Source organism: Gossypium arboreum, chromosome 5 (assembly GCF_025698485.1).
Source record: "Gossypium arboreum isolate Shixiya-1 chromosome 5, ASM2569848v2, whole genome shotgun sequence".
Classification (NCBI taxonomy): Eukaryota; Viridiplantae; Streptophyta; class Magnoliopsida; order Malvales; family Malvaceae; genus Gossypium; species Gossypium arboreum.
This window is the reverse complement of record NC_069074.1, coordinates 91,731,972-91,786,811: the sequence shown is the minus strand read 5'-3', so window position 1 is coordinate 91,786,811 and position 54,840 is coordinate 91,731,972. Positions and strand designations below refer to the sequence as shown.

The window sequence follows — 54,840 nt, the reverse complement described above, 5'->3', positions numbered from 1 at the left end:
CTTTTTCAGCTGGTACGTTTTGAGTCGTGGGCACGACTCTGGCCACGACCCTTGACATGACATCCTATTCATAAGCCAGACTCGAAAGTTAATTATCGGATCTAATCCCTATGGACTCGACCCTACTACCGCTTTGCTACTAAAAAAAGCTATTTTGTAGGAATTATTTTTGGTGGATTCGACGGCCATCAGGATTTTTCTACTTAAATAATATAAAAAATAATTATTTATAGATGTGGGATAATTTAATCATTATTTACAAAATGAGGTAAAAGCAACCGTTGATAATCGGTGTCACTTGAGTAATCGATAATACTACACTCACCTGGCAACAATCATTAGGTCATTGGTTAGATTTTTAAAAAATTATTTTTTTTTGTGTTGTCTGAGTGATTGGCGATATCAGTATGTATTAGCCAAAAAAATACAAGTATTTTTGTACGAACAAAAAAAAATAACTTTTTAATGGTGTCACTAACGTGTTAGGCGTCACCAGTATATATTAATATTTAATTACATTTTTTAAATTAATTGAAACAAATGAAAAGAAGCTTGAAAATCGAAAATTAGATAGAAACTGTGAATGATCGGTCATGTCGGTGCAAGTTGTCAGGCCGGTGCTGTTGTGCTCACCCAACCCCTACGTAAACGGTAAAAAAAAAAATCCCCACTCACAACAAAAAAAGGAGTTAGGATAAAAAATTAAATTCTTTATACTTTCAAAAATCACAGTATTTCTCTAATATTATACAAGTGACGCCATTCTATATAACTCTACTAAAAAAAATTAAATTTTTAATGTAGATTACTGACTTGGCATGTTAGTAGCGCCAAACACTTTGGTTCCACTAACTTTTACAGTAGATTTTGAGTTATTTTCTTATTTTATCAAAAAATAAATTATTTAAATAATTAATTAATTTTTAAAGATTATTTTTATAAAAAATTGTAATGATTTTTTAAAATTTATTATTATTTGTGAAACTTAGAAAATATATATAAAGATGAAGTGAGGTCAGAAAAAGTTACTTTAATGATTATTCATACAATACATTTAATAAATGTGATTTATATATATATATATGTATGAGGGTGAGAGAAAATAGCAAAGTGTGTGTTTTAATTTTATTTTTAATATGTAATTACTTATATAAGTCTATTGATATTTTGCTTTTATTTATTTGATATATTAAGTATTTGATTAAATTGATGTCATAAGTTAATTGAGATTTTTTACAAAAATAATAATTAATTAGGAAAATAGGTTAGAGAAAAATTATTTACGAAAATGTATTGTTTTGAATAATCCTTGTCGGTGTCACTTGACACACCAACCACACCACCCCATTTTTCCAATTCAGCAAACAATTATAAGTTTTTTTTTTCTAAATTGTTCCGCCATTATGTTAGGCATTATCGGTAGGTATGTTTTGAAAAATACCTAAGAAAAAACAAGTACACCAAGGAATAAAAAAATATTTTTTAAATGAGTGTCGCCTGGTAACCTAATGACACCACTTTAATTGTTTTTAAAAAAATTACGTCTTGGGTTGAGTGCTTTTAATGTTTCTATTTTGTTATTCAAATTTCCATTTAAAATCCAGCCCATTTAAATTTTGACCAGCAACTTTAATAGGATTAAAATTGTTGGGGGATTTTTACTCCAATATTATAAAAAAAATTGAATATGAGAATGGGTTGCCAACCAATTAATTAAGAAAATTGGTTACTTTTTCAGGTCGCGCTTATTTGACAGGCGCAACCTAATATTTTAATATTAAATGTTGTTCGTTTAATAAAATATTATTAATTTTTTTAATATTTATATTAATATACAAGTAAAAATATGAATTTTATACGGATAAAAAATACCCGAAACGGGTCGCGCCTGTCAGATAGGCGCGACATGAGGCGCAACACTGCTGCGCATGGCCTGCTGCTCTGCTTCGGTCGGCTGCTCCTTGCCCGTGCCACCACCCACCCTCCCACCCTCCCTCCCTCCCTCCCCAATTGTTTCCTTTCCCTCATGCATGCATTAGTCATGTCATGGGGTGGGAGAAAAAAATCAAAATGGGGGACCCAAGTAAAAATCAAGTTTGTGTTTCAGCAGCATGTAGGCCACCAAAAGAGAGAAAGAAAAGAGAGAAGGGAGAAGACAAAAAGAATAAGAAGAAGAAATGAAAAAAAGAAGAAAGTAATGTATTATTTTAGTAAATAAAATTATTTTGTATAAACCTTAAAGAGTTTAATTAAAAGATGTTGTGAAATTTTTTGTTATTATTTATAAATTGTTTATAATTATTTTAAAATTAAATTGTTAGTAATTTAGGATTATGTTATAATTTTTGTGTTTGTAATTATTTTAAAATTAATTTATTAATAGTTTATGATTAGGTTATATAAATCTTTAGTGTTTAGTGGTTTAGTGTATTATGATTTTTAAAATGTATTTTTTTAAAAAATTATAGTTATTTTGTGTTAGTGTTTATAGTTTAGTGTTTTGTTATTTTTTAATGTAATTTTTATATAATGTAATTTTATATTATTATATATTTATTTGATAATTTTATTGATTTATTAAAATGTTGATTAAATTTGTTGTTATATAATTTTATAGGTTGTTTGAAAGAAACTAATTAGGTATGTTTCTATTTCTATTATTTTTAATTAGTATGTTTTTATATTTAGATAGTTTATATTTATTTAATTATATTATTATTGTAGTCTAACATATTTTTTTTTATTGTAGGTAAATGATGGGGAATTATAAGATATTTATCATGTTTTGTTTCTAAAATTTTGAAATAATTTATTGTATTTTTGAAATAAATTAAATAAATTAATTTTTTAATTACTGATTTGCAACAAATGGGTTCGTTGATTGATAATAAAAATCATATATCAAGTACCATTAATGAGATGGTAATTAAATTTTTATTTGATAGTCATGTTATTTGTTGAATTAAATTATATTGTATTAACTATTTTGTTAATAGAATAATGTCAGGGCCCATACCGCGTATTGATGGGCCGTGTTAATAGTGTAGGGTTTCAGCCAGATGAATGCCTAATACCGTTCATGGAGTTAGTCGGGTTTGGATCAGCAGCATTGATCTGGACTTTTGATCTGCGATATGACTTGATTTCGGATTTAGTCGAGCGATGGCGTCCGAAGACCCATACATTTCATTTGTCGTGCAGGGAGTGCACCATCACTCTAGAGGACGTTGCACTACAGCCGGGGCTCCCCATCGACAGGAACGCGGTCACGAACGTAAGTTCGGTCTCCAGGCCAGCTACCCTATGCTATGAATTACTTGGACGTTCACCAAGTGAGGGGAAATTTGCCAGGTTGAGGTTTTCATAGCTAAAGGCTAATTTTGAGTATTTGCCTAATACTACCAATGAATGGGAGGTGATGCAGGCCACTCGAGCATATATTATGCACCTTATAGGGGGTGTACCCATGCTGGATTCAAACTGCAGTATGGTCCACTTGATGTACTTACCCCTACTATACAATTTGCATAACATGCGTTCATATAGTTGGGGGTCCGCAGTGTTAGCCATGTTGTATCGCGAACTTTGTCAGACGACTGATCCCTCTGTGATGGACATAGGCGGATGCCTCATACTACTACAATCGTGGGCACTTTACCGGATGCCATTCTTGGCAACCATTAGTCACCAATCATATATATTTTCGCTCGTTAATAGGTGATAAAATTTTACGCGTTATAACAATTAGTTGACTTTTTTCGAATTATATTGTTCTAACAATTTGTTTTCGTAGATGGAGCACAAATTCGAGTATCGGGAGGTCATACACGGTTTCGATATATCGTCTAATGATCGAGAATCATTCTGGAGAGGGGGTAAGTTTTTCCAATATCAATTTAATCTTATTATTTTATCTCACTCGACCCGCGTTAATATAAAAATGTTATTAACTGTGCAGTTCATTTAGATTCCGTATTTTGTTCCAGAAATTATGGCTGTTATTCCATCGTCTGCCCACGTCCACTCAAAGTTATAATGCATTAGCGCACCCGTTATCCATTGTCAGACGGTGGAGTGGTATCATGGCGATCGAGTACTCCGGCAGTTCGGTTGCATACAATATATCCTGACACTGCCAGTACAATTGGGGGAGATCTATGGGATGACCAGGTGGGCGAGGCACGAGACTGATTGAGGAGATGAGTATGAAGAATATATTACGATGTGGAACAATCGGTTTGGTAGGTAACCTCAGATGGATCATAGTTTGGCTCTGTAGCTCTCATTAGAGTACCTATAGTGGTACTGTGAGATAGGGAAACCATTTTTGTTTGGTGGGCAGTCGATGGTAGTCCTCCCGCATACGACAAGAATTGGGCAACATTTACCAGATCTGCATCATGCACCAAAGCCGGAGTCAGAGCCAGATCTAGAGCCGGAGCCAGAACTACACTCTAGAAGTAGTTCTTATCATCCAGATTTGGGGGTGATGACTATTTCTCGGGCTCTTCAACCCACGGATATCATTCAAAGTTTGATATCTTCAGCCCACTACCACTTCAGTACTCCAATCATCCCGATTCATATCTATCTCAGCACTCAGCTCCTTCTGGCCCGTAACCATCACTGTATTCACTTCTCCAGAGCCGTATCCACCGCCATACTCTACTCCCACTGGCCCGTATCCACCGCCGTTCTCTACTCCGCCCGGCTCGAGTTTATCGATTGCGTTTGAGACATATGATTTTTCGTCTGTGTTTCGCACACCCCTACATATGGATGAAGAGAACGTTGATCGCCGTAGTCGCCCGTAACGTGAACGTCGAGCTCCACAAAAATATACCCTTGAACCACATCATTAAACCATCAATTTTAAAGGGTTTTGTAATATAAATAACTTCATATTTATGTATGAATTTTTTGGCATTTTATTTATCAATTTTTTTTGCAAATTAAATAGTCAACGATGACTATTTATGTAATGAATTTTTTTTGGCATTTTATTTATGAATTTGAGAGTGAATTTTGGAATTGCTTGGGTTGAAGTACATAATAGAAAAAAAAAAGAGAAAGAGTATTAAAAACAATCAATTTTAAAATACTTAAAAATTAAAGAGACAGAACTTTTTTTTTCATCATGCAATGAACAACATGTAATGGACAACAACTCAATTTCTATCTGATCGTGATGATTGTCCAATATGGTAGTTTCGGAGCGAGCATTTACTTCAATTATAACAGGCTAACTTGCATACTCCACATAGCTTCCCGTCAGATTTCTCTCTAATGTCCATTTCGTTACGGATTCTGGATGATTACGGACAACCTTTCAGGTTCCTACGCAACCCTTTGTCTGGGATAAGCTCGAAGGTCGTCCGAGGAACCTCCTAAGTAGATAAGTCAGGAAGCACAGGAAACTTATTCTCCCATACACGCAACATGCGTTCAAAGGTGTACACTTCATTGATAAATTGATCTACATTAATTGAGACTTTAGCACAAGTTGCCATGACATGTGTACAAGGATAATGAAGCGTCTGGAACTTCCTGTAATCACACCGTCTATTTCAGAGATCAACTCCGTAGGACCTAGGTGGTATACCGAGTCAACGACCGATGGTCTCTGTAACGCGAAACGTTCTATTACGTCGTGAATATACTTCTCCATTCATCGACCTCGCCATCTGACAGTTTGCAACCATTGCATCCCTGACATCTTTGACAAACATATGTCCTGCCTCCATCTGGTTGAGCTGTTGCTGACCCATTCTTGGCATCAAGGTAGCCAACCTGTAGAATGTAGCTGAGAAGACAGATGAAATAAGAAGATATTGCGTTTTCAACAACACAGCCTTGATCCTCTTCACCAAGTTTGTGATCATTTGACTGTAACGAAAGTCCTTGTCAAAACATTAAGGCCATAGCCACCGCTCCATGGTACCCAACCATTATCGGAAAGATGTGTTCGTCTGACCTTTCATGTCACTCTAAAGTCGAGTCATCCTTTGCCGAAAAATGTGTGGTTCTAGCTTGTACGCTGTATATAAATTAAGAAAATATAAGTTACTGTCTCGCCACAAAAAATTAGGTTATAAATTGAAAGGATAAGGTTATTCTTTACCTATTTTCACAACTTGTCTCTTCCAGACTATATTCTTATAATCTCAATGAAAATTAGCCGCGATATGTTGTATGCAGTAAAAGGATCTCCATGGCACATCAGAACGCCTAATGGCAGTAATTAATCATTTCTCTCTATCGGAGATTATGCAAATATTATCATTACTAATAACATACCTCCGTAGATTTGTAAGGAAGAATTCTCACGACTCCATGTTCTTCTTATCTATAATAGCAAACACAATCGGGAGCATGTTCCTATTCCCGTATTGAGCAATCGCAATAAGTAAGATCTACGTATATTTACCGTATAGCCATGTCCCATCTACTTGCACAAATGGCTTACAGTGGGGAAATGCACGCACACATGGATTAAACGTCCAGAACATCCGTTGGAAAATTGATTTTCTCGATTGTAATTGCTCATCCGGACAGTAATAAGGTCGTGTCTGCAACTCAATAACAGTCCCCGGTACATACTCCCTCATAGCGGTATGATATTAGATACTGGAATCATGCCTGCATTTCGGCAATTAGTATCGAAACTCTAATGGTCGACATGTCTTCAACCATTGGCATGATGCTTGTGCAGATAGTTTTGGAATCAAGTTTTCGATGATCTTCTGTCATACGTGTTGAAGTACATGTGTAAGGCTTAACAAATTTTCATATCTCCCACATCTGAGACTTCTGGATAAATGCAGATCGTATCCGCCAATTGTAGCCTTCCGTCGACTTCTAACACTCTCTAATATATAGTGTCAATTTAGACTCGATGACTTTGTAGTCTATTAATATATTTATATTATACCACTTAATGGCAAATGCACACTCTTCTTTACTTTTGAAACTCTAGCCCACGAACAACTCCTCGTAATCGTAATATCTGCCATCCAAAGGCGGGTAGTATTTGAGGTACTCGAGAACTTCACCGTGCATATGTCGCATCGAGGTCTATGCGAGACATGTGTGCCCCAGGATTATTGTTATCATAATACGACGAATCTGGTTCCCAACTGAAGACACATTAATGTTTCCATCCTCGTTCACATCTTCATCATCAATATCATCCGGGACCTCGTCCACGTCGGGATCACTATCAATATCGACTTCATGATCAGAATGATCACTACTATGGTATACATCATCACTAACCACATTAGTCTCGGGTGCAGCATTAAGATCAATGTCGATCCCATTTATAGTTAATTTACTACCAATGCATGATATCGGAACCACCATACACGGTTCTTGATGTCCATCTTCTTCACTAATAGAGTTGGATCTTCAATTGCCTCCACATCAGCTAACTTAGCAAATAACTGAATCAGTGCATTTTGGTTGCTTTGAGTCTCACAATAAAGAGCGACCATTGTCTCCACGTCTTCATCGTCTACAAGTTCCATTTCAGTGAATTTTATGAGATCTGTCGAAACTAGAAACTTGTAGAAAAGTTTCGAGATCCTTCTTCCACAACGTTTATAAATTTTTTCACTAATTTTTTCCTTCATATCATCAAATGAGATATTTCTATTAAATCCTACTGCTACTTGTTTGCGACATTCAAATATACATCCCACGCTTGTTGTCAAAATTTCTCCATCGAAATAAACGCATACGAAAAACTGATTCTCTATCTTCAATACTAGATCTGTTAAAAAATTTTCAAAATTCTCAAAATAGTTTCAAATAGCAAAAAAGTTACAAAAAATTTTTTATGCAAAATTTTTCATTCAGAAGCTAACAAAATTATTAATCTAACAAAATAACTTTATATAATAAAATTTCTAACAAAATTCTACATTCTATTTAAAAATAAATAAACTATAATACCTTATCCTTCTTCTTGTTTTCCTTTCTTTCCTTCTTCTCCATCTCTTCTAACTTTTGCTAAATTTTGTGTCTGTTAATTTTCTGTATGTTGCTCATGATTTTCAAGAGAATATATAAGGGAAAATTTAAGCCTGTGGGCCCCACCAATTGCGCCTATCAAGAAGGCACAACAAGTTGAGCCTTCTTGATAGGCGCAACTCGTATGCATACCACTCCCATACATATACACGGGTTCTATACTGATCCGAAAAAAATATATTAAAATAATAATATTTTATTAAACGAAATAAATTAATATTAAAATATTGGGTTGCGTCTGTCAGATAGGAACAACCTGAAAAAGTAATCCATTTTCGTAATTAATCTGGCTGACAACCTATTTTCGTATTTAATTTTTTTTATAATATTGGGGTTCTTTTATTTCTTTTTCTTTTTCTTTTTCTTTTCATGTTGAATGCTTCTATTTTTTATTTTATTTTATTGTTTTCTTTTCTTCTCCTTAATTGAAAACCCTAGCTGACATAACGTGGCCTTTTATACTGATTTTGACACCAAAGAAGAGATTTTCTCCTTCTTGTTGACTTCTACTGTACAGAATATTCTAAAATAATGACCAAAGCATCGAACTACTCTTTCTTCAATCTCCATTTTGCACTGTCAAATCTTCACTAGTCGGAGATATGTTGTTCCCCATAGTTAAACACACCAACTCACCGTTCAGATCATCAAATGAAGTCACGAAGCTTTGAACCCAAACAGAGTTAGGGGCTTCCACCACTAACACCGTATTTTTTTGTTTTCTTTTTTTCATTTCAGACCACTTTTTTAAATATATCGATGCCGATTGACACACCGATGACACCATTAAAAAAATATTTTTTTGTTCTCTAGTATACCTACATTTTCTCATGTATTTTTTACAAAATACATATGATGCCACTTGACACAGTGGCAGTACCAAAAAATATATATTTTTTAAAAATTTCATGATTGTTTGATGTGTTTTTTAAATAAACAGCTCATTTTCATAAATAATTTTCCCTTAACCCATTTTCGTAACTACTTTTTTATATTATTTTTGTAAATAAATCGTTAATTGGACACTTAATTGTATTACTTTGGGATTTTTTACCCCCAATAATACAAAAAAACAATTTAATAACTTAAATGGTATGTCCACCAAATTATTTACCAAAATGGTATGGCTTGAATAATAACCCCAAGTGGTGCTTGGGAAGGTGGCGACACCACCTAACTTTATCCCTAAAATCATGATGCCATCATTAGGCCATTATAAGGTTATAAAAAAATATTTTATTGGTGGTGTCACCCTATACGGCGGCATCAGTATGAAGAATAATTGGGTAAAATACGAGGAATATACATGTTTTAAAATTTTGTTTTTAATGTGTAGACGGGGAAAGTCAAGTGACACCATTGTTTGTACAAAAATTAGTAAATCGGGACTGATAAGCATGAAAAATGGGAGTCAAAAGGGGAGATTTCAAGCCTAAGAAAGTCGAAAAATGGGTGACCCCATGATTCCATGTTTGTTCAGTCATGTTTGCCATAAGCAGTCAAACCGGTGTCGCCTGACTCAAATTTTTGTGTTATGTCCCTATTTTTGTATTCCTCTTAACCCACTATATTTAACATGGTAAGTTATCGGGTTTATAAAACAGACATTTTAAAAACACTTGTTTATTTTTAATTGAAAAAAACTTAGTCTATTTTTGAAAAACTTAAGAGTTAAAAGAAAACCATTTAAAGTCGCAAACTTATGTATAAAAGTTTACCTTGTTGAAAAAGTTCCAAAACAAAATTTTGGTTGTGATATCTAAAGTAATAAATACTTAATCAAAATTGTATATTTTCGATTCGTCTAGGATGAGCGCTTCAACCGAGTAATCTTCTCTTCTATCCTCAAGCTCACGTCTGCCGAGTGTGGGCTCACTTTGAATAAAAAAATTTATAAAAATTATCAGTGGGGTAATTTCGTAATTTCTCTAAACTTTTGGGTCATGTTGTAAATTAGAAAAATCTCTCTAGAAATTTTCTAGAATAATCTCCCCTGAGAATTTTCTCTCTACAACTTTCTCTTAAATTTAAGTGTGTCAAATTGTAACGCCCTAAAAAATTTGAGTGTCTGATTGTTGGATTCTATCGTAATTAATTTTTTATCTCTATGACTACGTGCTCTGTTAATTGGTGTCACCCTTCCCACGGGCATCACCACCGAAACTCGTATTTAACCCATGAAATCGTATGGGAAAAATATTTTGGTGTTGCCTATCAACAAGGTTGCACCATTTAAAATTTGTTTTTTTAACTGTCAGCTGTTTGTGTCAAAATTTAGGAGTGGTGCCGCATATGCATCTCTCTCCACCATCCCAAACACATCATTTCCATAATTAATCGTGGTGGTGTACCATTTTAAATATTTTTATATTTTTTATATTATATATGTAAAAAAAAAAACTTGCCTATCTCTCTCTCTCCACCCCACTTGTCACATTACAACTCCCCATAAATTTATTTTGTATTAAATGATTGTATATGATCAGGCAAAAGCGCGTTGACGTGAACACAATTTTTTGAAAATTTACAAGAATAAGTCTATATAAAGACCCAATATGACTACATTTTTTTGTGTATGTGCCACCAATTAATGTGGAAATAAAACTTACAAACAGATCTTTATGTAGACTCAAAGTCTTATTTACCTTGTTTTCTTAAACAATGTGAGATGTAAGATATGTGTTTATATAGATTTATGAATAAGTTTGCAACTTGTTTCTAGACAATGTGGAATTCCTTCCTTTTTTTTAACTAACAACATAATGCTACATTATATTTTATATTTTTAACAAAAAAATTTCTATTCTTTTTATATTTTGTTAAAATTTTCTCATATTATAAAATTACCTTTTGAGGTTTTTAATACTGTTAACATTTTAGAATTGTTAGCATATACAAAACAACCACAATAAAAAAGAAAAAGTAGTACAAATTGCACATATGAAACCTGTACATGCAATAATGTTCTATTTAATTTTAAATGTTTGAAGTTAATATTTATGCAATTCTATTTTTAAAATAATTTTCCATTATTTCAATTTAGAAGTTATACATAAAATATAATAATTATTTTCATATTTTTATATCTAGATTAAATTACATTAGTACTCACTTAACTATGATTTATTTACTATTGAATTATAAAACTTACAAAATGATCACTCAACTATTAGTATTTTTTTGGTCACCCAATTATCTTGAATTTTGAGGTATGTAGCCAAAAAAGAAAAGAAGAAGAAGAAAAATTTGAATAATTGAATGACAATTTTGTAACTTTTCATAAGCAGATGATTCAAAAAACATAATTAAATGACTATTTTATAACATTTTATAATTAAGTGATAAAAATTTTTAAATATTTTACTACGCTCATTAGTTTTTAATCCTAAAAATTTTAAAAAGGAAAAGAGATCAATTTTTAAAATTATAAAAAATATACTATCTGAGTACCAAACGATTCTAAAATGCAATAAGATCAAACATCTCAAAAGATAATTTTATAATATGAGAAAATATTAACAAAATATAAAAAATAGAAATTATTAACATTTTTTAAAAAATTGTATTGTGACACGACAAAGGTACCTAGTGTCGGCCATCTATTGGCCAGCACAAAAAAAAATTTACATGTGGTGCTCGCCATTACATGTGATTTTTAAATATATATATATATATATGAAGCTGAGAGAAAATAGCAAAGTGTGTGTTTTAATTTTATTTTTAATATATAATTACTTATATAACTCTATTGATATTTTACTTTTATTTATTTGATATATTAAGTATTTGATTAAATTGATGTCATAAGTTAATTGAGATTTTTTACAAAATAATATAAAAATAATTAATTAGAAAAATAGGTTAGAGAAAAATTATTTACGAAAATGTATTGTTTTGAATAATCCTTGTCAGTACCACTTAACACACCGACGAAACCACCCCATTTTCCCAATTCATCAAACAATTATAAGTTTTTTTTTTAATTGTTCCGCCATAATGTTAGGCATTATTGGTAAGTATGTTTTGAAAAATACCTAAGAAAATACAAGTACACCAAGAAATAAAAAATATTTTTTAATGAGTGCCGCTTGATAGCCTAACGGCACCACTTTAATTGTTTTTTAAAAAATTACGTCTTGGTTTGAGTACTTTTAATGCTTTTATTTTGTTATTCAAATTTCCATGTTAAAATCCAGCTTAATTAAATTTTGACAGGCAACTTTAATAGGATTAAAATTGTGGGCATCTTAACTTTCTTTTCTTTTATTTTTTTCTTTCTTTTTTCTTTTCATGTTGAATGCTTCTATTTTTTATTTTATTTTATTGTTTTCATTTTTCTCCTTAATTGGAAACTATCTGACATACACAATAGCCACCGATTTTGATGTTTATTGTGGTCTTTTGTGCCAATTTCAACACCAAAGAAGAGATTTTCTCCTTTTCATTGACTTCTACCGTGTAGATCTCCCACTAGCCGACTTTAAATCTTCTTAAATAATGACCAAAGCTTCAAACTACATTTTCTTCAATCTCCATTTTGCACTGTTGAATCTTCACTAGTCGGAGATATATTGTTCCCCATAGTTAAACACACCACCTCACTATTCAAATCATCGAATGAAGTCACAAAGCTTTGAACCCAAACAGAGTCACAGGCTTCCACCACTAACACCCTATTTTTTTGTTTTCTTTTTTCATTTTAGACCATTTTTTTTAAATATATCGATGCCGCTTGACACACAGATGACACTATTAAAAAATATTTTTTCGTTCTCTAGTATACCTGTATTTTCTCATGTGTTTTTTCAAAAATACATATCGATGCCACTTGACACAGTGGCAGTACCAAAAAAAATATTTTTTAAAAAGCTCATGATTGTTTGATGTGTTTTTTAAAATAAAAAGCCCATTTTCGTAAATAATTTTCCCTTAACCCATTTTCGTAACTACTTTTTTATATTATTTTTGTAAATAAAACGTTAATTGGACACTTAATTGTATTATTTTAGGATTTTTACACCAATAATACAAAAAAAAAATTTAATAACTTAAATGGTATTCCCACCAAATTATTTACCAAAATGGTATGGTTTGAATAGTAACCTCAGATGGTGCTTGAGAAGGTGGCGACACCACCTAACTTTATCCCTAAAATCATGACGCCATCATTAGGCCATTATAAGGTTATAAAAAAACAAATATTTTATTGGTGGTGTAACACCCCTTACTCGTATCTGACGCCAGGACAGGGTACAAGGCATTACCGGACTTAAACACACTTAAACATCTTAAATCAGGCCCCAAAGTTTCATTCCAATTTAAAGTTTTTTCATTCATATTCATAACGTCCCTATCATGGGCCTACGTGACCTTAAACATACTTTGGAAGTGGTTCGGGACTGAACCAAAAATTTTCGAGTACTTAGAAAATTTTTACTTCAATTAGGGTCACATGCCCATGTGACCTGGTACACGCCCGTGTGGGCAAGCTGTATGGTCGCACACGCCTATGTCCCTAGCCCCCATGGAATTTGTTCTCATTTCGAACCTACAGGAGTTTTCACACGACTAGGCACACACTCGTGTCTATGGCTCGTGCCCCTCACACGGCCATGACACGCCCATGTCCTCCACCGGTGTAACTCTCTATTTATGACGTCATCACCCAAGATGGGAAACACGGCCAATCCACACGCCCGTGTGCTAGCTCGTGTGACGTACTTAATTTTTCACAAATTGGATGCAGGGGACACACGGCCTGACTACACGCCCATGGGGCGGACCGTGTGTCACACACAGCCTAGACAAACGCCCGTGTGTCTACCCATGTGGAAAAATATAAGGCTATTTACCAAGCCTTTTGCCACCCTGGAACATAATCAAACATAAACCAATTCCACCAACTTATAACAAGGCATAAACACACATTCAGACTACCACAAGCAAGACTACACAAATTCATCCCACATTCATCATGCATATATATCATACCATTTCCACTTAAACATGCAAGCTTGCACATGATGAATTTCATCATATTGATCAAATATAACTTAACCAATATTGGCCCATTTCCAATGGCCATATACAAAATGAATTTAGTACCACTACTAGCCAACACATTGGCTAACCAATATGTCATTTAACAAAATTACCAAGTTCCTATAGATGTCATACTCAAAATGATAAACTATACTATACCAAAAGAATAGCTTGATAGTGTGAATCAAGCTCCGACATCCTTCGATCCCCGAGCTAGCTTGGCAAAACTACAAGGAAAGGAAAAGAAAGGGGGTAAGCATAAATGCTTAGTAAGCTTGCATACAATAAATATTAACACAAAACTAGGAATAACATTCACATAATTGGCAAGCACTCATAGACATGGCTTACTCATGCTCTTCCTTACCGATAACACATATTTTATCGGGCTCATTTGTCCTAAATTTCTCATGAGTACCTGTATCACTCATCACATAACTTTAATCTTTCTCGTCATTAAACATTAACTGTAATTCTTTTCCTCGTTGGATTACTTAGAATACCGAATGATACTTAGAATGTCATTCACATAATAAGATGCCAATACCATATCCCGGATATGGTCTTTCATAGGATCACATGCCGATGTCATGTTCCAGAGATGGTCTTATACGGGATCTCCTCTCGATGTCGATGCCATATCCCAAACTTGGTCTTATACGAGATTGTACATCGATGTCGATGCCATATCCCAAACATGGTCTTACACGAGATCGTATATCAATGTCGACGCCAGGTTCCAGACATGGTTTTATACGGGTCGCTATTCGATACCGATACCGATGTCATATCCTAATATGGTCTTACACGGGATCTTAACTCTGTGCCAATGCCAAATCCCAGATATGGTATTATATGGGACCTTTTCAGTCTCATGTCATGACAATGGTATCCTTTGTATTCCTAAACTTAATTGGGATTCCGATTCAACATAATTTCATCATTTCTTTATCAATATCTCATCAAAAAATTTCATGGAAATAACATATTTCATGCCATAACAAAACATTAAATGCATGATAACATAGTATTAATTTATTACACACAAACTTACCTTGGATCCAAAATACGGGTGAATATTCAATTTAGTCCACCACCTTGTTCTTTACCCAGTTTCGATCCGGACTTCGTGTTTCTTGATCTATAATGAAAAATTTCACTTATTTAATCATCAAATTGACCAAAACAGTCCATATTTCAAACTTTGGGAAAATTATAATTTTACTCCTAGGCTTTCACATATTTGCAAAATGGTCCCTAGGCTCGTATGACGAAATGTACTCGATTTCTTGGTTACCCAAGCCTAGACGAACCTTATATGCACTCATAACAGCCCAAATTTCTCATCAAATCAGATTTTTACCACTACTTTTACAACTTTTACATTTTGGTCCTTTTCATGAATTTCCATGAAAAGTTACTTACAGAAGATGTTTATTATTCATCAAACTTCCATATTCTTTCATTAAACATCAAAATACATGCATGTCATGCACGGATATATTTTTTAACATGAACCCTAGCTTAAAATATGGATATAAATAGCTAGTTCGGTTGATAACGATTTCAAAAATACGAAGAACATTAAAGACGGGACTAGATTGCACTTACTTGTGAGCTTGGGAATGAACAAAACCCTAGCTATGGAGACTTAGGGATTTTCGGCACACTTGGAGAAGAAGATGAACACATTTTTGCTTCTTTTTCCCTTTTTATTTCATTAATTAACCAAATGACCAAAATGCCCTTATGGCATTTCTTTGAAATTTTCTCCTTCCTTGGGCATTTTTGTCCATCATGCCATAAAATGGTCTAATTGCTATATAAGGACCTCCAATCATTTTTCTAATGCTATTTCATCCTTAAAACTTCTAAAAACTCATATTTTGCAATTTTTGCAATCTACTCTTAAAGGACAAATTAATCACCTATTCACAAAATTTCTTCATGAATTTTCCCACAACCATGCAATCACATCATAGACCTTAAATAAATTATAAAACATATATTTTTGTATCGGATCTGTGGTCTCGCAACGACTATTCTGACTAGGCCCTAATTCGGGCTGTTACAAGTGGTGTCACTCTATATGGCGATATCAGTATGAAGAATAACTGGGTAAAATACGGGGAAAGTCAAGTGACACCATTGTTTACAAAAAATAGTAAATCGAGACTGAAAAGCATGGAAAACGGGAGTCAAAAGGGAGATTTCAAGCCTAAGAAAGAAGAAAAATGGGTGACCTTGTGATTCCGTGATTGTTCGGTCATGTTCGCCATAGACAGTCAAACCGGTGCCTCTTGACTCAAATTTTTGTGTTATGTCCCTATTTTTGTATTCCTCTTAACCCACTATATATAACACGGTAAGCTATCGGGTTTATAAAACAGACATTTTAAAAACACTTGTTTATTTTTAATTGAAAAAAACTTTGTCTATTTCTGAAAAACTTAAGAGTTAAAAGAAAACCATTTAAAGTCGTAAACTTATGTACATAAGTTTACCTTGTTGGAAAAGCGGTTTGAAAAATGCAGTTGAAAATAAATTTAGGGAAAAACCAATGTTTTAAAAGTTTTCCAAAACAAAATTTTGGTTGTGATATCTAAAGTAATAAATACTTAATCAAAATTGTACTTTTTCGATTCGTCTAGGATGAGAACTTCGACCGGGTAATCTTTTCTACTATCCTCAAGCTCACATTTGCCGAGTGTGGGCTTACTTCGAATAATGAATTCACAAAAAATTACCAGTGGGTAATTTCGTAATTGCTCTAAACTTTTGGATAAAGTTGTAAATCAGAAAAATATCTCTAGAAATTTTCTAGAATAATCTCCTCAAAGAATTTTTTCTCTACAATTTTCTCTTCAACTTTCTCTTGAATTCAAGTGTGTCAAATTGTAACGCCCTAAAAAATTTGAGTGTTTGATTGTTGGATTCTATCGTAATTAATTTTTTATCTCTATGACTATATGCTCTATTAATGTGTTTGTCCTCTGTTAATTGGTGTCGCCTTTCCCACGAGCACCACCACCCAAACCCGTATTTAACCCATGTAATTGTATGGGGAAAATATTTTGGTGTTGCCTATCAACAAGGTTGCACCATTTAAAATTTGTTTTTTTTAACTGTCGGCTGTTTGTGTCAAAATTTAGGGGTGGTGTCGTCTATGCATCACCCTCCACCACCCCAAGCATCTCATTTTCGTAATTAATCAAGGTGGTGTACCATTTTAGATATTTTTATATTTTTTTATATTATATATGTAAAAAAAAACCTTGCTTATCTCTCTCCCTCCACCTCACCTGCGACATTACAACTGCCCATAAATTTATTTTGTATTAAATGACCGTATATGTTTTTTTATCAGGTTTTTTATAACATGAATACTGGTGTAGCCTCTCTCACATCCTCCACCTTTAAAGTATATATATTTTACCCCATATCATTTTGTAACGATGTTTTGATGAATAAGTCAGAAAAAGATGGTGCCACATTTTCCATACTCTCTATCCCAACACTGTTGCAAATATACCATTTTGGTAAATAAGTGTATTGGCATGCGATTATGGTATTTAATTATTTATTTTATATTATCCAGGTAAAAAAGCCACAATATTATTTAATTACATGAACAATGATTTTGATTTTTAACTTTAGAAAACATAAACATTTATTAAAATGACGCAATAACTCGAATTGTGTATTTCATGTTTAAGTTAAACTGAAAATTTTGATTTTTTATTCAAGCTGATCCGAATAATTCAAATAACTCAAATAATTTAATTCAAAATTTAAATTTTTATCAAATTTTTTAATCAATTCAAATTTTACTCATCCCTATATTATAATATAAAAAATAAACTCTTATATTAGCAAGGGCTTCAAATGAAGTAGGGCAATACTATATGGGGCATAGTACCAACAAAGGTCGATTTCCAAAATTATTGATGGAAATGAGTTGCTTTTAAAAATAATTACAGGTATGAATTGAAAATCCAAAAATGAGCTAACGAGGACACGTTTTTCCTCATGTCAAGCAAAAGCACACTAACATGGATATATTTTTTTTAAAAATCGACCATAATAAAAATAGAAAAAGAAGTACAAATTGCACGTATGAAACTTGTACATGCAATAATCTTCTATTCAATTTCAAATGTTTGAAGTTAATATTAATGCAATTCTATTTTTAAAATAATTTTCCATTATTTCAATTTAGAAGTTATACATAAAATATAATAAATATTTTTCATATTTTATATCTAGATTAAATTACATTAGTACTCACTTAACTATGATTTTTTACTATTGAATTATAAAACTTACAAAATGATTGTAGACACTCAATTTTGCCCGGGCCTAGAAATAAGTCCAAAAACGAAGATTTTAGTCCAGAATTACAAATATAATTTGGCCCGATCGGAATGGCCCATTACTTGAAAAGATTTAAGGTCCATCTACAAGTTTGACTCATATGAAAATATAATCTTCAATGATATGCAATCTTAGATGTGATATGCAATCTTAGATGTGATACAATCTTAGATATGATTGCAATATTAGATATGATACAATCTTAGATATGATTGCAATCTTAGATATGATATACAATCTTAGAAGATATGATTTTGTAATCTTGGAGATTTAATTTGTAGATATCCTTTAATCTTAACCGTTGATGTAATTAATCTGTACCGTTGGATTTGGGGAGGCTCAACTATAAATAGAGGCCTCTCCCCTCATTGTAAAACAACTTGACTTCACTTGAGTTTTGGGAAGCAATAAGAATTCTTGAGAGCATTCACTCAAATTTCTCTCCCTCTTGCGTTCTTATTTTCTACGGTTTGTTCTTATTTATTTTTGTTCATCTTCGTTTTCAACCTTTTTTTATTTAATCCCTATCTCCTTGATTTTTTAATTCTCTTTTATATTTTATTTTTTAATAATTTTAGTATTATATCAAATTATTTTTTTTATTAAATTCTATATTATTCATTGTTTTAAAAAATATATTTCATTTAATTGAAAAAGTTTTTTCTTAAATAAGGCAATGTTTGGTGTTTAGAAATTCGAAAAATAGTGCCCTAACATGTTGGGTTGTGATTTTTTTGTTTGACTAAATAACCAAATATCCTTTTTAATAAATTTTCAAAATCATGAGATAATTTTAGTTACGAGGATTTAAAACATCGTGTCCTAACATGCTGGATGTGATGTTTGTATACTTTCGGAACAAAGGAATCTCAAGTTTCAACTTTAAATTGTTCAAATTTTAAAATCTTTTCAAATTTTCGACAATAAATAATCAATTTGGTACCAATTTTGGATGTTACGAGGGTGTTAATCCTTCATTGTGCGTAACCGACTCCCGAACCTGTTTTCTTGAATTTCGTAGACCAAAATGTTTTATAAAGGTGATCCAATAACACCTAAAAAGGTTGGTGGCGGCTCCCATTTTCATTTTTCAAAAAGTCGAACCCCGTTTTTCAAACAGCTTGGCGACTCCGCTGGGGACCTATAAGAGAGTCAAGCCAAAAATTGATTAATTCTGTCTTAATGTCGGAAAATTGGAAAATTTTTAAAATACGTCATTTTTTTACATGTGTTTGTTGCATATGTTTGTTATTGTTTACGCACACATTGCATTTGCATGACCGTTGTGGTCACACCCTTAAGTGGGAGTGAGAAGCTATGCTTTCGTGAGGTTTTCACCTCCGCATGGGCTAGTGGATTACTTCCGGGATACATCCGTACCTATGTCTTCGTGAGATTTTCATCTCCGCATGGCCATGGGAAAATGTGTCCCCCTGAACCGAATTGGTCCATATGAGCCTATAATTGGTGAGGATCGAGGAATCTGCTGGTTCAGGTACCCTTGCTTTAGAACCGAACTACATATAGTGAACTTTAAGTGCTTGCCCCAGGTAGTATGATGATGACCTTTAGTGCCTACCTTTATAAGTTCTTATTTATTATATTTTTTTTATATATGTGACACTGACTTGTTTTTCTTATTTTGCTATCATTGCATGTCATTTATCATTAAAAGGTGTCGATTCAAGGTTCGATTTCAAAGTTAGAAAGTTTTGTAATGGGGAACGAATATCTTAATAAAATAGAGGACAACTCTTTCGTTTGTACTTGGTCAGAGAAAACCCAGATAGAAAAAGGAAATAGGGTCATCGAATGATACACATCAGAATTATGGGACTACACTCTCATTAGTGTGATGCAAAATAACCTCCAAGAGTTAAAGGAAATATTGGATTAATGGAGTAACGAAGCCAGCGGTTGTTCTACAATGCTTATGGGGAATTGCGATTTGTTTGACATGAAGATAGATGAACAATTCAAGGTGAGCGTGGGAGTCTTGAGGACACTTCTACCATTACAGATGAAGATAGTCACCTCGTGGATGGTAGGGGTATAATACATACAAAATTGAATTGGATGGAAAGAATTTTGCTTATAATGGTAGAAAGGCTTACTTACTATAGGACCGCTACCAAACAACAAGCTGGAATTTACTGTGGTACTTTAAGATGGTTGTACCTATCAGAAATAATGGAAATGTAAGACCTAATGGTTGGGACAACCCAAATGAGCATGAAAGAAAGAGACTAAAGAAGATCGTATCGTTTAAAGACCTTTATAGTGGAGATTAGCTATGCTGCGAAGATACCCATGCAAGCAATTCGAAATGTTCTGTGGAGGCAGAAATTTAAAGACTCTCAAGAAACACTGAGGATGTTTGATATCATTTTAAGGCAATATGCTGCGAAGCTAGAATGCCTACTTGTTCGCTAATCTTTCTTTCAAGGTAATCAGAGCAACTTCACAGACATTGGAGGAGGTGTCTTTAGCTGTAGAGCTTACTTCATAAGTGAAGCCGTAATTCAAATTCAAGAGATAGCTGATCATTTACAGATACTGGTAGAAAGGGCAAGCACGTTGAGCACCAATATGAGCTACAGTTCAGATAAAGGTCGAGAGTTAGCTTTGTTATTAGATAGGGTTAAGACTCTGGTCCTACGAGCGAAAGCGTATTTGTAATCCGTTTTATGAAAAGATTTTTGTTCCTTAAATAACGTTTTCTAAAATGAAATTGAATCGAGATCGATACCTTTTTGCATTCATGCATTTGCATTACATTACATGAAAGAAAAGAAGGTGTTGATTCAAAATTCGATTCCTAAATAGAATAGTTTATCATAAGGAAACAAATTTCTTGATAAAGTAGATTATAGTGCGGTCGTCTGAATATAGTCCAAGTAAACACGACGAGAGAAAACTGGTAGTCTACGGAGGAATACATGATGTAATTGCCAGAGATTCAACCCAACAAAGGTTATCCAAGAGCATGACGAGAGAAAGTCGGAAGTCCACGAAGGAATACATGACTTGATTTAATTGACAATGAAGATTATCCAAGAGCCGACACTTTTTTATGAGTATCATGAAGATAAGCGAACAAGAGATCGAGGCTCAGATTAAGCAGCAATGAGCTAGCAAAGGCATCTTTTGGAGAATTTACAGGATTCGACCATGAAGAAAAGATCAGCGTTTACTTGGACTATGAAGGGCAAGATTACATATGTAATCTATTTTCATGTAAAGAAATCTGTTTTTTAGAAAAGTTATTCTAATGGAATTGAATTCAAGATCAACATCTCCTTTTCTTTTGCATTCATACATTTGCATTGCATCACATCAAATGCATTTAAATCTATAAAAAGACCCTAATTAGTTAAATTTATTAAAATGAGAAAAAAAAAGAGAGAGAGAGAAGAGGGTCACGGCTGAGTGAAAAAGAAGTTGAATGGGAATGAACGACGTTCCCTTACATATCCTCGACTTTTGTGTCAGAAGGGATAGCTTACCTGAAGAACGGGGTGTTTGGAAATGAAAATCATCCCATCAATGTCATACATGAGGAAGGGACTGAACAAAGAAACCTTGAGGGCATTCGCCCTTACGAACCGGGAATTTCTTTAAACAATTGGACTGCAGAAGAACTTCCTGTAATCTTTAGGAATTTTACGAAGTAATATTCAGAACACTCCTGTTGCTCTAAAGCTAAGAGTAATGAGATTTGTTTTAAGAAGTGGGCTCATGTTCAGACATTTTTATTTTCAAGAAAACATACTTTTATTATTTATCCGAGTAAATACTATTTCATTCTGATTCTTTTGACCTTTGGCATTCTTTATAAATTTTCATTTCATGTAAATAGTCATTCTTGAATTTATTTATTCCTTGTATATTCTTTTGTGTGCCTATCATAGATCCCTAGATATCAATGACACGGGCAATGATACTACAGATTCAGAGTTCCTTTTGAGTTTGATATGTGTTTAGAGGGATCTCAGTACTTTGAAGGTAACAGAAATTGTGACTTGTTTTTGAATTTGTTGAAAATGGTTTATACCCCATGAAGTGTTGGTAGGAAATATAGCCTTAGAGGAAGGAAAGATTGCGAAATTGGAGTTAGCTGAAGAGACAAGACAAGACCTTGTTGAGACTATTATGGGAATTCAAAAATGCGGTCCAAAATGTATGCAGGAGGATTTGCAATTGCCAGAATAAACATGAGGTTTTGGGGCACTGTTGGTCTACCATGAAAAGGGATCGCATCAGTTGTACAATGAATGCAAAATTTAAGGGAGTCAAGACTTATGGGGCATGTATGTTATGGGCCCGAGCTCGTCAAAAGTTTCAAGCTGACAATGACTCATCTTTGTGGATGTCAACTACTCCATTAAGAGGGGGAGATAGCTTCATATGCCAATATTACCAAGTCAAAAGTCATCCATTTCAAAAAAAAAAAAAGAGATTATATATCACTGCACAATGCCAAAAGTTTACAGTCTGTTCAAAGATAATGCGCCATATCACAGTACAACAAAGGTTGCCAAAAGAAAAGAAACAGAAGGAAAAAATAAATTACAGAAGATGACCGAGACTGGTAAAAATTGGCATAAGAAACTAACGCCTACTTCTATGCTTACGCTGGGGAAAACACCTTCAATTCCAGTTGTTTCAAAGGTTCCAACCATCATCCTTGGAATGGGTGCATTGTTTGGCTTTCCTGAGTAGTCGATGTCTGTCAATAGGCTGCGATGGTTAGCTCGAGCGGTGGCCATTGATTTCAGCTATGGGGCATCGGTAGTACCACGACCTCTGAAGCTTAAAATGATAGATTCTTTCTTCGAAACCAGTTTCTAACAAAGTGGATGACGGTATCATGAATGAAGCTCTCTTAGACTTCTATACAAGTTTAGGGAAGAGGAAACCTGATCAAATCATTATTTTCAGGGATGGGGTTAGTGAGTCTCAATTCAATCAAGTTTTGATCAAGTTATTGAGGCTTGCAAGTTCCTTGACGAGAAGTGGAACCCTAAAGATTGTGATTATTGTTGTACGAAAAACCATCATACCAAGTTTTTTCAGTAGGGATCTCCTGACAATGTGCTACATGGTACTGTTATTGACAACAAAGTATGCCATCCAAAGAACAATGATTTTTACCTTGGTACCCATGCTGGAATGATTGGAATCACGAGGCAGACCCACTATCATGTTCTCTTAGACCAGGCTGGGTTTTCGGCTGATGATCTGCAAGAGTTTGTTCATTCTCTATCCTATAGTATCAAAGGAGCACCACAGCCATATTTGTTGTGGCTCCTATTTGCTACGCTCATTTGGCAGCTTCACAGTTGGGGGCAATTTATGAAGATTAGGGATGCTTCAGAAACATCATCGAGTCATGGTAGGATGTATGCTCAGGAGTAATCTCGTACCTCGACTTTCCAGGTTGAAGGATAAAGTCAAGAACTTCATTCTTGTCTGCTGAGAATCATTGAACCATCTTTTTGTAAGGTTTGACAAACAACAGCCAGGACTGTTGCTGGGGCAATCCCTTTCATGGGTTTATGAATCAAGATTTTTCCTCCAAGCTTTGATAGAGTCAAGAATTGAATACCTCTAGTAAACTTAACTTGAAAGTATTCATCCTAAGCAAACGTACCAAGAATGGATGACACAGACTTATGACAAAGAAGGTTCGTCCAAAAAGATTTCATAAAGGAAATCTTGTGCTGAAAGAGATCCTTCTCATGCAAAAAGATGCCGAATTGGGAAGGGCCATATGTTGTGAAGAGGGCTTTCTCTAGAGGTGCACTGATTTTGATAAAAAATGGATAGGAAGAATTTATCTAATCTAGTGAATTCGGACTCGGTCAAGGAGTACTTTGTCTGAAAGAGAAGGGAAGCCAAAGTGAAAACCCGCAAAGGGCACTTTGGGACTTCTATTTCAAAAAAAAAAGAAGAAAAAAGAAAAGAAAAAGAAAAAGAGAAAAAAGAGAAAAAAGAAAAAAGAAAATGGAGAGGCCAAGGTGAAAACCCGTAAAGGGCGCCTTGAGACCAAAGGGGTTTTGAGTTGAAAACCCGAAAGGCAGCTCAAATTTGGAAAGTCATGCAGTAACTTTGCTATTTCGAATTCGACGAGAAGTGAAGTATGTTACATATCGAGGCATCAAAGAATTGCTTTGGATCTTTTAAACACATGTTGAACTCAAGAAAGTCCTCATGGAGCTAGTGTATAGACGCTCAAGCGGCGATATCTGGGGCATCTAATTTCTGTCCTATTTACTATCTTTGGATTCTTTTTCTTCGCAAAGATATGTTCTCAGGTTAATCTTTTCGCATTCCTTCCAATAATTTGTCTAAATCTAATTATCCTCAGGATCCATTTATTTATCTCCCATTATTCATAAAGCATGTTGCATTGAAATGATGATAGATGAACTAAAATATCTTCACAAACGAAGTTTTGCATATTACTCTGGAAATTTCTAGATAATACAAGAAACCTAAATAAGACAATTGTTTAAGGAATTCTCATATGTATGGGTTGGAGATACTCGAGATTTTCTTCTTGATCCAAAAGGTGGTTAGGCGTTTTAAGCAATATTGATCTTAAGAAAGGATCATTTCATAAACATCTTCAATGGGTCGTAACATTCGGGAATGGTACGGTAGACCAAATTGATAGAAAGATTCGAGGCATCTGAAGCGAGTATGATTGATATGTCAAGAAGAACGAGGTGGAAAGCTCGATAGATGAATAAGTGATGACGTCCAAAATAGGAGTTATTTTCATAAACATTTTGCATCATAATATGTCTAATTAGGAGCATTTGACTCATTTTGATCATAGCATCTTAATTATTTGGCATAAGCATAAATTCCAGGAAATCAATTCTACAAGTGGATTCCCAAGTGGACAATGTAGTAAGATTGATTGAAAATTACAAAATTCAGCGCCTTAATCCCCTAAGCAGTAGGGTAACAAGTTAAATTTGCAGATCTTATCTCCCTAAGTAATAGTGGAGCAGATCGAAGACTCGCCTTAATCCCCTAAGCAGTAGGGTAACAGGTTCGCAGATCTTATCTCCCTAAGCAGTAGCGGAGCAGATCGACGAAGACTCGCCTTAACCCCCTAAGCAGTAGGGTAACAGGCTAAAATTACAGATATTATCTCCCTAAGCAGTAGCGGAATAGATCAATGACGACTCGCCTTAATCCCCTAAGCAATAGGGTAACAGGTCAAAATTGCGGATCTTATCTCCCTAAGCAATAGTGGAGCAGATCGAAGATGCGCCTTAACCCCCTAAGCAGTAGGGTAACAGGTTAAAGCATAGCAGATCTGGCCTTCAGATGTTTATACTGAAGTAAGATCCAAGATGGTTTGCCATCCTTGTGCTTACAAGGAACAAATCGAAGACATAGCTGATTTGGCTTTCACGTGCTTACGATGAAGCAAATCTAATATGATTTGGCATCTCTGTATTGTCAGAGAACAAATCGAAGTTTGGCGTCTCGATATTCGACGGAGGCGGACACATAGCGGTCCGGCCTTGGATGTTTATCTTGAAGCAAGATCCAAGATGGTTTGGCATCCTTGTGCTTACAAGGAACAAATTGAAGACATAGCTGATTTGGTTTTCACGTGTTTACGTTGAAGGAAGTCTAAGATGATTTGGCATCTCTGTATTGTCAGAGAACAAATCAAAGTTTGGCGTCTCCATATTCGACGGAGGGCAGACACATAGCAGATCTGGCCTTCAGATGTTTATACTGAAGCAAGATCCAAGGTGGTTTGGCATCCTAGTGCTTACGAGGAACAAATCGAAGACATAGCTAATTTGGCTTTCATGTGTTTACGTTGAAGCAAGTCTAAGATGATTTGCCATCTCTATATTGTCAAAGAACAAATTGAAGTTTGGCGTCTCCATATTCGACGGAGGACAGACATATAGCCGATCTAACCTTCAGATGATTAGACTGAAGCAGATCCAAGCTGGTTTGGTATCCTTGTGCTTACAATGAGCAAATCGAATACATAGCTGATTTGGCTTTTGCGTGTTTACGCTGAAGCAAATCTAAGATGATTTGGCATCTCTGTATTGTCAGGGAACAAATTGAAGAAGCGATTTGGCGTCTCGTGTTCGATGGAGAAGCGGATCGAAGATATCAACATGCGATCATGAGTTTGCAAGAAGCGATTGAAGCCGTCAAGAGGCCATTTAAAGAAGATCAAGAACTCAAGACTCGACAAGACACGCAAAATTGGTCTTTTATAGTCTTTGCTCTATTCTGTTACGACAATGAGCAAAAAGGGCAATCAGAGACATTCAATTTTGCACGGGCCCAGAAATAAGTCCAAAAACGAAGATTTCAGTCCAGAATTACAAATATAATTTGGCCCGATCGGAATGGCCCATTACTTGAAAAGATTTAAAGTCCATCTACAAGTTTGACTCATATGAAAATATAATCTTCAATGATATGCAATCTTAGATGTGATATGCAATTTTAGATATGATACAATCTTAGATATGACTGAAATCTTAGATATAATACAATCTTAGATATGATTGCAATCTTAGATATGATATACAATCTTAGAAGATATGATTTTGTAATCTTGGAGATTTAATTTGTAGATATCCTTTAATCTTAACCGTTGATGTAATTGATCATCAGATTGGATTTGGGGAGGCTCAACTATAAATAGAGGCCTCTCCCTCATTGTAAAACAACTTGACTTCACTTGAGTTTTGGGAAGCAATAAGAATTCTTGAGAGCATTCACTCAAATTTCTCTCCCTCTTGCGTTCTTATTTTCTACGGTTTGTTCTTATTTATTTTTGTTCATCTTCGTTTTCAACCTTTTTTATTTAATCCCTATCTCCTTGATTTTTAATTCTCTTTTATATTTTATTTTTAATAATTTTAGTATTATATCAAATTATTTTTTTATTAAATTCTATATTATTCATTGTTTTAAAAATATATTTCATTTAATTGAAAAAGTTTTTTCTTAAATAAGGCAATGTTTGGTGTTTAGAAATTGAAAAATAGTGCCCTAACATGTTGGGTTGTGATTTTTTGTTTGACTAAATAACCAAATATCCTTTTAATAAATTTTCAAAATCATGAGATAATTTTAGTTACGAGGATTTAAAACATCGTGTCCTAACATCTTTGGATGTGATGTTTGTATACTTTGAACAAAGGAATCTCAAGTTTCAACTTTAAATTGTTCAAATTTTAAAATCTTTTCAAATTTTCGACAATAAATAATCAATTTGGTACCAATTTTGGATATTACGAGGTGTTAATCCTTCATTGTGCGTGTACCGACTCCGAACTGCTTTTCTTGAATTTCGTAGACCAAAATGTTTTATAAAGGTGATCCAATCACACCTAAAAAGGTTAGTGGCGACTCTCATTTTCATTTTTCAAAAAGTCGAACCCCATTTTTCAAACACCCCCTTTAAAAAATGGTTTCGACAATGATCACTCAACTATTAGTTTTTTTTTTTGTCACCCAATTATCTTGAATTTTAAGGTATGTAGAAAAAAAAAAGAAGAAGACAAATTTGAATAATTGAATGACAATTTTGTAACTTTTCATAAACAGATGATTAAAAACATAATTAAATGACTATTTTACAACATTTTATAATTAAGTGATAATTTTTTAAAATATTTTACTATACTCATTAATTTTTAATCCTAAAAAAAAGAGATATCAATTTTTAAAATTACAAAAAAATATCTTGAGTACTAAACAATTCTAAAATGCAACAAGATTAAACACTCAAAAATAATTATATAATATGAGAAAATGTTAAAAAATATAAAAATAGAAATTATTTTGTAAAATGTATAAAATATAATGGAGCCTTTAATCTTATATTGTTAGTTAAAACATGGTGGAGTCTTATATTGTCTAGGAATAAGCTGCAAACATATTCATGAGTCTATATATACACATATCTCACATTCTATATTACTTAAGAAAATAATGGAAATGACACAATGAGTTTATATAAAATTCTGTTTTGTAAATTTTATTTTTCACATTAATTGGTGACACCAAAAAATTTAGAATAACAGTGTTATCACTTTGGATTTCATAAATTTAAAATAAACTTATTTATTTTGTAATATTTTAAAAAATAACCTTTTATTAAAATTTAGCTTGACGTACATCTATCAATATATTTTTAAATTTTCGATCGATACTAATAATTATTTTTACAGTCGTTTATTTCTGTAAATAATCTTAGAAATTCACCATTATTGGTACTATGCCCTACTATCTAAGTGGAAAGTGACGCGGGTGGGCACTTGAATGGATGCGTCGAGCAGGTCTACAAGTCCTTACAAATTGCACACTGTCCAATTTAAATAATTGAGATAATGAAGCTTTTCATTTTCATTTTCTTTATATTTTCATTTTAGTATTTCTTTATATATTAAAAAATATCATTCCATCCCACTGCCTCCTTATAAAAGAAAAAGAAGAGTGGCAGCCTACTTACAAAGCCATCCTTGTATAATATAGTATTTGCACTCATTAGCCTGTCCCTCATGGAATCCCATATTGAGAAACAAAATAGAGATGTGCTTCAAAAATCTTTCAAAGAGATGATATCTACTCTCCCTAAAGAGAATTGTTGGGGTATTCCTGAAGCTCTATATCAATATCAGGGTTTTTGGCTCACCCCCCCTTTTCTACAAGGAGCATTGTCGGCTCAACAACAATTCCAGGCTCAACCCACTGATATCATCCTTTGTAGCTCTCCAAGAACAGGTGCAGCCTGGTTAAAATCCCTCACTTTCGCCACTATTACAAGAACTTCATACAATGATTCCACCACCCCTTTACTTTCCAAGATGCCTCATGATGTTGTGCCTTTCATGGAGTTCGATCATGCCCAGTTTTCCACTAATCGACATCTTGGAATTCCTCTTTTAGCCACTCATCTTCCTTATTCCTTATTACCCAGATCTATAATTGATTCTGGTTGTAAACTTATTTACATTTGCAGGGACCCCAAAGATACATTTGTTTCATTGCATCATTTCATTGCAAGGTACAACAAATCCCAAAATACTCAACCCGTTCAACTTGATGAAGCGTTCGAATTGTTTTATGAAGGTGTAAATTGGTATGGGCCTTATTGGGACCATGTTCTGGGGTACTGGAAAGCAAGTTTGGAACATCCAGACAAGTTACTATTCTTGAAATATGAAGAACTGATTGAAGATACTGTTTTGTATCTTAAGAAAATAGCAGAATTTATGGGTTATCCTTTCTCGTCAGAGGAACAACAACAAGGGGTGCCTGAAAACATTGTACAGCTGTGCAGTTTCGAGAATTTAAATGGCTTGGAAGTAAATAAAACTGGGAAACATCGTGACGGGCAAGGAGATTTGGAGATGGAAAATAACATTTTCTTCCGGAAAGGGAAGGTTGGAGACTGGAAGAATTATTTGACAACTGAAATGGCTCGACGTTTAGACCAACGAACACTGCAAAAGTTTCGCGGTTCAGGTTTAAGTGTCTAACTGAAGGTCCACAATCTATTTATCAGAGATCAGAGTTGGTAATTATACCTTTTAATAATATTATCTTCAAATAAGGTCATCTTGATCAAGATTTGTAATTATCCCATTTAGTAATATTGATGGGTATTGATTTATTGTACTATTCTTCCAATCTTTAGTTGAAGCTCGTTAGTAGAATCTTATCAGTTAAATGATTATTTCTTAAATCTTTAGTTAGAGCTTGTTGGTAGAATTTTATCAATTAAATGACTTAAATAAATAAAACTTTTAAATAATTTAATAATTTAAATAAAAATTTTTAAATAATTCAATGACTATTTTTCTGTTGAACCAAACCTGTTAATAATAAATAGGGATCCACTTGTGGGTTGTGTCTCTTAAGAGATAAGATGAACTTACTAATTGACCAATAATTTTGTGCCATGTCATCATCATTACACAAAAATTAACAATTTTATCCTAAACAAATATTTCTCATAAAATGATTCTACAAACACAAAAAATGTGTCTTTTTAGGTGTATTGGTATAATTTTGGTCAATTTTATTTTAGCCCCCATATTATGTGTAAATTGCATATTTAATCCTTATAGTTTAACTTAGTTCATTTTTCTACGTGTTTTTGAATTTTGAAATTTTAGTCTTAGCTCAAATTATATTAGTTAAATTTATTAGTAGTCTCATATTATCCATAAGTTGTTGATTTTCTTCAATTACATTATTTTTAGTCTCTATACTTCTTGAATTTTGAAATTTCAGTTTAGTAGCTATTAATTGCGGATCATGGGATTAATTTTTTTTTGGGAGGCTACTTAAAATTTTCAAAATAATAGGAGTTTAATAAGGTTTTTAAAAATATTGTGAGTTTAATGAGAAATTCTAGAAATTTTAAGAGAGTTTAGTTTAAATTAAAAAAAAGGCATAATGGGATTTTTTTTTAACTTAGGGACCTAGTTAGAATTTTCAAAAAAACTAGTTTAATATGAATTTTTTTAAAAAATTAGGGTCTAGTTAGAATTTTTAAAAATTATGATTTTACGTAACTTTTAAAAAGCTTAATTGAAATCTTTTAAAAAAATAAATGAAATTTTTCAATATTTTGAGAGGGGGCAATGGCCCAAGGCTCTCCTTGGCCATCATTACCAATTGCCGTTGGTGGTCGTTACATCTATTAACTAAAATAAAATAGTTTTTTGTTAGCTTTGGAAATAACAAGATTCAACTTAACGATTTAACAATTATCATTTGGGTCAAAATTGAAATTTCAAAATTCGAAACATATAAAATTAAAAATAATCAAATTAAAATACATAAATTAATTCCACAACTTACTCATAATACAAAAATTAATAACTAAAATTTAAATTTTTTCCATTGATATCTTGAATATCTATTTATAATAACACATTAAATATTTTAAGAAGCTATGGTGATTTAATTTACAAGGATCGTGTTAAGACTTGATTAGCTATATACAAAATTTCATAAATAAATATGCATTATAAAATTTTAAAATAATGTAAAAAAACGTTTTATTTACTTAAATGTTGTAATTTTTATATTTATTTTAACGCTTTTTTTCCAAAAATTATTTTTCACAGTGCAAATATTTCAATACTCGTATATTCAATTCCGAAATTATAATTTTTTTACTAGAAAATTTATTTATCCGTTGTCTAATTAAGAGAAAGGATTGTATGAAACAGTAACGCCACGCCATTTGTACCAATTTCCAATAGTTTTATGCCGCATCAGTATTATCATCCTAAATTTCAGCATTTTCATCTTGAAAAAAATCAAATCTAAATTAAAATGCTGAAATTTAGGATGATAATGCTGATGCGGCATAAAACTATTGGAAATGGGTACAAATGATGTGGCGTTATTATTTTATACAATCCTTTTCCGTCTAATTAATAAGTGGTATTGTGAAAGTATGTGAGGATTTTTCTACTTAAATAATATAAAAAATAATTATTTATAGATATGGGATAATTTAATCATTATTTACAAAATGAGGTAAAAGCAACCGTTGATAATCGGTGTCACTTGAGTAATCGATAATATTACACTCACCTGGCAACAATCATTAGGTCATTGGTTAGATTTTTAAAAAAATTAATTTTTTTGTGTTGTCTGAATGATTGGCGATATCAGTATGCATTAGCCAAAAAAAAGAAACAAGTATTTTTGTACCAACAAAAAAATATAACTTTTTAATGGTGTCACTAACGTGTCAGGAATCACTAGTTATATTAATATTTAATTACATTTTTAAATTAATTGAAACAAATGAAAAGAAGCTTGAAAATCGAAAATTAGATAGAACCTGTGAATGATCAGTCATGTCGGTGCAAGTCGTCAGGCCGGTGTCGTTGTGCTCACCTGACCCCTACGTAAACGGTAAAATAAAAAATCCCCACTCACAACAAAAAAAGGAGTTAGGATAAAAAATTAAATTCCTTATACTTTCAAAAATCACAGTATTTCTCTAATATTATACAAGTGGATCCATTCTATATAACTCTACTAAAAAATTAAATTTTTAATATAGATTACTGACTTGACATGTTAGTAGCGCCAAACACTTTAATTTCACCAACTTTTACAGTAGATTTTGAGTTATTTTCTTATTTTATAAAAAAAATAAATTATTTAAATAATTAATTTTATAAAAAAATCGGATAGCAAACTTTCGCAAAAAGTAATGATTTTTTATTTGTGAAACTTAGAAAATATATATATAAAGAATAAGTGAGGTCAGAAAAAGTCACTTTAATGATTATTCATACAATACATTTAATAAATGTGATTTTTAAATATATATATATATATGAAAGAGAAAATAGCAAAGTGTGTGTTTTAATTTTATTTTTAATATGTAATTGCTTATATAACTCTATTGATATTTTACTTTTATTTATTTTGATATATTAAGTATTTGATTAAATTAATATCATAAGTTAATTGAGATTTTTACAAAAATAATATAAAATAATTAATTAAAAAATAGGTTAGAGAAAAATTATTTACGAGAATGTATTATTTTAAATAATCCCTATCGTGTCACTTGACACACCAACGACACCACCCTATTTTTCCAATTCAGCAAACAATTATAAATTTTTTTAAATTGTATTAAAAAAATTATTTAATAAAATATTATTAATTTTTTAAAATTTATATTAATATACAGATAAAAATAAAAATTTATAAGGATAAAAAATATTCGAAATAGGTCGCGCCTGTCAGATAGGCACGACATGATGCGCAACACTGCTGCTCATGGCCTGCTGCTCTGCTCCGGTCAGCTACTCCGTGCCCGTGCCACCACCCTCCCTCCCCAATTGTTTTCTTTTCCTCATGCATGCATTAGTCATGTCATGGGGTGGGAGAAAAAAATCAAAATGGGGGACCTTATAAGCCGCGGTCCCCCCAATTAAAAATCAAGTTTGTGTTTCAGCAGCATGTAGGCCACCAAAAGAGAGAAAGAAAGGAGAGGAGAGAAGACAAAAAGAAGAAGAAGAAGAAATGAAAAAAAAAAAAGTAATGTATTATTTTAGTAAATAAAATTATTTTGTATAAAACTTAAAAGAGTTTAATTAAAAGATGTTGTGAAATTTTTTGTTATTATTTATAAATTATTTATAATTATTTTAAAATTAAATTGTTAGTAATTTAGGACTATATTATAAATTTTGTGTTTGTAATTATTTTAAAATTAATTTATTAGTAAGTTAGGATTATGTTATAAATTGTTGTGTTTAGTTTAGTAATGTAAACTTATTTTGTTAAATATTTTGTTAGTAATTTATTATAAAATTGTTGTGTTTTGTGAGTTTTAGTAATTTAATTTTTTTAAAATAATTGTATAGTTATTTTTTAGTAGTTTATGATTAGGTTATAAATTGTTAGTGTTTTGTATTTTGTTATAGTTATTTATTTTGTTAATAATTTATGAGATTAGGTTACAAATTGTTAGTGTTTAGTGGTTTAGGGTATTACGGTTTTTTAGTAATGTATTTTTAAAAAAATAAATTTATAGTTATTTTCTTAATAATTTATGATTAGGTTATATAAATCTTTAGTGTTTAGTGGTTTAGTGTATTATGATTTTTTAGAAATGTATTTTTAAAAAAAAATTATAGTTATTTTGTGTTAGTGTTTATAGCTTAGTGTTTTGTTATTTTTTAATGTAATATTTTTATAATGTAATTTTATATTATTATATATTTATTTGATAATTTTATTGATTTATTAAAATGTTGATTAAATTTGTTGTTATATAATTTTATAGGTTGTTTGAAAGAAACTAATTAGGTATGTTTCTATTTCTATTATTTGTAATTAGTATGTTTTTATATTTAGATAGTTTATATTTATTTTAATTATATTATTATTGTAGTCTAACATAATTTTTTTATTGTAGGTAAATGATAGGAATTATGAGATATTTATTGTGTTTTGTTTCTAAAATTTTGAAATAATTTATTGTATTTTTGAAATAAATAAATAAATTTATTTTTTAATTGCAGATCTAAAACAAATGGGTTCGTTGATTGATAATAAAATTCACATATCAAGTACCATTAATGAGATGGTAATGAAATTTTTATTTGATAGTCATGTTATTTGTTGAATTAAATTATATTGTATTAACTATTTTGTTAATATAATAATGTCAAGGTCCGTATCGCGTATTGAGAGGCCATGTTAATAGTGTAGGGTTTCAGCCAGATGAACGCCTAATACCATTCATGGAGTTAGCCGAGTTCGAATCAGCAGCATTGATCTGGACTTTTGCTCTGCGATAGGACTTGATTTTCACTTTAGTCGAGCGATGGCGTCCGAAGACCCACACATTTCATTTTTCATGCGGGGAGTGGACCATCACTCTAGAGGACGTTGCACTACAGCTGGGGCTCCCCATCGACGGGAACGCGGTCACGAGCATAAGTTAACGACTCCACTTTAATTGTTTTTAAAAAAATTACGTCTTGGGTTGAGCATAAGGTAATGTATTATTTTAGTAAAAAAATTGTTTTGCATAAAATTTAAAAAGTTTAATTAAAATATGTTGTGAAATTTTTTTGACATTTTATTTATGAATTTGAGGGCGAATTTTGGAATTGCTTAGGTTGAAGTACATAATAGAAAAAAAAAAAGAGGAGTATTAAAAACAATCAATTTTAAAATACTTAAAAATTAAAGAGACGGGACTTTTTTCTTTCATCATGCAATGAACAACATGTAATGGACAACATCTCAATTTCTATCCGATCGTGAAAATTGTCCAATATGGTAGTTTCGGAGCGGGCATTTACTCCAATTATGGCCGGTTAATCTGCATACTTCATACAGCTTCCCGTCAGATTTCTCTCTAATGTCCATTTCGTTACGAATTCTGGATGATTGCGGACAACCTTTCGGGTTCCTACGCAACCCTTTGTCTGGGATAAGCTCAAAGGTCGTCCGAGGAACCTCTCAAGTAAATAGGTAAGGAAGCACGGGAAACTTATTCTCCCATACACGCAACATGTGTTCAAGGGTGTACACTTCATCGATAAATTGATCTACATTGAATGAGACTTTAGCACAAGTTGCCACGACATGTGCACAAGGATAATGAAGTGTCTAGAACCTCCTACAATCGCACCCTCTATTTTGGAGATCAACTCTGTAGGACCTAGGTGGTATACCTAGGTGGTATACCATGTCGACGACCGATGATCTCATTAACGCGAAACGTTTTATTACGTTGTGAATATACTTTTACATTTATCGACTTCACCATTCTATAGTTTGCAACCATTGCATCCTTGACATCTTTGACAAACACGTATCCTGCCTCCATCTAGTTGAGTTGTTGTTGACCCATTCTTGGCATCAAGGTAGCCAACCTGTAAAATGTAGCTGAGAAGACAGATGAAATAAGAAAATGTCGCGTTTTCAATAACACAACATTGATTCCCTCCACCAAGTTTGTGGTCATTTAACCGTAACGAAAGTCTTTGTCAAAACTTTAAGGCTATTGCCACGGCTCCATGGTACCCAACCATTGTCAGAAAGATGTGTTCCTCTGACCTTCCATGTCACTCTCAAGTCGAGTCATCCTCTCCCGAAAAATGTGTGGTTCTTGCTCATACGCTGTGTATGTATTAAGAAAATATAAGTTACAGTCTCGCCATAAAAAATTAGGTTATATATTGAAAGGATAAGGTTATTCTTTACCCATTTTAACAACTTGTCTCTTCTAGTCTGCATTCTTATAATCTCAATGAAAATTAGCCGCGATGTGTCGTATGCAATAAACGGATCTTCATGGCACACCAGAAAGTCTAATGGCAGCAATTAATCATTTTTCTCTATCGGAGATAATGCAAATATTATCATTACTAATAGCATACCTCTACAGATTTGTAAGAAAGAATTCCCAAGACTTCATGTTCTTATCTATGATAGCAAACGCAATCGGGAGCATGTTCCTGTTCCCGTATTGAGCAATTACAATAAGTAAGATCTATGTATATTTACCGTATAGCCATGTCTCATCTACTTCCACAAACGGCTTGCAGTGGGGAAATGCACACACACATTGATCAAACATCCAAAACATCCGTCGAAAAATTCTTTTTCTCGATTGTATTTGCTCATCCGGACCGTAATAAGGTCGCGTCTGCAACTTAATGACAGTCCCAGGTACGTACTCCATCATAGTGGCAATCCATCCTTGCAACTCATTGCACGATGAATCGAAATCTCCGTACAATTGCTTTATTGCCATCTGTTTAGCTATCCATACCTTTCGGTATGATACTAGATACTGGAATCGTGCCTGTATTTCGGTAATCAGTACCGAAGCTCTAATGGTCGACATGTCTTCAACTATTGGCATGATGCATGTACAAATAGTTTTAGAATCAAGTTTTCGATGATCTTCTATCATACGTGTTGAAGTACATGTGCGAGGCCCAACAAATTTTTGTATCTCCCACATCTGAGACTTCTGGATAAATACAGCTCGTATCTGCCAATTGCAGCCTTCCGCCGACTTCTAACACTCTCCAATATATAGTGTCAGTTTAGACTCGATGACTTTGTAGTCTATTGATATATTTATATTATACCGCTCAATGGCAAATACGCACTTTTCCTTACTTTCGAATCTCTGGTCCACGAGCAACTCCTCAAAATCAGAATATACAGCCATCCGGTGAGCAAGTAGTATTTCAGGGTACTCCGAGAACTCAGCTGCATGTGCCGCATTGGGGTCTATCCTAGACATGTGTGTCCCAGGATTATTGTGTATCACAATACGACGAATCTAGTTCCCGATTGAAGACGCATTAATGTTTCCATCCTCGTTCACACCTTCATCGTCAATATCATTCGCGACCTCGTCCACGTCGGAATCACTATCAATATCAACTTCATGATCAGAAGGATCACTACTATGGTATATATCATCACCAACCACATCAGTCTCGGGTGCAACATTAAGATCAATATCGATCCCATTTATAGTTGATTTACTATTAACGTATGATATCAGAACCACCATACACGGTTCTTGATGTCCATCTTCTTCACCTAAGAGTTGGATCTTCAGTTGCCTCCACACCAGCTAACTCAGCAAATAACTGAATCGGTGCATTTTGGTTGCTCTGAGTCCCACAATAAAGAGCGACCATTGTCTCCACGTCTTCATCGTCTACAAGTTTCATTTCAGTGAATTTTATGGGATCCGTCAAAATTGGAAACTTGTAGAAAAGTTTTGTGATCCTTCTTCCATAACGTTTATAAATTTTTCACTAATTTTTTCCTTCATATCATCAAACGAGATATTTCTATTAAATCTCATTGCTACTTGTTTGCGACATTCAAATATATATCCCATGCTTGTTGTCAAAATTTCTCAATCGAAATAAACGCATACGAAAAACTGATTCTCTATATTCAATACTAGATCTATTAAAAAAATTTCAAAATTCTCAAAATAGTTTCAAATAGCAAAAAAGTTACATAAAATTTTTTATGCAAAATTTTTCATTAAGAAGCTAACAAAATTATTAATCTAACAAAATAACTTTAAATAATAAAATTTCTAACAAAATTCTACATTCTATTTAAAAATAAATAAACTAAAGTACCTTATCCTTCTTCTTGTTTTCCTTTCTTTCCTTCTTCTCCCTCTCTTCTTACTTCTGCTAAATTTTGTGTCTATTAATTTTTTGTATGTTACTCATGATTTTCGGGAGAATATATAGGGGAAATTTTAAGCCGTCCTACCAAAAAGGCACAACTAGTTGAGCCTACCTGACAGGTACAACTAATTGAGCTCATCCCTATATTATAATATAAAAAATAAACTCTTATATTCGCAAGGGCTTCAAATGAAATTGGCAAAACTATATGGGGCATAGTACCAATAAAGGTCGTTTTTCTAAATTATTTATGGAAATGGGTTGTTTTTAAAAATAATTGCAGGTATGGATTGAAAACCCAAAAACACGTTGACGAATACACGTTTTTCCTCGTGTCAAGCAAAAGCACACTAATGTGGGTACAATTTTTAAAAAATTTACAATAATAAGTCCATATAAATACCCAAAGTGGCAATACCAATTTTTTTTGTGTGTGCACCATCAATTAATATGAAAATAAAACTTACAAAACAGATCTTTATGTAGACCCAAAATCTCATTTTCCTTGTTTTCTTAAACAATGGGGGATGTAAGATATGTGTTTATATAGATTCATGAATAAGTTTACAGCTCGTTCCTAGACAATGTGAGATTTCTTCTTTTTTTTTTTTTTAACTAACAACATAATGCTACACTATATTTTATATTTTTTACAAAACAATTTCAATTTAGAAGTTATACATAAAATATAATAATTATTTTTATATTTTTATATCTAGATTAAATTACATTAGTACTCACTTAACTATGATTTTTTACCATTGAATTATAAAACTTACAAAATGATCACTCAAATATTAGTTTTTCTTTTTTTTTTGGTCACCCAATTATCTTGAATTTTGAGGTATGTAGCAAAAAGAAGAAGAAGAAGAAGACAAATTTGAATAATTGAATGACAATTTTGTAATTTTTCATAAACAGATCATTCAAAAAACATACTTAAATGACTATTTTATAATATTTTATAATTAAGTAATAAAAATAATTTTAAATATTTATTATACTCATTAATTTTTTAATCCTAAAAACTTTTAAAAGAGATATCAATTTTTAAAATTACAAAAGAATATACTATCTGAGTACTAAACAATTCTAAAATGCAACAAGATTAAACATCTCAAAAGATAATTTTACAATATGAGAAAATGTTAACAAAATATTAAAAATAGAAATTATTTTGTAAAAAAAGTAAAATATAATGTAGTATTTAATCTTATATTGTTAGTTAAAACATGATGGAATCCCACATTTCTAGGAACAACATGCAAACATATTCATGAGTTTATATATACGTATATTTCACATCCCACATTGCTTAAAAAAAAAACTGAGACTTTAGGTTTATATAAAAATCTGTTCTGTAAGTTTTATTTTTCATATTAATTAGTAGCACTAAAAATTTAAAAGAAAGTATTGACACTTTGAGTCTCGTAAAATTAAAAAATAGTTTATTTTTATATATTTTAAAAATGACCTTTATTAAAAATTTAACTTAAAACACGTCTATTAATGTATTTTTAAATTTTTGGTCCATACTAAAAATTATTTTTAGGGTGGTCTATTTCCATCAATAATTTTAGAAATTCAGCATCGTAATATGCCCTACTATCTAAGTGGAAGGTGACGCGAGTGTGCACTACAATGGATGGGTGCACCAACTCTGCGCCCTGTCTTCAGGTCCTTAACACTGTGCAATTTAAAAAATTGAGATAATGATGTTTTTCTTTTTCTTTATATTTTTATTTTAGTATTTATTTATATATTAAAAAGGGTAATTTTAAAAACAGTCACATTTATTTGCCTCAAGTTATATTTTAGTCACTTATGTTACTATTTTGTTACAAAGTGATCACTTTACTGTTCAGTTCCGTTATCTCTCTAACGGTGATCCTACGTGACAGTCCAATTAGATTTTAGATGCCAAGCTGGATTCTTAAATGGGATGAAAATAGATTTTAGATGCCACCTATTTTATTTGACTAGAAAAACTATTATTAAGATCAAAATAGTTGAAATCAAATTGACTGCTTCATAAAGATGGATACAATGGAGGGTTCGGGTATGTCTTCTTTGCACTCCTCTATCTCTTTTATTCAATACTGAAAAACAAAAAATTAGATTTTTTATTATTTAATGGAAACCCTAAATTAAAATTCTTGATATGAATATTAACAACTAAAAGAATTTCAGATAAGAAAAAAGAGATACTCACAAAGGGATTGTGAACAAACAAGCCGATTCAGATCAGAAAAAATCAGATTGAAAAACCAGTTATTCAAGAACGTAAAGAATTGGAAAATACAATGATTAGGAACGAAAATGATTACCATCTTCTTATTTGTCGACAACCACTTCATTTTAAGTCTTAGAATATAAATTTGTCAATGAAGAAGACATACTTAGACCCTCTATTGAATCCTCTTTTGTTTTTGTACCTGAATAAAAAATTCTGATGATAATAGCTTTTTTAGTCAATTGAAAAAGAAAACTAAAAAAATGGGGGAGATGAACAGTTTTTTAACTAAGATTTAAGGTTTAAATTTCTTTAATTAATTAAATTTATTTAATAAAAAATCTATTCTCATCCCATTAGGAAATTCAAGTTGGCACTTAAAATCTAGTTGGATTGCCACGTAGGATTACCATTAGGGAGATAACGAAACTTAACAGAAGAGTGATCACTTCATAAGAAAATAATAACATAAGTGACTAAAACGTAACATTTCAAACATAAGTGACTAAAATATAACTTGAGCAAAGAAAAGTGACTATTTTTGTAGTTTACCCTATTAAAAATTATCATCCCATCCCATTGCCTCATTAAAGAAAAAGAAAGAGTGGCAGCCTACTTACAAAGACATCATAGTATTTGCACTCATTAGCCTGTCCCTCATGGAATCCCAAAGTAGAGATGTGCTTCAAAAAACTTTCAAAGAGATGATATCTACTCTCCCTAAAAAGAAATGTTTGGGTTTTCCTGAAGATCAGTATCAATATCAAGGTTTTTGGTTCGCTTCGCCTTTTCTACAAGGAGCGTTGTAGGCTCAACAACAATTTCAGGCTCAACCCACTGATATCATCCTTTGTAGCTCTCCAAGAACAGGCACAGCCTGGTTAAAATCCCTCACTTTCGCCACAATTACAAGAACTTCATACAATGATTCCACCACCCCTTTACTTTCCAAGATGCCTCATGATGTTGTGCCTTTCATGGAGTTTGATCATGCCCAGTTTTCCACTAATCGACATCTTGGAATTCCTCTTTTAGCCACTCATCTTCCTTATTCCTTATTTCCCAGATCTATAATTGATTCTGGTTGTAAACATATTTACATTTGCAGGGACCCCAAAGATACATTTGTTTCATGGTATCATTTCTTTGCAGGGTACTGCAAATCCCAAAATACTCAACCTATTCAACTTGATGAAGCGTTCCGAGTTATTTTATGAAGGTGTAAGTCTGTATGGGCCTTATTGGGACCATGTTTTGGGGTATTGGAAAGCAAGTTTGGAACATTCAGACAAGTTAATGTTCTTGAAATATGAAGAACCGGTTGAAGATACTGTTTTGTATCTTAAGAAAACAGCAAAGTTTATGGGTTATCCTTTCTCGCCAGAGGAACAACAACAAGGGGTGCCTGAAAACATTGTACAGATGTGCAGTTTCGAGAATTTAAGTGGCTTGGAAGTAAATAAAACCGGGAAACATTGTGAAAGGCAAGGAAATTTGGGGTTTGAAAATAACATTTTCTTTCGAAAAGGGAAGCTTGGAGACTGGAAGAATCATTTAACCATTGAAATGGCTCAACATTTAGACCAACGAACAATGCAAAAGTTGAGCGGTTCAAGTTTAAGTCTATAATTGAAGGCTTATAATCTATTTATCATCCATTGTTATCTTAAATCTAATAAGAATTCGTAGTTATCACTTTTAATAATATTACCTTCAAATAATATCATTTTAGTCGAGATTTATAATTACCCTATTTAATAATATTGATATAGGTTTAAATCTTTAGTTGGAGCTCAGTAAATAGCACTTCAATAATTAAGTGACTTAAATAAAAGCTAAACATTATCTTTCCCATATGAATATTGTAACAAATATACAAATAGGACAGACAAATTATATAGTAAAATCAACAATCTACTAATAACAACTCCACCTATCCCTTATATATAATAATAAATTAATAATTAATTAATATTAGATGCAAAGAAGAAAAAATTGCAAAAAAAAATTCACCAAATCTTTTCCCCTTTGTTTCTCCACTTCAATGCCCTGTTGGAAACTCACAATTCCCATATGCTGCAATTAAAAAAAAAATAAAAAAAAATTAGAGGCATTTAAGGGTGGAATCGAATTAGAAGAAATTACGAGGGGAAAAGAATAACATACTAGGACGTTGGGAGACCACATAAGCCGCACCACCGAACTCGCATGTGCCAGTCGCACGTGTGTTCTTCTGATAATAGCTATTGAAAGCGTACGAAGCATGTGCTTCGAGTGTGTTTGGATTATAACACGTCGCGCCAGGTTGAATAGGGCTACAATCAGCCTTACCCTCTCCGCAAGCATAATCCAACGCCGCTTGTAACTTCTTCTCATCGGCTTTCCCGTTTGCAACGCACCATGTCTGACCTACTTTCGCCTTCGATACTTCTCCGGCTACCGGAACCTGACTCGTGTTGCTGTTGACCGGCGTTGACTCACCGGTTTTCGCCTCCTCTTTGGTTAATGGTATGTTATATACTTTTTGTTCATTAGGGTAAAATAAACCGTAATTCCTTTCGGAAGTTGGACCGGGTTTTTGATTCTCATTAAATAAAGCAAATAAATAAACGTTAAGTGGGTCTTGAGGTCTTAAAGGGGTCCCATTACCGGTCAAAACTTTCCGTACTAAATTACCATTATACGACGCCGCATTGGATTCATTAGCACCTATTTCATCTTCATCGCCCATTGAAGGCCAACCCGTTTCGGTCACAACCATCTTTACGTCGTCGTATTTAATAGCCGACATAGCTGCAAAAACGGCGTCGATTTGAGCTTCCAAAAGGCTAGAATATTTCAACCCGTTACCCGAATCTACTACACCCGGGTTAGCCTTAAACAAAGCATAATCAAGTGAGATCTGATCCGAATTAGCCGAATAAGCAAAAAACGGGTACGCATTAACCATTAAGTAAGACCCGGTTTGTTTCAAAAAATCCAACATGGGTTTAATCACCGGTTCAATCAATTCCGGCTTAAACGAACCGGCCGACGAAGGATACGAGGTTTTTAAAGCACTGAAAGCTATCGGAGAAGAGATTTTAATGGCGGAATCAAGCTTGGATTTAACTAACGAAGCGTGGATGTTCTTCATCGCCGGTACAAGGTATTTGGTCGTGTTGGCCGGATCGACAAACACTTCGTTACCGACAGCTATGGCTTCGATTTTTGTCTTTGGGTAAAACTTTGTTATGTTTGCTTCAACCCAGTTGTCTGCAAACGACTGATCAGCAGCGGTGGATGAAAGTAGTTCATTAGGAAGTGCGACGACCACGGTTATACCGGAATCCGCTAACGCCGTCAAAACCGTCGCGTCGGTGTCGTAAAGCTTCACTTTGTTTATTCCTTGTGATTTCAATAGTTCCACGACTTTTTCCGGTGACGGTAAGTTGTTTGCTACACGACCGTAGTTAATCCCGACCGAACCCGAACCTGTAATAAAAAAGGTTAAATTCTGCTATTAGTCCTTATACTTTACAAAAGTTACAAATTTAATCCCTATACTTTTTCGAAGGTAAATTCTAGTCTACGAACAATTGTTATTGAGTTTTCACATTTCGTTACCACTGAAATTTTAAAATTTCGGAAAACACGAACTCGACTCATCAGGTTTGTATTCAAACATTGAGAAAAGAAAAGAAAGGAGCTTCCTTTTTTGAAGCTTTTAAAGTTCATACCTGAGACAACAATGGCGGATAAGAGAACAATGATTGAAACAAGAAGATAAAACGCCTGGGAAGCCATAACCCAGAGCTTGGAACAAAACAGAGATGAAAATTTATCGAAGAAATGAATATTTTGAGGATTTGAACGCTGTTTTATAGGGGGGAAAGGTGGGGTAAGTGGGGGATTGAAAATGGTGAAAAGTGGGTTAGAAATTTAATCCAACGACACCCACCAACTCGACCGTTTTTTTGTGTTTTTTTTCTTTCTTTAATCTTAGATTTAGATTAGATATGGATATAGCATCAGGACCGTACGCGTGTTGTGATAATGATATTTAGCAAATCGGACGGTGATTAGAAGATGTTCATTTTTGTCTTTATATGGATGGGGGTATTTTAGCAATTATAATGTTTCTGAAAAAACGTGAAATTATTTGCTTAAGCTTTTTTTTTTGTTTTGTTTTGCTCTAAATTTGAACGTTAGATTAACAGCTCTATGTCGGGGATTTTTTTGGGGGAGGGGGGTATTATTGGATTAATGTGTGTAAATTCTTCAAAAACATTCTTAATGAAGGGTAATTAAAAATTAAAAAATTTAGTAAATTGACTCTTAGCTCGATTAGTATAGGTATTATTATCAATGAAAGAGGACGTAAGTACGAGCACGTTGAAGTGTATTATCCTGTTATTTATAAGTTGATGTGAGGCTATAGATAGTTCTAGACATTGTGTCTGAAAGAGTAGATATGATCAAAATTTGTAATGAGATTGTTTAAAAAAATATTAAAAGATTTAGGATAAAATAAAATTTATGTTTCGTTTAGTAGGAGTAAGGGTAAACATAGAAAAAAAATTTACGAGGAAACAGTTATTGAAAGATTAAAATATAAATTTATTATATATTAATTTCGATTTCATCATTTAAAAAATTGGGATTAATCTGGTAAATTTCTTCCAAAACATTCTTAATGATGGGTAATTAAAATTAAAAATTTCTTGATTGAGTCTTGATTCGATTGGTATGAATATTGATGCCAATGTAAGAAGACGTGAATTCGAGTACGCTGAAGCGCATTATTCTCCTATTTATTGGTTAAGGAAAGGCTATGAGTAATTCTAATTATTGTGTCAAAAGAGAAAATATGATTAAAAAATTAAAAATTAAATTCTCTTATAATTTTAATTTAAAATTTTAATCCAATCATTAATAATGTTAACAATTTATTTTAAAATTTATTTATTATCAAAGATGCATATTTAGTTGGTAATGTTTTGCTTCCAATAAGTTGGAATAATTGCATCAATATATTAATGACAAATTTTAACCCAAAAAAAAACTATACATTTAATACTGTTAAATTTTAATAAGGTCGTTTTCTTAATTACATACTCACCGAATAATTTTTTTTCAAAAATACCTAAAAAGAATAACAGTTCTTCAAAAAAAATATTTTAGAAATTAAATCTGAATTTTGAAATCTATACAGAAACTTATCGCAAATTTTTTAAACCCGAAAAAGATTGATTAAATTATACTTAAATATGTGAGAGTTTATGGCGTAATCATAGCGAGTTGGTGAAAATTGCAAGTCAAGGAATGGCAATAAATTTTCATTTTGTCCCCACAATACAATAAAGTAATAGCAATTTTTTTTCTTAATTTTACACTTAATTCACACTATAACACCTTATCTACAAACTATCTTAATCTTATATTATTGAATTGATTGAACCATTTGTTCTATCCATTATTGCATGATTTTGATATATATATATATATATATATATATAATTTGAATTCAAAATTTTTTAAATAAATATTAGAATATCATAGGTCGATTAAGTCTTAATTCAATTGGTATAGAAATTATTGTCAATGCAGGAGGACGTGGGTTCGGATGCGCTGAAGCGCATTATTTTCTTATTTATGGGTTAGGAATGGGCTATAAGTAGTTTTAGATATTTTGTAAAAAAAACAAATATGATCAATATGACGTATTTACGATATAGGATGATAAAATTAAATTTACGAATTTAGTGTCTTAAGTTCAATAAATTTTTTTAAACATTAAAATTATAAGTAATTTAGTATGAGCGGATCTAGGGGGCTGGCAAGGCTCCCAAGCCCCCCTAAAGTAATTTTTTTTCATTTAGGCCCTTTATAATGGTGAAAGACAAAAATATCATTATCATTATATATATTTTTATTTCAGATTTATTTTTCAATAGAAGTTTTATTAATTAACCTTGGATTAAGTTTTGATATCAATTTTATTTTATTTTTAAGTTAACTTGAAATTTAAAATCCACTCTGTAGGTGAAATTATATAATAATTTTGAACAAAACTCAATAATTTTTAGGTGATTAAATTAATTATTCAAAATTTATTAAAAATCGTGATCATTCAATCTATACCGATTTATAGGTTATTTGATTTAATCACTTTCTTCAAACAGGTGTATCGATTTATTCTCGATCCAATCTGTTCTAGAGGCCCGTCCTCCTCAACTACATCAACCCTGGAGAAAACTATAAGGTAAGAAGCGGGTTTATAACATTTTTTCGTATTTAATTTTAGAAATTTTGTAATTTTTCAATTGAGTACATATTAAATTGATTCGTAACACCAAATTAGTTAAAATATTTTATTATTACAATATAGATATATTTAAAAAAAATCAAAATCTAACAACTAACGGTATTGGTGAAATTGAGACCTTAAGATATTGTGTTGCTTAAATTTATGTTTCATCTTACATAAATTATGTACGGACTTTTTCTAAATTTATTCTCATTAGTAATTACGCTTACAGTGATTTCAAGGTCAGTCCGGTCGGTTTATATGATTTGATTAAAAAATTTATTCAACCAATTTAACTAATTTTTAACTCGGATCAATCGATCTGTATTGATTGAAACAACCATGAATAATTTGGACGTGGCTTTGAAATTATCAATCACTGATTCAACTCGTATCATATCTAAAAAATAACAAATCAAAATTCAACCTGGAAAGAAAAATATTTTCTAAAAAATACATATTCATCATTTTTATGTGAAAATTTCAAATTTTAAGAAGATAATTAATAATCGGGTTATATCGGTGTAAAATTATATAATTTTATACGATTAATACTTTAATGATCAAATTGTTGAATTTATTGATATAATTATACTTGCTATGCATATAAATTTTCGAATCGGTCCAATATTTTTATCATCTTGATCTAAAAATACTGCATATATATATATATATATATATTTTCCAACATCTGATTTTTTTACATAAAGCAAATAGTTATAAATTTTAACTTAATGCTAAATATGACTTATATGATCTATATGAATAAAATATGAAACAAGACGGTCTAATCGTGAATCGATATCTCCGTTTAATAATTTTATCATAATTATTGAAATTTTCAAGCTACTTTCAAGATAAGATAATTTTTTTTAAAGACAATAAATAAATATTTAAAAAATAGAAATAATGCAAGTACCAAATACAGACTTCGAATGTGAAAAGCTGAAAATATGAAAAGGCTTAAGTTGAATTAGAGAACTAGGAAAAAAAAAAAAAAAAGGGTAAATTTCACCGAATTTCATTAAATTATTAATAAGTTCACATTTTGATCACTAAATTAAATTATTCAAAAGTTTTCATTTAAGTTACTGGACTATTATTTTATTTTATTTTTAACAAGTCTGGCTAGTTAGCTCCATGTGATGATTTGACGATTGGTACAATGGATCAAAGTACCTATCAATAAGTACAAAAACATATCTTTTATTTAAGTCCATCTAACGATTAGTGTCGGAGATTGAAGACGAAATTTTTTTGAACTTTGATTCACAGATTCGTGACGTTAAAAGTTGTTTCAAGAAAAAAAACTGAATTGTAAGAAGGAAAATGAGAGTTTTTGATCGGGACAGGTGGTGCGAATAAAGAAGACTATATGACAGAATAGTCCAATAACTTTTTAATAAATATTAAATTAATAAAACCTTATTAATCATATTTTATACTAACAATTGGCAATTAATTAATTAATAATCAAACAATTAGGTTATAATCAAATATATTTTCCTTCTTCAAGTTGAAAGCAATCATCGATCCGTACAAATTGAGCCGAATAAAAAAAGGCCTTATGTTTGAACTCAATTTGGCCACAAGAAAATTAGAATGGTTCGTGGATAGAATTAGATATAAGATTATTTAATTAATAAACAATTATTTTATTCAAATTATAAAATAAATTGTATATACGGCTATTAATATTTTAATATATTCGAATCAATAAAAAAATTTTACCAATTAAATTCAATTTTTTGTCGATTGAGTTTTAGCTCGATTGGTATGGGCATTGAGTGCGCTAAAACACATTATCCTCCTAATTATATATTGAGAGAGAGTATAAATAGTTCTAAACATTATGTCAAAAAAACCGGATATAATCAAAATTTATAATTTAATCCAACTCATTATTTCACGTGCCGAATTTTGATTACCAAAATCTGAAAGTGTTGAATTAATATCTATTTTTTTATTATTTTAGTTTGATTTATTCATGATAGGTTTCTTTTGTCAATGCATAACAACTACTAGTCTTTTTTTTTTTTAATGGCTGAAATTATAAGTTTTCTAAAGACAACATTTTGGACTGACCATATATTAAAGAGTTGCAATCTTTCACTCAATGTTGAGTTATATATGTCATATCCCATGCTTTTTTTCTTTTGTATTTATCTTGTGAATAAAAATACAATAAAACTGATTAAAACTTTATATATGAATATGAAGTTTTAAGAATTCACAAGCGAATTGTCGATTGAGTATTAACTCAATTAGTATGAGTATTGTTGTCAATGCAAAAAGACGTAGGTTCGAGTGCGCTGAAGCGCATTATCCTCCTATTTATGAGTTAGGGAGGGGCTATGGGTTATTCTAGGTATTATCTCAAAAAGTGCAAATATGATCAAAATTTATAATTGAGAGTGTGACAAGTATTACCTTCAACTCGTTTTTGGAGTTTAAAAAACTCAACTGACGATGTATTAAGTAATTTTCTATATTAAAATGATAAGCAATTGAACTTTGTTTATGAAATTAAAAAAAAATCGATAATATCAAATATTAACCTAAAAACTAATTTTTTATATATCGTATTTAAAATTATCAAATTTAACAAAAATGGAAAATAAATATATTTTTCAATAAAGACCTTAGAATTTGGTGAATTTCAGTTAAGAAAATTAAAAATATTATTTTTTAAGACAAAAAATGATTTGCTCAACTCCATATTTGACTTGTTGTAATTGTTTCACACTTGTCGTTTTGCTTTGATGAAACAAAGACCCATTGTCACATTAACCTTTGAAATTGATGTCCTTTATTTGGAAGTCTTAATAATAAAGTAATTTCATATAATAATTAATTGGAAGATAATGTTGTAGGGAATTAGGGCAGGTGAGCAATGGGGGTCCTTCAATTGATAATTTCAATGTCTAATAACCTAAGTAGGCACATTTTTGTTCAACAAGTTTGTCTTTAAAGGGTTGGCCTCTATGTTGACTTTTTTTATTTAATGTTTAGGTTAGTTGTTTCTGATGGTAAATAATAGTGTTTGTAAAATTAGAGTTCGAGATGACGAGGAGGAGGAGGAAGATAAGTCATCCACGACTTGACATTTTGTGCATCACTGATATTGTGGGTCTCTTAGGGCTCTTGGCAATGGTTGGTCTGATGATGGTGGGGTTAGAATGCAATTTTCAGCGGTTTAATCAAGATAATGCATCACTCTTATGTTTCTGAATTCTTTTAGTGTTGCGATTACTGTAATATTATTTTTATACTCTTTAGGGATTATTTTGCAGACATGATATTTGTGCATCAATTTGTAATGACTTATTTATCATTTATACTATGTGTCATGTTTTTGTATTATTATTAATAGTTCCTATTAATGATAGTATTTTCTTTTAAGAATTTTTTTTAGTTGGATTAATGATAATGTTGAACCTCATGTGTTGACCTGATGGTTAGGGTGTTTATTGCCTTAGGTGTGGCTTAGGTTCGAATCGTGTTATTGTTAAAGTTTTACTCTCCTTTTGTAATTCACCAAAAAAATTTTGTGAGAATTTTGAGTTATTAGGTTCGAGTTCCCATCTTATGTAAATAATTTGTGAATTCTATTTATACTTTATTGATTTGGTTATATTTTAATAATGATTGTTTATAATAATAGTTATTCGAATGTGTATTATTTCTATTAAAACTTAAAAAATTGATTTAGAATTAAATTAATAAATTAATTCTCAAAATTGAATTTTTAAAGCAATTTGAACACATTCATTTGAACATATGTGAAACTTTGAGTTTAGATGACATATGTTTAGGTGGGTAATCTTTTTAATTATTAAATTAATTGATACAATAAATATTGGTTGATGATTATTTAATTTAATATTTTAGATTTTTTTGTTAAATATATTATTATTTTGAATTAATACATTTTTTTGGTGAATTATAATAACGAGGATAAAACCGAATAACAAACACGACTAGCACGACTCGAACCTAGACCACATCTAGAGTAGTGAACACTCTTGACCATCAGGTCATCACATGGGGTTCAATAGATATTTTTTTTAATATTTATGATATAGATTTGATAATAATGGTTATGAGATAATAATAATAATAATAATAATAATAATAATAATAATATAATATAATATAATATAAAACACAACACCAACATGATATTAATATAAATTTTGTATAAATTATTAAATTGTCAAAACTATATATATAATATAATTATGATAAAAGAAAATATAAAAATATGATATGAATACGAATTATCAAATTTATTGTTAAATTTGATTTTTTAATGTTTTGGTATAATAAATTTTCCCTAAATTAAATTTGGTTAAATAGTTTTTTAAGAAATCTAACTTCAAATTATTTTTTAAAAATGAAAAACAAAATTTTGAGTTCCACTAAATCAGGTGTGGTACCCTGACCAAAAAAGAGTAGTACCCAAGAGTTCATGGGCAAAATGACTTTGTAATATCCCGAATTAAGGCCTAATCGGAATTGTGGTTTCGTGACCACAAATCCGAGAAAAAAATAATTATTTTATAATTATTTTGAGGTTTATGATATGATTGCATAATTGTGTGAAAATTTCGTGAAGAATTTTTTGGCATAACGAGTTTAATTTAAAGTTAGGGACTAAATCGAATAAGTTGCAAAACTTGTATTCTAGAAGTTTTTAGTATGAAATTGCTTTGAAATATTAATTAGGAGGTCTTAAATGGTAATTTGACCAATTTTAAGTTCATGGACAAAATTAGGACATGGAAGGAATTTTTGGAAAGTTTAGTAGTAAGGGCATTTTGGTCATTTGGATATTAAATGAAATAAAAATAGGAAAAATAACTCAAAATGATCATCTTCTCCATATTGTTCTGCCAATTTTTGCTCTCCTTCATAGCTGGGGTTTCTTCAACTTTCAAACTTCATATAGTAAGTGATTTCAAGCCCCGTTTTTAATGATTTTTATGTTTTTGAAATCCCGGTAGCTCGATTTGGCTTATGTTAACAATAATTCAACCTATGGTTCATATTTGGAAAAATACCCATAGGTGAAATTTGTGTATTTTGATGTTTTATGACAGAATATAAGGTTTTAAATTTTGTTAGACAACTTGTGCTACTCGGTTTTGAGTAAAAATGAGTAAAAAGGCTTAATTGGTAAAAATATTTAGTAGTCATAAATACATGTTAGAGTGAGAATTTGATGTTGCCATAGAAGGGAAAAATGATCAGAATGTCATAAAACATGATAATAAGGGATGAAGTTTAATTCCCGAGCCTAGGGGCAAAAGTGTAATTATGCAAAAGTTTAAGGGTAAAATGGTAATTTTGCCAAAGTTCGTATTAAGGACTGTTTTAATGAATGTATGTATTAAATAAGATTAATTTGGTATTATAGATCAAGAGAAACGAGATTCAAGTCGTGATCGAGGGAAAAACAAAGTTTACGAGGAATAGGCTCGATTGTTAAAAATTTTGTACCGAGGTAAGTTCATGTGTAAATAAGGTAGCATAATTGTTATTTTTAAGTTATTGATGTTAAATATATGATATGCTGATTTTTATCATGAAATATATGCTTTGTGGTTATTTTCGAATAAAATGCAAATTAAGTGTATTATTTGTTAAATATAAAGTGCTACCGAGTATTGGTTTCGGTATTTTACGGAAGATGGCAAGGAGATGTGTTCAAGGAAAATCCCGTTTGAACCTTAGGAATAGATTAGGATACAAGTGACATGTCACTAGGATGGTTGAACATCCGAACTCGTTGAGTTGAGTCCAAGTTCACTTATGGATGTGAAATGTCCGAACTCGTTGAGTTGAGTCCGAGTTCACTTATGGATGCGAACGCCCGAGCTCGTTGAGTTGAGTCCGAGTTCACTTATGGATGCGAACGCTTGAGTCCGAGTTCGCTTATGGGCGGGTTACATGGTAGCTTGGCTACAAATATGGCACTTATGTGCAAATTATCCATGTATCCGAGTTATATTCCGATGTGTTTAATGGGTAAAATTTCTAGTGAAATGGAAGAACACTTAAGATGCAGGTGACGTTTTGGTAAGTATTGTGAAATGGACACTTTGAACAGGTATGTACTTAACCTTCGGGTTGAAAATAGATACAACAATGATAAGGTGGTAAGATGATTAATGATGTTTAGAAATGTGATATATGTTTTGGTGATACCATGCTAAGGTTGTTTGGTATAATTGTATTGTTATGTTACTTGTTATTTGCATATGACTTACTAAGCATTTATGCTTACTCCCTCCTTTTCATTCACTGTAGTTTTGAACAAGCCGGCTTAGGAATCGGGACAGGTCGAAGGTTCGATCACACTATCCGAAGGACTCTTTTTGGTAAATGGCTTGTAAAACTTAAGTATGGCATGTATAGCAATACACCTATTTTGTGTAAATAATTTTGTGATATGGCCATGATTTGGTTGAGAAAATGCTTAATAATGATAAGTCATGGAAAATGCTAAGTTAGATCATGTTTGATGTCATGGAAGTTTAATATGTTATCTAGATCATAAAAACTCGTGAAAAGATGAAATTTGCCATAACCAGAATATTGCAGCAACACTGACATGAGTTTGAAAATTTACTAAAAATCATATAAATTGAATTTGGTGATGGATTAAATATGACATTGAAGCCTAGTATGTCTAGTTTCATATAAAACAAATGAAACAAGTAAAGGCATTATATGTTATAAGATATTTGAATTTTAGTGAAACAGGGCCAGAGCGATTTCTGGATTCCCTGTTCCAACTTTAGAAATTTATCATAAATTGTATAAAAATAATTAGGTGGTGTATTTTATATTCTTGGAATCCTTATTGAGTCTAGTTTCTGAATAAATAAACTTCATAGTCATATAGACTTTTCACAGAGAGAAATATGGTTCGTAGTAAACAGAGGTCAGTCCAGTCAAGTCCTGAAATAGGGGTAACTTTAACTAATAAACAGTATTAATTGGCCCAACCAAAAATTCTAGAAAAAAATTAGTAAATAGATATATGAGTCTAGATTTAATGAAAATTTACGGATCTTGATTTTGAGTTTTGTAACTCGAGATATAATTTTTCTTGTAACTGTGACGCAGGTAGCTAGAAAGCTTTGAATGTAGAAATAAATGATTCAAAGTTCTTAATTCGATAAATTATGTTCGGTAACACCTCAAGCTCGACTCCAGTGACGGTCTCGGGCGTGGGGGCGTTACAAACTTAGGGGTATCAAACTCTTTTGAAAAAAGGTGTGGTATCTAAGAGTGTGGTACCCGATATTTTCTTATTAAATGCCTTTGGTTTCATGCTATTTAAGTTTTCTTATATAAAAACATCAACTTTCATATTTTTCTTAGACTTTACTTTCATGGCTACCTTGTTTTCCATTGTTATGTTTATTTTCTTTACATTAAGCACGAGTAACTAAACCTTTAAGGAGACTAGTTGATGGAGATGTGGATAAATTAAAATCTTCGGACAAAGGACTAAATCGTAACAAAATGGATGAATTTGAATATAACAAAGAACTTAGGTAGTGACGCCCCTAAAGGAATAGCAAGATAAAGTGAGATCGAGAGATAACCTTGTCGTACACCAGTTCGTTAGTCCCAGATTAACTGGCGAGATCGAGAGGTAAAACAAACTCAATTTGTTTAAGTCAGTGAAGTTGAGATGGTGAGATAAAATGGAGCCATTTGATAATTTATGCGATTTATGTCCTTAGTTCGAGATTTGGCGAACCACATTGAAGTCAACCAACCCCTAAATAGTTATTTTTTGGATAGTCCTGTTAGTTTACATTTCTTGCAATTTAGTTCTTAGAGTGGAATATTTAATTTTCTTGCAAAATCTTCTTTCATAAAGTGACGTACTATAAATTCGTGTTAGCAGCCACTTAGACTCTATTATGCACGCTAATCATTGCTCAATTGCCTCTTCCTTTGGGTTCGATCATTGGAATACTTTGATATTTCATTATAACACTATAAATATTACAACTGACACTGTACACTTGTAGTAAAATTGAACCTTAGAAATATTTTCATAAATTCAGTGTTTTAATGGCACACGCGAATAGCAGGTC

The 54,840-nt window shown here is 31.9% G+C and overlaps 3 protein-coding genes and 1 long non-coding RNA gene across 4 annotated transcripts; 3 read left to right on the top strand and 1 right to left on the bottom strand.

The window, feature by feature from the left end:
* The first annotated feature begins 29,015 nt into the window (after nucleotides 1–29,015).
* On the top strand, nucleotides 29,016–29,996 carry LOC108451071 (flavonol sulfotransferase-like). The gene has a single exon (XM_017748804.1). The coding sequence runs from the start codon at nucleotides 29,016–29,018 to the stop codon at nucleotides 29,994–29,996; it is 981 nt and encodes a 326-aa protein (XP_017604293.1).
* Nucleotides 29,997–40,235: 10,239 nt separating this feature from the next.
* Nucleotides 40,236–42,060, top strand: LOC108451070 (flavonol 4'-sulfotransferase-like). The gene is made up of 2 exons (XM_017748803.1): nucleotides 40,236–40,257; nucleotides 41,540–42,060. The coding sequence occupies exons 1-2, from the start codon at nucleotides 40,236–40,238 to the stop codon at nucleotides 42,058–42,060; spliced, it is 543 nt and encodes a 180-aa protein (XP_017604292.1).
* A 186-nt stretch (nucleotides 42,061–42,246) lies between these two features.
* On the bottom strand, nucleotides 42,247–44,641 carry LOC108489939 (glucan endo-1,3-beta-glucosidase 12-like). The gene is made up of 3 exons (XM_017794700.1): nucleotides 44,151–44,641; nucleotides 42,598–43,905; nucleotides 42,247–42,507 (listed from the first exon to the last, which is right to left on the bottom strand). The coding sequence occupies exons 1-3, from the start codon at nucleotides 44,215–44,217 to the stop codon at nucleotides 42,473–42,475; spliced, it is 1,410 nt and encodes a 469-aa protein (XP_017650189.1). The 5' UTR covers nucleotides 44,218–44,641; the 3' UTR covers nucleotides 42,247–42,472.
* A 6,945-nt stretch (nucleotides 44,642–51,586) lies between these two features.
* LOC128293235 (uncharacterized) lies at nucleotides 51,587–53,240 on the top strand. The gene is made up of 3 exons (XR_008283366.1): nucleotides 51,587–51,670; nucleotides 52,140–52,226; nucleotides 53,033–53,240. It is a non-coding gene; the product is annotated as an uncharacterized LOC128293235 (long non-coding RNA).
* The last annotated feature ends 1,600 nt before the right edge of the window (nucleotides 53,241–54,840 follow it).

Excerpts from the sequence above, each read along its gene's own strand:
- LOC108451071 (XM_017748804.1), top strand. The coding sequence starts at position 29,016 with ATGGAATCCCATATTGAGAAACAAAATAGAGATGTGCTTCAAAAATCT.
- LOC108489939 (XM_017794700.1), bottom strand. The coding sequence starts at position 44,217 with ATGGCTTCCCAGGCGTTTTATCTTCTTGTTTCAATCATTGTTCTCTTA. Across the intron at positions 43,906-44,150 it reads ATCCGCCATTGTTGTCTCAG|GTTCGGGTTCGGTCGGGATT; the intron begins GTATGAACTTTA and ends TTTTTATTACAG. Across the intron at positions 42,508-42,597 it reads TGTGGTCTCCCAACGTCCTA|CATATGGGAATTGTGAGTTT; the intron begins GTATGTTATTCT and ends TTTTAATTGCAG.
- LOC108451070 (XM_017748803.1), top strand. The coding sequence starts at position 40,236 with ATGGATACAATGGAGGGTTCGG. Across the intron at positions 40,258-41,539 it reads GGATACAATGGAGGGTTCGG|GGACCCCAAAGATACATTTG; the intron begins GTATGTCTTCTT and ends TTACATTTGCAG.